A 72,089-nucleotide genomic window follows, 5' to 3' on the forward strand; every position below is an offset into this window, starting at 1 on the left:
TTGTAAAAGATACAGGTGAGCCACACAGGCTCTTAAGAGTCTCTAGTTGAGAGCTACCAGACAGCACTCACACCAGCAAAGTGGAAAAGGGATTAATACAAGTTGTAATTACTTTTTTCCAAATCTACTATAGCAAATATGTCTAAACTTGTTGAGAGCTTTGCAAAGTACTTCTAGTTTCACAGCTATGCTGAAATTATGGTATTGTCCACTACACGAATTATTTTGATTTTTTAGAATTGTTCCTAAAGGTTACACAATCTTTTTTGTAAAAATATGACCTGAATTGTTAAGAATTGTAATATATGATGTTCTATACAAACAAGAAAGTCATGCACTAACAACTTTAATGAAACCAATTTGTATCACAGTAAGAAATTGCACATGTACAATACAAAAGGATGGATGTTGCAAAAATAACATACAATCACCATGCAGTTTATGGATTTTATCCATAAGTGAAGTACAAAATGTAATTATGTATAAAAAATAATTGTCAAAGTTATACTATTTTGTCCATTTAAAAAAAGAGAGTCATAATTTGATCTTTAGTGAAAAAATTTGTTGATCTTCCCTTATTTTCAAAAGTTCTTGAATGTTTTAAAGTAAGTTTAAACAGCTCTCTTAAAAGACCTTTGTTTGCTAATTTCTAATTTGAACCTGATTTTAATTATATCTATAACAAGAAATTTGTCAAATTCACAAAAGAGCAATTTGTTCTAAAACATTTTAAAACAGTATTGTTAACAAGTAAACTAAAAGACAAAGAATAAATAATCACTGACTTATTATAGAAATCTCTTGAAAAGGTATATAAGGAATTATCCAAAGAATATTCTTATTTATCCAGGTTGAATCTCATGCACTAAACTTTCTTCATAAAACACTCTAACATCCTCTAAAATACACAAGATCACAGGTAGTTTTTCTAACCCAGTAGTTGCTCCACTTCCTTTTTTCAAACTAGATGCATACAATGTCTTTATTTTGTCCATATCTGTTTTCCCTATTCTGTTAAAAAAAGACAAGGAAACTTTTACTAAAAATTAACAGTTTGTAAATATGATTTATAATATATTGCAGTAGACTTGAGCAAGTAGGATACACAAAATGTCTGCAAAATATATCCCATTACCCAATAATCAATTTGACAATAAATGATTATTCATTAAATATTCTTCAGAGTCCATCTAATCCCGAGATGTTAACTAGCCCTGAACACTGCTTTAGGAAGTACATTTTAATGGGGGGTTTTCCAGGTACACAACTATGATGTTTGAATAAAAAGATATATCAGCTGGTTGTTATGTAACTCTATTGGCTTTTAGCCTTTGTTTATGTATAAAGAAAACTCATTATTTATGTGAATACCATGTTGATAAGAACTCAAACTGCAATTTAGCAAAACATTTTAGCAATTGGGATTGATAAACGACATGCAAAGTAAATTCTTTTGAAATAAATGTAGATGTTCTACAGCAAGCTTAGATTTTATTTTGTCTTAAACTGTTTGCCAAAGGTTTTCCAAAATCAAGGACATCAAAAAGCAATGACTATATGTTTCCACAAGTGTATCTTACCATGAAGCATACAAATAAGTCGGCATTTCATATCATAATCAGATAAAAGAAAAGAGAATTTGTACAAATACAGTGACGATAACAGCAGTAAGTCATATTAATCAGAGTCCAGTAAAAAATACCCACCATTCATAATAAAAGAGGGACGAAAGATACCAAAGGGACAGTCAAACTCATAAATCTAAAACAAACTGACAACGCCATGGCTAAAAATGAAAAAGACAAACAGAAAAACAATAGTACACATGACACAACATAGAAAACTAAAGAATAAACAACACGAACCCCACCAAAAACTAGGGGTGATCTCAGGTGCTCCGGAAGGGTAAGCAGATCCTGCTCCACATGCGGCACCCGTCGTGTTGCTTATGTGATTACAAATCCGGTAAATAGTCTAATTCGGTAGGTCAAATTCATGAAAGGGAAGGGGATTGTAGTTACGACGTAAGGAACATATCCGATATCATTTGTGAAACGGTTATTCCATAAAGGTCAACCAACTCGTGATGGCGTCCGTAAAATTTACGAAGGGATGATTTCAACTTCACCATTTGGAACTCTTGATTTAATAGCTTCCTTGTGAGCAGTAACCCTCTATCAAGAAAATCATAATAGGAAATGCAAGCACGGGAATATCGTATCAATTGAGAGATATATACCCAGTATGCAGGTGGTGCTGGAATGTTGCTACTTAGAAATGGAAAGTTCACAATTGGAAAGCTGAAATCATCTCTTTTGTCGTAAAGTTTTGTCTTCAACCGACCCTCATTGTCAATTTCTAGATGTAAGTCAAGATATGAAGCTGACTTAACTTTATCTGAAGTATCCTTAAGATTCTAAAGAGAGTTTTTTTAAAGGGAAATATATAAAAATAAAAATGGGGCTTGGTATATTTTGGGGGTAATTGAATAATAGAAAACTTGCATAATTGATTTAATTAAGGTGGTACCTAACACTACAGGGAGATAAATCTGTAAAATCAGCATAATGTTTTAATGATGGTGTGTTCTTTAAGGGAATATTAAGCTTCTCAATGATCAAAATAAGTGTTTTTGTCAAACTGCTATATAACCAGTGTAATTTTTCTGATTAAACAGTTGGTTCAAATTTTTTGAAATTTTTATATTTTTGTCAAAGGATCAAAGTAAATACATTGTCAAAAAATTAAACGAGCCAAATTAATTTTAGTTAAGGTGTTAGGTATCACCTTAAGTTAATAATGGAACAAAAAAAATATAGTGTTTTTCATCCTCCAAATGGATGAACCAGGAAAGACACTAGAGCTTCTAGACAAGGGAATGTTTAAAATAGTGATATCGTACCAGGAATGATTGTACTAGTCATTTGGAATCAGGGTTCATTATATTAGTGGTATAGATCCGTGCATTGATGTGTAGTGTTTTAGTAATCATTTTGGACAGACGACAACAAAATAATGCTTCATTTACGAATTAAATTTAAATCATTTTAAATGCAAATCCATAAAATCACATGATCTTAAATTGTGGCTAACTGTAAGATTCATATATACGGCATTTTGTGTTTTGTCGACTAAGAGATCAAATTATAACTACTTTGTCAATAAAACTATAGATTGATTTAGATCATTTACACTGTTTTTTTGAAAATAATTATAATTTTAACCATTTATTTATGTAAACAATAAACCGGTCTAATATAATCAAAACAATGGTATCAAGATCAACGCTATCACACTTTTTACAACCAATATTCTCCAGTGAAAAACAGCTACCCGGAATAAACACACCATGGAATGAAATTATGCTTTATACAATTCTACTATTAATTAAGAAATTATTGCAATTTTTTAAGAATGGGCCAAAAATGCAAGATTAGTTGTAATTTCAGGGAAATTTGCATACATGATGCATGTTATCAGATATCAAAATGCAAGTTTTTATTATTGCAATACTTTAATTAATCCAGTTGCATTATTTGTATAATAACTAAAAAGCCTTGCAATTATTTTTTGAATTTATAGTATTTACATACCACTGTCCCATGTTAGTGGGAGGGTTGGGATCCCACTAACATGTTTAACACGCCACATTATTTATGTATGTGCCTGTCCAAAGTCAGGAGCCTGTAATTCAGTGATTGACGTTTGTTCATGTGTTACATATTTGGTTTTTTTCTTTCCTTTTTTACATAAATAAGGCCATTAGTTTTCTTGTTTGAATTGTTTTACATTGTCTTAGCGGGGCATTTTATAGCTGACTATGCGAATGGGCTTTGCTCATTGTTGAAGGCTGTACGGTGACCTATAGTTGTTAATGTCTGTGTCATTTTGGTCTTTTGTGGATAGTTGTCTCCTGGGCAATCGTACCACATCTTCTTTTTTATATACATGTTCTGTACTGAATATTAATTAAAACTGAAGGTTACCTCTTCTTATTGCAAGTCTGACATTTCATTATCTGCAGTAATACAAACTGAAGTCGAGATTGTAAAATATCTGACAAATTTATAGCTTCCTGTTTTGATTTTTCATCAAAATCTGGCTCCTGGGACTGTTTTAAAATCTTCTGTACAATATTATGGCACGACAATATATAAGATAAAGCTAATGTCAGTGTTCTTTGTTTACTTCTGTTGTTGCTTTGTGCTACAAATGAGTAAAGGAGAATATATAAATTATAAGCAATACAATATTTATTTTATAAGTTTCCCTTTTTTTTTAAATTGCTTTCATACATTATGGCAAATAACTCTAGATCTTAGGATTTTTCTTATTTTTAAATGATATGATGAAGACCAGTGTATTATTTTATATTTTGGTGGTTAAAAGTTTTAAATTTTGTTAGTTAAAGGGATTAATTTTCAATATATATATAGGAAGATGTGGTATGAGTGCCAATGAGACAACTCTCCATCCAAGTCACAATTTACAAAAGTAAACCATAATAGGTCAAGGTACAGTCTGCAACGCAAAGCCTAGGCTCACATCATACAGCAAGCTATAAAAAGCCCCAAAAACTACACGTGTAAAACCATTCAAACGAGAAAACCAACAGTCTAATCTATATTAAAAATGATAAACGAGAAACACTTATGAACCACATCTTTAAATATAAATTTGAATTTTCATCCCATATTGATATCAATAACATATATAATGACAGTGTCAATTTTACTGCACAAGATGCCCATTTCAACAATGAATCAATGTGTAGTGATGCTTGAGGCTAAAATATTTTAAATTCCAAAACCTCATTAACACTTGAAAAGCTAATAAAACTAACTACAGTGGTCTAAAACATAATGAAAATAAACACTTTTTCCTATAAACATTGTTTGAAATATTGAATGTTGAAAATATGCTGCATTTTTTTTTTTTTTTTCAAAATATATTATAATTCTGGATTTATATCTGTCAGAAAAATAATTTTATACACTAATTCATTATCAAAGGAAACCTTTGCCAATAAAGACTACTCACAAGATAAAATATACTCCTGCAAAGCCACTTGTTCTAACTGTACACGGAAAAGCTCCAGTGTAGAGTCAACAGACTGGAAATATCTAATAGCTTTACTGTAATGACTCTCAGCTAACTGTTTCAGATACTTCTGTTTTTGCTCGTTTTCCTGAATTTAAATTAAAGCATTAAAGCTCAGCACACAATATGACACAAATCACAAGATTCATAACATAACATATCAAGGGATGGGGAGCATTTTTCTCTCTAAAATGTGTTGATGCAACTTAATCACAACTTACAATAGTACAATGAGTGGCACTTGTAAAATGGCAATATTTGTTTGGTTTTCAGACTTTAAAAAAAGTCTTTTTATCAGCTACAACCAGAAGTGGACAATAGATTCAGATGAAAATGATCAATGTAGGATCAACTTAAGGCAGAGATAAGAAGGTTGTTATAGACAATAAAAACAGATAAATTAGTAGTCATGTTCATTTAGTAAGAAGCCACTGAAGTTCATAGATTTTTTAAAACAGGTAAATTCATTTGGTAAATATATACCAACCGAGAAAAAAATATCAAACTACTCCAAATAAAGTGTGTCAACAGGGTAATCATCTCCTGCATTGAATGTATACACTGCTATACAAATTTGGACTCTCAATAGAACTTTTAAATCAGGAAATGGTCAGATGAAGGGATGATTTTTGTATCGTACGATCAAAAACTGAGAAAAAATACCTTTTATGAGTGAGTCAAAAAGTTACCTGCTGTCTAAGTCCATTGTGGTATAATGAAGCAAGTCGATGATTGATAGTTCCAGCTCTGTATGTATACATTGGTTGCTTTGCAGAAGTAGTTTGTGTATTGCAATATCGTAATGATTTATTCATTAAAACAGCCACTTCTTTTTCAACCTATTAAAAATTATATTCTAATTTATATGTAAAGTATCCCATATTTTTTATTTATATTATCTGTGAATACAAGTATAAGTAAAGAGAACTTTGATTAGCAAAGATACATAGAATTTACATACACAATTACTATACAATTAGACTGTAGAAAATAAAACCCTTGGTTTATATTTACATGAGAAATTAATAAATCTAACTCATATTGACTTGAATAATTTTCCAACAGCATTAAGAACCTGATTAAATATTTTTTTGCTGATTGTTAAGTAATTCAAGGTATTTTATGGAAAAGTCAAAGATTTCATCATTATCAGATTTAAATTTTTCACATGAAGTTAAAAACTGGATTTCATCTCCAACACAGCCAGAGGAGCATATGATTCAGACTATGAGCCAACCAACAAAAATAAAGAATGTTTGCTTTTTTCAAAACAGAAACATCAAAATAGATTAAGATAGCTCAAAACAGCACACAACATTGTTCTCAAAAAGATTATTTTGGCACTAAATTAACCTTAACTATTAAATTTAAATAATAAAATTGAGAATGGAAATGGAATACCTCTTCTTGAGATGTAGAAGATAATGGAGCATAATCTTGTAGCAATATGGCCATGTTAAAGAAAGTTGTTGATAACTCCCAGCATATGGAATCCCAAATCTCTTGAAAACTCTCTCTATGTTTTAAAATCTCTAATGCTTTCTGGTAACAGCTGATTGCCTATAATACATACTTAGATGTCAGATTACCGAACAAAAAAAACAGAAAGATTAAATGATTTAAATCAAGCACTGGTAAAAATTAAATTATACTGAAACAAAATGCTTTACTTGATCTGAAACTTGACATGGTGTAAACTATTTAAGAAAAATCACATCAATATCTTAAAGCATTATGAAAAAGGTGTGGAAGCTGATTCATTGAGTGAATTTCCCAAGTTTAAGGACCATTACTCTGCACAAAATCATCAGAGCGGAATTTACTAAGTCCATGGATCATATAAACTATGGGCAAAATCATCAGAAGGGAACAAAATTCCATCTGATCATATGTCACGATGAAAATATATATAAAACATCAAATCTATATCTTCAAGTACCAATAGAAAAGTGAGGAAAACTGATTTGCCTGACTGATGCACAGGCACTTGTCTCAGAAAAAAAAATTTCCTATATACCTTGTTATAATAAGGTATATAGGGGGAAAAAAATTCTGAGACAAGTGCCTGTGGACTGATGGATGGAAAGACAGATGGACAGAATGCAAATCAAAAGTCCCAAAGTGTTTTGGGGAAAGTGGAACTGAATTTTACCATTATGGAAAACAGGTTACTTGTTCTGAATTTCTATTATGAAAACTTATGAACTTAAAGTTGTTTTCAGATAAAAATTGTATTTGTTATCTATTTTAATAAGGAGTTGGTTTTACATCAGGGAGGTGGCAACAAACAACAACAAAATACCAGCAGAGATCTAAAGGGTAATTTATAATGTTGCAAACTGTTATCTTTCTATTAAGGAGGCTCGCGGGTATAAGATTTTCAGACAAAAATCAAACATTCATTTTTCTTTATAAATTTTATTAATTACCTTAACTTGTTGTTACTTTATCTTATGGTACAATAATTTTTCAAAAATATCAATACATGTTGGCCCCAGGTGACTAGATATCATTGAAAAAGCTCCAAATTATCTCCCTTTGGTGCAAAAATGCAATTTTTTGGCTCTAAAAATGAAATATCTTTTTTAACTCATCGGTGACATATATTTTTTATTGTTGTTTTCGAATAGGCTGTTCATAAACTGAATACTTGTAAAATTTAACCAATTTCTGTAATTTAGTTCTTTTTTTATTTCGATATTACCAATATTTCTCCTATTAGTTCAACAGAAAAAAAGGACATTTACAAAAATGTATGCTTTTTTCGAAGGCAGATTGTGAGCGTAAATGCACGGTGACCCCATTTTTTTATTTCATTTTTCCATTAGGTATAAGATAAAGTTAATTTATAGAAAAATATATAGAAATCCTATATTAAATAAAAAAATTGATTTAGACCCGCGAGCCCCCTTAATAGGCATTTTTTTACAAACACATTACAAATGTCATGTGGCATTTCCTAGCTTGTATGCAGGCTAATAAAACAAAAAAATCTCTTGGCCACTTTGTGAGATGCAAATCTGGGCAAGTTAGGCATGGATTTCCATATTCCTGAATATAGAAGAAAACTGTTTTGAAGATGTAAGACAGATATTAGGTACTCTCTTTAACAATTTTGACCAAAAAAATAATGTTCTAATACAGTAGATTCATTTAGTTTCGTGGGAAAAAAAATTCCTGGATTGAGGGAAACTTTCATGTTCATTGATATTCAATTTTGAGGTTTTCTCAAAGTCTGTAAGAGCGTACAGAAACATTTATTTTCGTGGTTGACTTATACCCAAGATATAAACAAAAATTGGTATCCAACGAAAAAAAAAAAAATCATTATAAATTCATAGTATGAGAAACCTGAAAAAATAATTTAAGGGGGCTCCTGGGTATAAATGATTTTTTTTTCTAAAATTGGATTTCGCTATATTTTTTCATAAATGAACTTTATCATATCCTTAAAATAAATAGGAAATAAAAAAATGGGGTCACCGTTCATTTAAGCTAAAATCTGCCTCTGGCAAAAGCATACATTTTTGTTAATGTCCTTTTTTTCTGTTGAACTAATAGGAGAAAAAGAGGAAATGTTGAAATAAAAAAATAACCTAATATAAGAAATCACTTAAATTTTACAATAATTTAGTTTATGTACAGCTTATTTGAAAACAATAATAAAAAATATAGGTCACCGATGAGTTAAAAAAGATATTTCAAATTTAAGGCCAAAAAATGGCATTTTCACACCAAAGGGAGATAATTTGGAGCTTTTTCAAGTTTTAAAGTCATCTGGGGCCAAACCAAATCATTTTTGTGGGTTGTTTTTTGTACCATATCATGAAGTAACAACTAATAGTGTAATAAATAAAATTTGTAATGAAAAAATAAAGGTTTAATTTTTTGCTAAAATTTTTGTACCCAGGAGGTTTTGCTTCAATGTCATTGGAAGATTGATGTGTGGCACAAACTATGTTTTTTTTAGCTTTTTTTCTGTTCAATGTTGAAGGCCTCACTGTAGAATGACAATACAAGCCCTGTTCCTTTGCTTTTTGTGTATTTGGTGTGCATGAACTATTTTTTTTGTCCTGGATGGATACCCCATATCTTTTGTATTTTATTAAGTACTAGATCTCTTTGTGTTTTGGATGGAAAGAATAATTGACTTGAAAATGCCACTAAAACATGCCAAAATCAACAATATTACTTTCTTTTATCATGTTTACCAGTTTGCAAGAATTTCTTTCTTCAGTACTAAATTCTTTCCCTGCAGTTCTGGAACTCTGTGACTGTTCCTGTGCCTTTACACGATACAGTCTACCCTTATTGGACATGAGAAGGGCCTTGTTAGCTTTATCACCTACTGCCTGGAATTTAGACATTCCTTTCTTTAAACAAGCACAACTTTCCTCACATAAAGATTCAAATTCTCCTTTTGGAAAAATTCCATCTGAAAAACAGAGGCATATATATCATTGATATGCAATTCACTAAATAAAGACAACTAGCTAGCTTGAAAAAAATATAACACTTTTTAAATTTGATGACAACAATAAGGTCAAGATTTGTAAAGTTTAAAGGGGCACTAGCTGTCAAATTCATGGTCACAGATTTGACTCAAATTCTCATATTTGATTTATAACAATGTGAAACATTTATCCAAACTACCAAAAGTCCAAAAGAAACAGTTTATAGCGCATGGGGTAGATAATATGAAGGTTCGTTTTGTGTGAATTTTAGTACAGACGCCATCTAATTAACTATCGATTTGACCTCAGATGTAAACATAAACATAAATAAAGATATGAATAGATTAAACCAACACGTGTAATTATATTTTTATAGGTCTGTTTGATATTATTTTATAGATTCAACATATATGTTTCTCATTGTTTTCAACAGTATAAGAATGTTTTCATATGGATCGAATAAGTGATCAAATGGTTTACCGTTGTTTCACTTTCATTGTTGACATTCTTTTTCTTTAAAAATAACCAGTACACGTACAATGCATGTGTTGTCAATCTCTAGCTAGGGGTTGAACTGAAGTTCACATGAATACGGATTTAATGATGTCGACTGATTCACTTGCAAGTGAATTAGCAAATATCAATGTTTCTCTGCTTAATTTGACAAAATTGAACTATTTTGGCTGCTAAAAGCGAATTATTATTTCATTATTTCACTTTCATTATTGATTTAACCAAAAAAAATCTTACTTTAGATTTTTTATATATCTCGTAGCTAGTACCCCTTTAAGGTTAAGTGTTGCAGAATCTAAACTAAGTAACTCCAATGCCCATTCCCTTAGGCATAAAGCATAATTTTCTCAATTGAATTGTTTCATATTTTTTCATGTCATGGCCTTTTAAAGCCGACCATACAATAGATGTTATTCTCATGGTTAAAGGCCATACAGCCTATAATTGCTTACATCTACTTCATTTAAATTTTGGTGGATAGTTGGCAATGGTATCACATCTCCTTAATTTCACTTAGTTACTGATAAAGTACAAGTAGAATGGTTTAAATGTATTTCTTAATGGTTCAATGAAAAACTATAATAGGCAATCTTAGGGTGGTAACTATGGTCAATGAAACATATTGACCAGACTAAAAACTTTACATTCACTTACAAATTGTTAGTGAACAGTAGCAACTAAATATAATTGAGATTGGATCCATCTCTGTGGGCCCTGCTCTGAATAACATGTGGTAAAAAAATTGTATCTTTACAATAGGACATGGGCTTGTCAACTGAAACCAATGTTTATGACCTTGACCTTTGACCTAGGAAGTTGTACATGAATTATTACACAACTTCTGGTGTTGATTTATATGCATGTCAAGTATACATTTTGAAATCATAAAGGTTCTCAAGATATAGAGCCGATACAATCTTTACCTTAGGACATTGGGTTGTCAACTAAAACCAAAGTTTTTGACCTTGAACTTTGACCTTGAACTTTGACCTAGGAAGTTGTACTTACATTATGACACACTCTCTTGTGTTGGTTAATATACATTTTAAGTATAAACTTTGAAATCATAACGGTTCCTCAGATATAGAGCAGACACAGTTTGTTATGAACAGGTGGATGGATGGACAGACAGACGGCCAGACAGATGGACAGACGGAACAATCACTATAGGACATCTGCACACTGGCTGGGCCCTAGTTAAAATCCTTAAGCTGATTTTATATCTATTATGCTGTATTTCTCCTGTCATTTTATTGTCCTTATCAAAGAACATTGTCGTTGGGCAAACATTATCTCACTATATTCCTTAGTTCAGACTCATTACACCAACAATGGTCACCTGGTAGAAATTTCTTGTGGATATGCACATCTTCATATTATATTCAAATTAACTACAAAGTTTCATGCAGCTCTGTTGTGTGGTTTCAGAGAACTTCAAAGGGGTATTACTCATAGAAAATAACATTGAAACATAATTTTATGACAATAATTAATACACCTGAATAATATGTCATCACTAACTAAAAAGTTTCATGAAATTCTAATGTGTGGTTCCAGCTGGGATGCACTGACAAACTGTTTCATTAGCATATCAAACTGAAGAACAAAATTGAATCATAAATTCCTGTCGATAAGTATATCCTTATTATCTATGTCTCATGAAATTCTGTCATGTGGGACAATACCCCTAATGCGCCTTGAAATGAGGAACACAAAAGTCACGTGTAAACAAAAAATCTCTGTGTAGTGATATTTGACACATTTCTATGATAAACAAATAACTGAGCTGAACCATTAGTGTTAATTTAGAAAATAAGGGAACACAGAATAAATGTGTAAAAACCATGGAGCTATGAAATGTGTTCAAAGTATTAAAATTTCAAAGAACTTATTGTGTTAAAATTGGGATTTTTTACCACGAGGAGCGACATCGCAAAAGGAATCTCGGGGTTTGCTAAATTACGGAAAAATGAATCACACTTCGTACCCCGATTATTTAACCACATATGTAAAAATGTCTCAGCTTCGAAACAAGCCATCATACATATACAAGTTTACGATATGGGCTGAGCAACAGAAGAAAACGTTACCATTACGGCCTATGGAATAACAATTGCGCATATTGCCCCATGTAGTTTCATAGAATATATGATGATAAGAGCAGGACTGACAGACAGATGGACCAGTTTAAAACATTATACAACTTTGATACGTTGGGTATTAAGATACTTACCAATAGTTTCTGAATTAAAGGTTTTGTACAAAGACGTTTGATCTGTCTAGTATGTAAAAAATTACCTGCTTTTTGTAGAAGACATTGTGCTTGGTTCATGTACCATACTCCCAATTCATTAAGAATGTTACCATGTCTTTTTGTTAATGAAAGTACTGGTTCACATTTTGAATCTGTTGTTATTGATTGGGCTGTTTCAATGGCAACAGAATAACACTGGCAACACAAAAGTAGTCTCCCTTTCATCTCATCGTGTAGCGAACATACCCATTCATATTCTGAAAGAATGAAACATAATTTAGAGATTTTTATTTAAACATAGATGCTTCTAAAAAGGAAACTTTAGATTGGGGGTCACCATTATTTACAGGGACTGGAAAGATACTGACTTGATATTGGTTCTTTTTTTTAAGCTTGAAATTTAGGTTCAAGAAATGCATTTTGAACAAAACTGCAAAGTTTTTAAAGTAAACCACTGTCTGTTAATGCATACTAACTTTTAAATCAATATCCTGGACATAAGTTGTCTCAGAGGATATAAAAAAGATTTCCAATTTGTTACTACCCCGGTATATTATATATATGTATACTTAAAACAGATAATTTCCTTTTGAGCTTTGATAAATTCTGTACAAGACTGACTTATATAGAGATTATCAAAGATAGCTGACACACACACAAAATCTGTAAGTGTTCCCCGGAACCCAGTGTCTCCCCTGCTTTTGCTATTTATCGCATGCTCAAGAAAAAATTTAATTAAAAGATTCCTCTCTATACTATCTTTTAATAATAAGAAGCTTCTGTCCAATTTTTTGTAAAAATCCAGGATAGTTGATGAAAATAATATGTGTTTTAGAAACTTTAACTGCAGACTGTATGCCATATTAAGTCCATTTATAAGTAAAATACTGAAAAACAGTTACAAAATTTTAACAAAATTTCCTTCTAGATATTAGCTTTTGATCATAAACAAGCTTTTGTACAAGTTTGGTACAAATCCCGGATAGTTTAAGAAAGTTATTAAAATTTCAAAAACTTTAACCACATAGTGAGTGTAATGTTTCATGGCAGAAAAACTGAGTCCATTTATAAGAATAATACGGGAAATTTTTTATTTCTTTTTTAATAAATTTACTTCTGGATACTATCTTATGATCACAAACAAGCTTCTGTTCTAGTTTGGTATAAATTCAGGATAGGTAAAGAAAGTTATTAAAATTTCAAAAACTTTAACCACAGAGTGAATATTTGTGAACACCGACGATGGAATGTAGGATCGCTATGTTTCGCATTTTCGACAAGAGTCAAAGGCTCAACAAAAACCAGCCATTGATTGTTACTATATTACACATTTAAGAAGTCAGTGCAACATGATTGATTATGATGTCAAGACCAAGATATGTTTCACATTCAGCTAAATTTGTCACAGGTGAGACCATAACAGGCCCCCAAGATGTCAAGCTAATGTCATACATACTTGAATAATGATAATGATAGAAGTTTTTTATGACCTTGACCGCTATACAGCACTTTGACAGTCGGCCCTGGTTTGTGCCGTTTGGGACATTTACTGTAAATCATTTAATATTTACTATATGGTAATTTACTTGAATAAACTATTGTAAAGATATATATATATTGACATAAGTACTATATATTTGAAACTATATTTCAGTGTGTATAGATTTAGTGGCTTGTGCAACATGGCTAACTCCTGAATAGTGATGCAATATATAAAAAAAAAAATCGAAAATAGTTCCAATCTTTTCAAAACCTATTTACCAAATGTTTCTAATTCTCTGTTGACACTATCCATGATAGTGATTTCTTCATCACTGTATTCAGGAACAATAGTTTCTGTATCAACACCTCTGTGTATGTACATAAGATGAATATCACCAGCTAAACTCAGAATCTGTACAAGTATCCCTGCATCACCATGTGCTTTCTTAGGTAACAATATTCTTATTCCAGCTAAAATTAAAACATAAATTCTGATGATGGAATAATACAGTATATAATTCAATAAGCTTGAGAGGACCTTTCATTTCCAACCAACAAATTTGTTTCCACAAGTAAAATTTTAAATTAAGTATTCTGCTTTCTCAATCCATCTTTACATGATAACCACTGTAAAAACCTTAAATCAGTACTCTAAAAAAAACATGGATGTCCAGTTTACACATTTTCTATGTCCAGTGGACTGTGAAATTGGGGTAAAAACTCTAATCTGGCATTAAAATTTAAAAGATCATATCATACGGAACATTTGAACTAAGTTTCAAGTTGATTGAACTTCAAGTTTATCAAAAAAACTTCAAAGAAAAAAGTTCAATAACTTTTCAATGTCATATCTTAAATTTATAATTTATGTTCAGATTATCAGTCAATTTAATGAAAACTGCTAAAAGAAATTCAGGATATGGTCCAAAACTTGAAAATCACCCTTTTTCATGAATAAAATCCCATAACTCGGAAACATGAAATCTAAAGTATATAAAAGCCCATTGTGAGCTAGTAGAAATATAGTACTTAATAAGTCTTTCATAAAGTATTTTCCTATAGGGAAAGGGCTTTAACTGAACAAGGAGAAAAGCTAACTACCGTAGGTGGGGCATAAAAAAAAATCTCCAGTAAAACTTGAAGGGAAGAGAATGGGCAGGTTTAAATATATCTAATACCATTACGTTCTGTATGTGCCTGTCTTATGTCAGACGCCTGTAATTAAGTGGTTGTAGTTTGGTGCTGTCAATCATATTTGTTTTTTTTGTTTTCCAGTTAACAACACTTATCAGTCTTTTGGTTTTCTGGTTTGAATTGATTTACATTGATTTAAGACTTCTATTCAGTATGGGTTTTTCTCACTGTTGAAGGCTGCATACATTTACAGCATTTGGTCTCTTGTTGATAGTTGTTTCATTAGCAATCCTATCACATTTTTTTATTTCTATATCAATGTGACCTTTTGCCAAGAAATACCGGCAAATGTAAAATAAATGACAACATATTCATAGCATAACAAGCCAAATTCAACTTCACAGTTAAAATAAATGAATTCAGCATTGAAATTATTAAAAAAATCTTTTTTAGAATGATTAGTAGTACCTACCAAAACATTGTAATGCTAGCTTTATATATTTAAAGCTGCATGACAGATTATGTGCAACAAATGATGATTTTGCTATGGAATAGAAAGTGATAGTTGCTTTCTGCAGCAGTAAAACTTTTGATAAACGATGCCAAGTTCTTGAAGACGTAGTTTCTGAAACCTGTAAATGTTCCATGTCATGCAGTGGGGTATGTTTATCATCAAAGGGTGGAGCTGATTTCTTTAAAGGTTCATAGTGAAGAGGAATCGCCTCATTACTGTAACATCGTCGTTGTTCTTCTACAATATGATGCTGCTTTCTTGTTTGTATTGTAAAATCTTTATCTACAGATTTCAAACCCTAATAAATATAAAGAAATTGAAATATTAGCTTGATTCTTTATGTCATGCAATATATTGCTAATAATCTAAATCTGCTGATCAGGTCATAATTGCATATGTTATATATTAAATGCAATTGACTCTCTCATGCTCGAAATGTGAAAATGAAAATTAAAGTAATGACTTTTTTATAAGTTGTTATTGGCTATGTACTTAGGGTCGAAAACTGAAAGTACTCTCAGATGTGTTCTTTGTGTCTTATTTTTGATAGAGGATAAATAAAATACCCTGCCATGTCCAATCTTTATTTTTGGTAGTTTTTCTTCTTCGTATCAATCTGACAAGTTAAGTACTTTCATCGGATTTTTTTATAGTTTGTTTTTATATTGTACTGTTACACCTCTGTCCCAGGTTAGGTAAGTCTTTCGCCAGCAAACAAGTTTAACCTTGTCACATTCTGATTTTAATGCCTGTCCTAAGTCAGGAGCCTGTACTTAAGTGATTGTGCTTTGTTGCTGTATTTTTGTTTCGCTCATTGTATTGTACATAAATCCTTAGTATTCTTTTTTGAACTGTTTTAAATTTTTCATTGCCTTTTATCGTTGACTATATGGTTAGGATTTTGCTTATTGTTGTAAGCCATATGGTGACCTTTAGTTGTTTACTTCTACGTCATAAAGGTTGCAGTGATACCACATATTCTTTCTTATTGTAAAGTACTCCATCTAACAAGGAGTACATACCTTGGCAATAAACTGTAATGTAATGTTACATCTTTCGTGTACATTTTCTGTCATACATTTGGTATGTATAAACTCCCTAGCCTTACAATAACTCTGTGATTTGACACATAAAGCTTTAACATCTATGGTTGTTGTTGTATTATCCCTACACTCCTCCTCTTGCTGGAAAGTCAAAAGAGAAAAAGTGAAAGTATAAGGCAAATTTTTTATAAATATGAAATGCAAATGGAAGCAAAAACAGGCATAGTGGTAAATGATGCAAATGTTTTATAAGCAAATTTTTTAACATTAACTGGAGAAAAAACAAATGTGTTTAATGTCATGATAAATAATTTATAACCATAAATTGTTTAGTTTCAACAGTAAAAGTGATTCCCCTTCAGGCTTATATATGCAAATTAAACTTTTTTTGAGATATTAAATTTTACTGTAAATACTAAAATTTCTGGCAACTCAGTTAAAGTCATTAAAGATTGAAGTAATAAGAAAACTGCATGTCAGCAAGCATCCTATTTGTGCAGTATGGCACAAAAACAAATTATCAATACTGATGCAAAAAAGGAAAACCTGTGGAAAACACATTTGATTTTTTTTTTATCTTGGCTGCATATTGATAAAAAAAACAAGAGTATTTGCCATGAAATATCTAGCCTTCTTTATATATATATATATATATATATATAAGCCCATACCGCATAAAGTCAGCCTTTTATAGCTGACTATATGCGGTATGGGCTTTGCTCATTGTTGAAGGCCGTACGGTGACCTGTAATTGTTAATGTTTGTGTTATTTTGGTCTTTTGTGGATAGTTGTCTCATTGGCAATCATCCCACATCTTCTTTTTTATATTTGCTTATCTAGTTGAATTTATGTTGTAATGTGAAGGTGTAAAATGGTAGAAGTATCACATACACTTTAATTTAGTAATCAATAATCCATGAAAATTAGGACAATGACAGTTTAACCCTGTCAGAACATTTCTTGTTTTTTCATATAGATTAGATCGTTGGTTTCCTGTTTGAATGGTTTTACATTAGTAATTTTGGGCCCTTTATAGCTTGTTGTTCGGTGTGAGCCAAGGCTTTGTGTTGAAGGCCGTTCATTGACCTATAATGGTTACTCTTATAAAATGATATTTGGATGGAATGTAGTCTCATTGGCACTCATACCACATCTTCCTATATCTATTAACAACTTTCAATCATTCCCCACACAAACTAAATCAAAGTGGCTCTTTTGCTTATAGGCTACAGCTTATGAAAAAGAGGCCAAACTGCAAAAACTTAACATTTAATAATTAACCATGAAAATAAGGGCAAGGTCAGAAGAATCAGACAGACATGTACACCTTACATTTATTCCATACACCAGATATCACTAGAATAAGTCTTGCAAGTAAAACAGTATCATCCTTGTGTAAAACAATGTTTAATATATCCATCACTTCAACGTTTGAAGGATCTTAAGTTAAAACAAAACACATGAGTCAGTATGAAACACCAAACAGAACAAATAACCATTTATGTTTTGTAGTTTATACATAATAAGCTGGTTTACAATTGACTTTTATACCATTTTTGTTCTGTTACATTCAACCAGATTCCCATTTATTTTAATCACTGAAGTGAAAGAAACAAGAAATTTGTAGTGAAGCATTAAATTTTCAAATTTAATTAGTATTAATTTGATATTGAACAAAAATAACATTTTATTATAGATTACCACAAAATTAAATGTCCACGAAAGTGTGAGTTTTGTTCAATCAACGAAAATTGTTACCCACGAAAATAAATGAATCCACAGTATTCAATGTTATGAAATTTCCAGTAAGAGCATTGTTAAAAATAAATTCAAAAGATAACATTTTGGTAAATAGTCATTGATTGACAATTTTTAAATTAAGTTACTTAGTAAATTCAAATTGGCTTATTGGTAGTGCCCCACTCGCACTATCATTTTCTATGTGCAGTGGACCGTGAAATTGGGGTCAGAACTCTAATTTGACATTAAAATTAGAAAGATCATATCATAAGGAACATATATACTAAGTTTCAGGTTGATTGGACTTTAACTTCATCAAAAACTACCTCGTCCAAAAACTTTAACCTGAAACTGGCACTATCATTTCTATGTTCAGTGGATCGTAAAATTGTGGTCAGAACTCTAATTTGACATTAAAATTAGTAAGATCATATCATAAGGAACATATATACTAAGTTTCAGGTTGACTGGACTTCAACTTCATCAAAAACAACCTCGGCCAAAAACTTTAACCTGAAACTGGACAGACAACCAAAGAATGGATGGACAAACGGACAGATGAACAGATGGATGAACAGGCGAACGGACCCACAGACCAGAAAACATAATGCCCCTCTACTATTGTAGGTAGGGCATAACAAAAACTTAACTTTAACCACTAAACCCAGAAAATGAGGTTAAGGTTAGATGAAGAATATAACAGTTAAACATATTGATCATTTTAAGTGGTTCTTAAGTAGAAGTTTAAATCATTTAATCATATACGCTAGCAGAAAAAATACATACATGACCTTTTTCTAAAACTTTGAATAAAAAAATGCATTTAACTGAATCATTTGTTTTTGCATTTTTCAAAATATATTTTCCTGTTTCCTGAAATTTCTATTTTTTTTGGGGAAAAATGTGGACTTCATGTAAACTTTATTCTATGATCATAGCGTAAAAATTATAAGCTATTTGCTCTAAGTATACGACAAACTAACATATTGTTGTTTTTATATATATGACCATATTTACTTCACTATGTTCACTGTCATCAGTATCTCCATTTTCACTACCACCATCATCCCAATCATCATTTACTGCAGATTCAGGTACATACAAGTCTGATAGAAGATAACAAGCAGATGTAAAAACCTGAAATATACATGTATATAAAATATATATAAAATTGGTCTGATATTGTATTCAATAATTATCATTTAGGGGTGATCTCGATGTGTAATAATATCAACTACATGTAGCTGTTATATCTGTATTATTTGTGGTAACTATGCCAAATCTTTTATAACATCTTGTTATTTATTGAAATTTTAAAATACAAAGAAGTAAAAGCAGAATTTGTTTTGCTAGTCTGAGACTTGTAAAATGATTTAAAGCAATAAAATGACCTTATGTTGACCTTTAAAAGTCTTCTGATTTGTTCTTGATTGTCACCTCTTTAACTTATACCCTTCTTTTATGCATATATAATATTCTTAACCTGTGCATGCTTGTCTTCATCTAGTAAAATTAAACAATTTTCTAACAATGTTCTGATGGTAGATCTCTTTTTCTTAACATCTTGCTGCCACAAATTCCTAGCAACCCTGTACAACAACATGCCCAGGGGTACTGTAAACGGACTATCATTCACACTGTCAGAACATAAAGCTGTGAGGTCATATAACTTCACAACTTCATCATCTATGCCTGAAATATACAAGAAGGTAAGCATTAAAAGAATAAGGGATAAATCTAAAGAATTTAAGACATAAAGAAGTCTTAAACAAATAGAAACAATTTGATTTAATTTAAAGACCGAAACATGTGTCTGATTTACCTAATGCTTATACTTGAATTCTATTTTGTTCTTATGCAAAGCATTATATATAATACTGGAAACAGACTCTACAAAAGCCCAGTAATTTCATGATTGTGACTAATAAATGTCCTGACCTATTGACCCTATCATTGCTGTTACAAAGGAAACCATTAACACACATATAGTTTGGCTTTATCAATCTCAAATTATTTATTTATTCAATTCTTCTATCATTATTCTATATTAAAACAATTTTGATAATTATATCAACCAAATATTATCTTTAAATCAAAGGGTATTAAGACCTTCTAATCACTGACTCTGACTTTCCATGAAGCAGTTCTATCTCCAGGTAATGGAAAAAATATGTTGCAAAAATATATTGTATACTTAAATTCATGATTTGTGAAAAACAGTTTCTGGAAAGGGCTTTAAAAACAGGCCACATAACAATATATGATGGTACAGCACCATGTCCTAAGACTGCTTCTGTTGAAAATTCAGAGCTAGTTATTAGATTATTCATTTATAATGCTGTTATCTTACATCAATCTTTTTTTGTTTAAAGTCAGTAAAGAGTTAATACCTTTATATAACCAGTAAGTATGTCCCTCCTTTGTTGCATTAGATTTAAGGAATGCTAATATATTCCTAGCCACATCAGCCATCATTGCAGGATCAAACTCAGAATTCTTCAAATTTGGTATATCTTCTGTCTTTATCAATTCATATTTCTTAAAAATATAATAAAGGTCCATACAATTAGTAAGAAAATCTTGTAGACTATATAGTAATTGCAGTCTCTGTCATTTAAAGTGGTTCAAAATATTCAAAGAAAAGAAAATGACAAAGAGTCAGAAAAATAATGCTCTTTAACATAGGTTACCTGTCTATGACATTTCAAACATATTTTTAGTGCAAATTACAAACTCTGTAGTTAAGTTACCAGTTTTGAACTTCAATTAACATAATATGTATCGAAAAAATCTGTTTGGATCAAAGTTCTGTTTTATATTCAATAAACTGTTGACACAGATATATGTCTCCTATGGATCAAAGTTCTGTTTTATATTCAATAAACTGTTGACACAGATATATGTCTTCTATGGATCAAGGTTCTGTTTTATATTCAATAAACTGTTGACACAGATATATGTCTTCTATGGATCAAAGTTCTGTTTTATATTCAATAAACTGTTGACACAGATATATGTCTTCTATGGATCAAAGTTCTGTTTTATATTCAATAAACTGTTGACACAGATATATGTCTTCTATGGATCAAGGTTCTGTTTTATATTCAATAAACTGTTGACACAGATATATGTCTTCTATGGATCAAAGTTCTGTTTTATATTCAATAAACTGTTGACACAGATATATGTCTTCTATGGATCAAAGTTCTGTTTTATATTCAATAAACTGTTGACACAGATATATGTCTTCTATGGATCAAGGTTCTGTTTTATATTCAATAAACTGTTGACACAGATATATGTCTTCTATGGATCAAAGTTCTGTTTTATATTCAATAAACTGTTGACACAGATATATGTCTTCTATGGATCAAAGTTCTGTTTTATATTCAATAAACTGTTGACACAGATATATGTCTTCTATGGATCAAGGTTCTGTTTTATATTCAATAAACTGTTGACACAGATATATGTCTTCTATGGATCAAAGTTCTGTTTTATATTCAATAAACTGTTGACACAGATATATGTCTTCTATGGATCAAAGTTCTGTTTTATATTCAATAAACTGTTGACACAGATATATGTCTTCTATGGATCAAGGTTCTGTTTTATATTCAATAAACTGTTGACACAGATATATGTCTTCTATGGATCAAAGTTCTGTTTTATATTCAATAAACTGTTGACACAGATATATGTCTTCTATGGATCAAAGTTCTGATTTATATTCAATAAACTGTTGACACAGATATATGTCTTCTATGGATCAAAGTTCTGTTTTATATTCAATAAACTGTTGACACAGATATATGTCTTCTATGGATCAAAGTTCTGATTTATATTCAATAAACTGTTGACACAGATATATGTCTTCTATGGATCAAAGTTCTGATTTATATTCAATAAACTGTTGACACAGATATATGTCTTCTATGGATCAAAGTTCTGTTTTATATTCAATAAACTGTTGACACAGATATATGTCTTCTATGGATCAAAGTTCTGATTTATATTCAATAAACTGTTGACACAGATATATGTCTTCTATGGATCAAAGTTCTGATTTATATTCAATAAACTGTTGACACAGATATATGTCTTCTATGGATCAAAGTTCTGATTTATATTCAATAAACTGTTGACACAGATATATGTCTTCTATGGATCAAAGTTCTGATTTATATTCAATAAACTGTTGACACAGATATATGTCTTCTATGGATCAAAGTTCTGTTTTATATTCAATAAACTGTTGACACAGATATATGTCTTCTATGGATCAAAGTTCTGATTTATATTCAATAAACTGTTGACACAGATATATGTCTTCTATGGATCAAAGTTCTGATTTATATTCAATAAACTGTTGACACAGATATATGTCTTCTATGGATCAAAGTTCTGATTTATATTCAATAAACTGTTGACACAGATATATGTCTTCTATGGATCAAAGTTCTGTTTTATATTCAATAAACTGTTGACACAGATATATGTCTTCTATGGATCAAAGTTCTGATTTATATTCAATAAACTGTTGACACAGATATATGTCTTCTATGGATCAAAGTTCTGATTTATATTCAATAAACTGTTGACACAGATATATGTCTTCTATGGATCAAAGTTCTGTTTTATATTCAATAAACTGTTGACACAGATATATGTCTTCTATGGATCAAAGTTCTGATTTATATTCAATAAACTGTTGACACAGATATATGTCTTCTATGGATCAAAGTTCTGTTTTATATTCAATAAACTGTTGACACAGATATATGTCTTCTATGGATCAAAGTTCTGATTTATATTCAATAAACTGTTGACACAGATATATGTCTTCTATGGATCAAAGTTCTGATTTATATTCAATAAACTGTTGACACAGATATATGTCTTCTATGGATCAAAGTTCTGATTTATATTCAATAAACTGTTGACACAGATATATGTCTCCTCTGTTAAACCGGCAAATTTTTAGGTGATATATGTACTTTTCTCTACTTAGAAGATGATTTATCTACTAAGTAAAGTTAAAATAATCAATGAGTGAAAGATTTCTAAAAGGTCCCAGTAATTAAACTACTGTGGATTCATTTTTATTAGTATATCAATTTTCATGGATATTTGGATTTATGGTTTTGCCAATCTCTGTATACAAAGCCTATTGAAATTTTGTTATTCATTTTGTTGAACATTTGAATTTGTGGTTTTTTACCCACAAAACCAACAAAAATTGATATCCAACAAAGAATAATGAATCCGCAGCACACAGAGAACAATAGCTACTGTGTTAATTCAATGGAACAATAGAAGACAAAAGTTTTAAAAATACCTTATCCATGGGTAGATAGCTATGTGGAAATGTTTCATTTGGTTCTCAATTATATTTTATGGTAGTTTACCTGTTTATATGATTTCAATATGTGTAGCATATTTTCAACTGTGTTGATTTACTAGTATAATCTTCTCCATGAAATAAATAACATTATTCCATATTGCTAAAACTTTAGTAGGTTTTTCTACATGAATGAGATTTTGAATAAATAAGCATATTCACTGTGCAAAACTTCGCATGCTTTTACATGTATAATTTTGATAAAAAAAACATTTGATGTACAATTGATTTTGGTAGATATATTCCATTGCATACATTTCTCTGTTGGCCGCAGTGAATATCCGTTTTTCAAAAGTCAATAAAACCACACATTTTCCTCATCAAAAGACAGTAATTGTATAGAATTCATAATACATTTATTAAGTGTTCCTAATATTTACCTGTACAATACCATTGAGATGATAACACATGGCTACTTCAGGTACACTACTCATAAGGTTATCTAACCAATAATCAAGACCTGTTAGTACATTTATAGGGGTCTGCATATCCCTGAAAACCAAAATTTACAATTATTACTATAAATGTCCTCCATATATCTAAGAACATGTTAATGTCAATTTGGATATCCTGCAGTTTTGTATGGAAATTTTAGTTGCAATAGGCATTATGTATGTATTTCAGCTGAATCAATCTTTAGTGGGTGGGCATCTTATATTTGACTGATTAGTAGACTCAAGATATTACATAAATCATTGGCATTAACACAGTTTGCTTGCAAAGGAAATCTAAAAATGTTTAATTTTCTTATTTAGCAAAATTGAAAATGGAAATGGGGAATGTGTGAAAGAGACAACAACCGAAATAAAAGAAAGAAAACAGCAGAAGTCCACCCATGGGTCTTCAACACAGCAAGAAAACACATAAAGAAGTGCTTCAGCTGGCCCCTAAACAAAATGTGTACTAGTTGAGTGAAATATTAACTATTTTAGATACAAAAAGTAAAAGGCTACTTGCATTTTGGGTATGGTTTTAAATTCATTTATGATAGATAAAGAAGGTAAGATATTTATATGTGTGCACTCATGTTTTATACATGTTGTCTATTCAGTTTAAATAATATCAGTCAGTTGATGATAAAACAATAATACTAACCTTAACCTTAGGCTGATACAGGGACAGTTCTGGTCTCCAAAGATTGGAAGATCTGTACCGATTAACATTCTGATGTCTTCAAAAGTCCATACTACTTCTCTGGAAAAACCTGGTGCTTCAAACTGTCAAAATGTTTTTTATAACAGATTTTTATTTTGTTTCAATAACTATGTAGTCTATGTAGCTAGTTCAAATGTATAAAACCAGTCTTTCTTCTAATATTTGTGCAGCAAAATGATTTGAAAGGACCAAAGGTGAACATAAACAAAACAAATCCAAAAGTTTTAAATGTTTAACTTGATATTTCAAAACTAATAATAAACCGTCAAGAATCTAACATGCTCAAATAACCAACAACAAATATTCAAAAAAGAAAAACATAGAAATCAGTTTATGATGAAATCAAACAAAGTGTAATTTTAGACCCTTTGAACCTTAATGTAGACCAATCTAAAAATAGGGCCCAATATCCAAAATAGTAATACAAGGTTAGAACCCAAAAATATTAGAGACTCTAAATTAATCCCATTGACAATGGTTAAAAAATTTGTATTGATTTTGAATTGCAGATTTCTTGATATTGCACAATTTAAAATTTATGACTAATAAATCCTTCCCCCCAAACTCAATCCCAGTCTTCATTTCTTCATTTTGTGATATAGAACCTTGTTGAACAATTTCAGAGAGATCCATACAATTACACACAAGTTATTGTCCCAAAATGCTTATTTGTGGCCCCTAATTCCTAAACAATGGTAACATAACTCCAAAAATCAATCCCTACAATACTTTGTCCAGAAACCCAACACAAACAACGCTTATGTGGATAAAGACAACATCATAGCATTATACAAATGGAAATATTTTTTGGTGGTTTATTAAAAATAAAAGTTTTTATTAATCAGGTTCAATTGTACAAATAATCCTCTTTTTAAAGTAAGAACAAATGATTGAAATTATGAAGTGTTCTACTAGTGACTTTTACTGAAATCAAAATTGTTTACCAATATGCAACATGCTATTTGGTTTCCTCTTATCATAATTTTTGACTAATCACTAATATGAAAAATGACACAGACCATTCCTATCAAAACCCGGGACTGAATATTCTCTTTATGTTCATATTGAATATTTAGCCCAACTTTTACTGTTGCTCCATTGGTATCTTAAGACTGGTTCAGTAAAAATACAATTGAAACATGAGGCTGTAAGAGTTTAACATTTATTTTTGTACTGGCATATATCACAAGGACCATAAACCTTGAACAGTGACAGTGAAAATCGTCAATATTGAACTTTTTCCTTTTTGTCTAAGTAAAAACCGATTAAAATTAAAAAATCTTTGGTTGAACTGTTCATGAGTAAATAAAAAGACACTATTTGGCAGAGGCCCCACTCTCCCACCTACTGTACATCCCCAAATCAATAACCGATTTGTAATTCGTAAATCAGGTTAAAAATGGAGCTTTACATTTGGGCACTTTTTCACCTAGATTCCAGACAAACAAATATGAAATTTAAAAAAAGATATGTGACTATTTTTGAACCATTGTTTGTCATCAGAGTACAGGATTAATAGATTCAGCAGGACCAAATTACCGTTGTTTATTAGCATATAATCCTTATTTTGTATTCCATGTACCTGTTCTGTCCTTACAAGATTGTCATCATGGTTATTTGATATATCTTCTACTGTCTGAGAAAATTCTTCAACAGCTTCATTGGTATCTGCAATGCTGTCAAATATTAAATCAAAGGCTAGAATGATCTACTAATAGCTTCATTGGTATTTGCAATGCTGTCAAATAATAAATCAAAGGCTAGAATGATCTACTAATAGCTTCATTGGTATCTGCAATGCTGTCAAATATTAAATCAAAGGCTAGAATGATCTACTAATAGCTTCATTGGTATTTGCAATGCTGTCAAATATTAAACCAAAGGCTAGAATGATCTACTAATAGCTTCATTGGTATCTGCAATGCTGTCAAATATTAAATCAAAGGCTAGAATGATCTACTAATAGCTTCATTGGTATCTGCAATGCTGTCAAATATTAAACCAAAGGCTAGAATGATCTACTAATAGCTTCATTGGTATTTGCAATGCTGTCAAATATTAAACCAAAGGCTAGAATGATCTACTAATAGCTTCATTGGTATCTGCAATGCTGTCAAATATTAAACCAAAGGCTAGAATGATCTACTAATAGCTTCATTGGTATCTGCAATGCTGTCAAATATTTAATCAAAGGTTAGAATGATCTACTAATAGCTTCATTGGTATCTGCAATGCTGTCAAATATTAAATCAAAGGTTAGAAAGATCTACTAATAGCTTCATTGGTATCTGCAATGCTGTCAAATATTAAATCAAAGGTTAGAATGATCTACTAGTAGCTTCATTAAGATGTTATCAAAAAAATACATGTATCTGCTGATGAGAATATGAATAAAAGAAGATATTTTATGATAAATAAAATGTCAATCCAACAAAACCTGAAAATAAAATAGTTGTCAGCATTCAGTCTTTATAATAGTATCTCTATTATGGGTGTAAACAGAAAGATGTAAATAGAATTAGCAGGAATAACCAACGGTCAATATTAATGTAAATTCTGAAATTATTTCTATTCTTGAGATTTTGTAATTTAAGACTAAAATGAGATTTCATTTTTTGTGATGTTGAGAAAATCCAGTTTAATTCATATAAAAAATTCCTAATTTAAATCAATGCAAATATAACCATGTCGTATTTTTCGCAATAATAAAAACATCGCAATAATAAAAACATTGCAATAATTTCTGAAATAACAGTACTTCAATGAAGGGGAAAAAAACCTCTGATATACCATCATTGAGAATAAATTAATTTTATTATCTTGTACTGAAGAGAATTAACTGTCTGGAACTTAAGGCAGACATAAAACTTGAAGGAATTGAAGGAAAACAATGAATAAGTTTTGAATTTTCATAAAATATAGTCTTTAAGAATGCAGATGACTGCTCATTGAGTAATATTTGCAGATGGATAAAACTTATTTTCACAATTTTGTCTTTTTTCTGTGGTGTTGGGGAAAATCTTAGGCAATAGACACTTCTCATCACATAACTATAGTACTGGTTCTAAAAAAAAGATGATTTGCAAATCATTCAAAGGTCACTTCTTAACAACAAACATAATATAGAAAAACAATTGAAAATATTACCTCCTGTATAAAAACTTGGACAGCATGTTTCTGTTCTGAAGTGTGTCTCTACTTTTATTTTTCTTTGGAACACACTTAATCTTAAAAGAAAACAATGATGGTTATATAACAGATACTAATATTTAGCAGTTAAATTGTACCACTGAAACAGTGTCTAGTTATGTAACAGATACTAATATTTAACAGTTAAATTGTACCACTGAAACAGTATCTAGTTATATAACAGATACTAATATTTAGCAGTTAAATTGTACCACTGAAACAGTGTCTAGTTATGTAACAGATACTAATATTTAACAGTTAAATTGCACCACTGAAACAATGTCTAGTTATGTAACAGATACTAATATTTAACAGTTAAATTGCACCACTGAAACAATGTCTAGTTATGTAACAGATACTAATATTTAACAGTTAAATTGTAACACTGAAACAGTGTCTAGTTATGTAACATATACTAATAAGATACTAATATTTAACAGTTAAATTGTACCACTGAAACAGTATCTAGTTATGTAACAGATACTAATATTTAACAGTTAAATTGTACCACTGAAACAGTGTCTAGTTATGTAACATTATATAAATAACACATAGCTGAGAGGCTGATAGAGCAGATTGGTACCCCGAGAAAACATTGTCAACCGCGGCGAAGCCAAGGTTGACAATGCTTTTTCAAGGGGTACCAATCTGCTCTATCACCCTCTCAGCTATGTGTTATTTAATTTATTATACTGAACGTCCTACCATTTTTGTCTTTTACAGATTAATTTTATTTCAAAATGATTTTCTATGACGTCACGTACATACCAACGTTACGAGTATTAGAAATAAACAACAAGATGCTTTTTTTTTTTATTTTGACAGTTAAATAATAAAATTTGACCCAAAACGTAAAACTTAAGCATTGTATTCATCTACTTGATGTAAATTCAATCCATTGTCCTTTAAATTGTTGATTTTTGATTGGTTTAGACGAGAGGGTAACATTCAAAAAAATTGTCACCCTCTCAGCTATGTGATAGAGTAAAATGACACCCTCGTATTAGCCAATCAAAATATGGCATTTTAACGTGAAGTATAATAAATACTAATAAGATACTAATATTTAACAGTTAAATTGTACCACTGAAACAGTATCTAGTTATGTAACAGATACTAATATTTAACAGTCAAATTGTACCACTGAAACAATGTCTAGATATGTAACAGATACTAATATTTAACAGTTAAATTGTACCACTGAAACAGTGTCTAGTTATTTAACAGATACTAATATTTAACAGTTAAATTGTACCACTGAAACAATGTCTAGTTATGTAACAGATACTAATATTTAACAGTTAAATTGTACCACTGAAACAGTGTCTAGTTATGTAACAGATACTAATATTTAACAGTTAAATTGTACCACTGAAACAGTGTCTAGTTATGTAACAGATACTAATATTTAACAGTTAAATTGTACCACTGAAACAGTGTCTAGTTATGTAACAGATACTAATATTTAACAGTTAAATTGTACCACTGAAACAGTGTCTAGTTATGTAACAGATACTAATATTTAACAGTTAAATTGTACCACTGAAACAATGTCTAGTTATGTAACATACTAATATTTAACAGTTAAATTGCACCACTGAAACAGTGTCTAGTTATGTAACAGATACTAATATTTAACAGTTAAATTGTACTACTGAAACAGTGTCTAGATCTGTAACAGATACTAATATTTAACAGTTAAATTGTACCACTGAAACAGTGAAAAAAAATGAATTTGAATAAAAAGTGATAGATAGATATAGAAAGATGAGTGCCAATGAGGCAACTCTCAATCTAAATAACAATTTATAAAAGTAAACCATCATAGGTCAAGGTACACCAAACAGCAAGCTATAAAGGGTTCCACAAAATTAGTAATGTAAAACCATTCAAATGGGAAAATAGATTTTTGTCAGGTGAGCTAAAAATGAATAACAGTATAATACTGTATAGTGGTTTAATATGTACCATGATTTCTTTAAGGCCAAACCTGTTTAAGGTGGCTCGGGACTATTTGACTGCCCATTATTTCATGCATGAATTACAAAAGCATTTGTCGTAAATTCAATATTATTTTTTTTAAATATTTTTATTGATAAGAAATGTTAAATCATTGTAGTTATGTGACTAATAGAATATTTTCGTTATTATCTGTATTTGTTAAAAGGTCAAAATGACTAATCACCCATTTTCACCATTTTCCCACCAAAATTTGGGTTTTCAGGCAAAATATTTTTTTTCCTTATCAGTGACCTATGTTTTTTATTGGCTCATTCTTTGAAGCTATATTCCAGCTTTTCATATTACAGTTTTGGATCAATTGTCATAGAACGTTTTTTTTGATATTCCGATAAAAATATTTCAACACCTTTATTTTCGCTATAATTTCATTGAAAAATTGTCCCTTTTACAAACCTGTTTAAAAGTAAAATTTTGAGCTTAAATGGTCCCTGACCCCTTATTTTTTTCTACCAATTTGATTCAATTTCTTAAAAGAATAAAATAACCAAAATTACAGCACTTCTGATAGAAACTTCGAATAGGTTGGAGCCACCTTAAACATTATTATTTTCAAGATGCAATTTTTTTTTTTAGTTGTTATTGGCTTTGAACGAGCTGTCAGAAAATACCAGTACTCTATGATCTATATTTAGTGTCTTTTTGTTGATGAGATGTATGTACACTCTAACATCTATTCTGTGAGATTTCTTTCTGCCTTGTATGGGTCTGATGAGTTGAACTCTTTTCAACTGATTTTTTTCTAATTTGTTGGTGGGTCCTCAAACTTGTTTTACACTGCCACATTCTGTATGTGTCTGTTCCAAGTCAGGAGCCTGAAGTTCAGTGGTTTATGTTTGTTCCTGTATATCATATTTGTTTTTATTCATTATTTTGTACATTAATGAGGCCGTTCATTTTCTCGTTTGAATAGTTTTACACTTGTCATTTCAGGGCCTTTTATATCCAACTATTTGTTATGGGGTTTATTCATTAATGAAGGCTAAACAATTAAGTTTATTTTGTGTCATGTGGTATCTTGTGAAGAGTAGTCTCATTGGCAATCATACCACATCTTCTTATTTTTAGACAAAGATATGCCAAAATATGTCCAGGCTTTAAAAGATAGGTATATAAAAAGCATAAATGTTACCCATTTTAATTTTTTATTAGAAAATGATTAAGAATATTTGCATACTATCTTTAAATATAGTAAAAAAACGTTCTATATTATAATCTTACAAATAACAATTAATTTTATTTAATGATACCTGCATTTCTTTGGCTACAGATTGATAATAGAATTCCCTCAACCATTTCCAATCATCCTGAAAAATACAACATTGCATTAATGACCCTCCTAAATAATGTATTCAGTATAAGTTTTATGTAAATAAATCATAAGTAAGTGTATAGAATTTCTATCGGATAATTGTTATTTTATATTAAATATTATTTTATCTTTCATTCATCAAATTTTTTTTAGTTCTTTTTTCTTTTTTCTTTTTTTTTTGTAAATATTTATAGATTATTACAATGCATTTTTCAGATTGGCCCTGGTACCAGCCACTAGACTCACATTACCAAGTTTGAGTTATTTTTCTATAAAATAAGTCAAAATTTGTTACCTTACGACTTCGAGCTTTTATACCCACATTTCAGTTTATATGTGCATATGTTCACAGATATGAGAATCATAGGTAACTATATTTCAGAATGTATACATTTTGAATATTTAGTATCTAACTTGTTGTTAAATAAGGAGGCTGTTGTCTTATGAAAGATTAGAACAAGTTCCAATCTTTCCAAAAATCATCCTCTTGAAAGAATGAAAATCAAACAAAATTTGGAATAAACGCCAAAGATTACCTCCCCTGGCACGGCTTCAACAACTTTTTATCAGACTCACAACATATTTATTTTATTTGAAAACCTTAATCAGAATCATTTTACAATTTTTCAGATACTTCATAAATTACTATCATCACCTGTTGTTGTCTTAGTAAATGTTTGTGTACATCAAATTCATCTATTAGTAGAGTCTTCCCGATCCGATGAACCATCATACTTATATGTCCTTTAGACATTGGCATCTTTAGAATCTTCTTTATATTCTAAAATGAATGAAACAGCAAGTTTTAAGTTAAATCATTAGTGTTTTGCTTTGTTGAATTTGAAATACAGCATACTATGGATGTACAAGTGTACAGTTATGTATACTATTTTTGACAGTTTGTAACTTTTAGATTCAATTGTATGCTTTTAAAACCAGATATTATAAGGTAATGGTAAATAGATTTATAAAAAGTTGTTTTTTAAAGAATATATATATAAATTATGGAACATGCAGCAAATATCATGTATACATGCATACTTGTCAACCTATGACAATGAAAATGCAGATCATATTTGAATTCAATTTGTTTTAAATCTTATTTTTTTTACCCCAAAAATGTAAATATAAGGAACAATTTTGAATCATAATGGTGACAAAAAAGGGGAAGTAACTCCAGTGTTGTAAACCAACCGTGAAATACACAAATTATTTACGGTAATTGGTTTTTATTAACAGTGTGTTTGACACATAAACTGTCAAATGAAGCCATGCACATCACGGGTCACTTAATTTGACAGTTTACACAGCTAGCTGAACTTCCTGTTCATGAAGAATTACAAATTTGCCGGTATTTCAAAGGATAATCACTTATGAAATCCAGGTGAAAATGGGTCATTTTTTGGAATTTCCAGGTTATGGAATGACCAGACAGGTGTCCCAGTGATCCCTCAAAACTGTGAAAATCTCGGGTCACACCTGCAAAATACGGGTCAGTTGACAGGTATTGTATATGTGGATTCTGAACCGTGATGGAACTCAAAACCTCAATGGTCACGCTGATGTGTGAATGTTGAATGCTGGTGCTTTTTAGATCACTCTGAAGTGCTATGGTGGCATTGTGACGCTATCCTATTGATAGCTACGCCAAGTTGCTATGGTGGTAATGCTGAGGTGCATTGGTCGACACAAATTACATTTTCAATGCTTTTTATGTTGTTGTATAAGTCAATTTGTATGTTAAGGGCATACGATACAGTTTTGATCCTGTATTTACAAGTTCATGAAAATTTGCATATATGCTATTTTTTACCTGATTAAATCAAATATGTAATAAAAAATATACCTTCATGTGCTACTTTTTGAGTAAAATGAGGTCGAAATTTTGTATATTTGCTCGAAATTCAGATTTGTGGCCGAAAGAAAGACATAACTTTTTTGTTATAAAAGATAAAAACAAATTGTTTTTTGTTAAATAATCGGTAATTTCTGTATTTTATCAATATCTTTAAAAATACGCAATTTTTCATTCAGAAATAACTCATATTTATCAAATGTTCATGAATTGAGGAAAAAACGTAATTTTTTACTGCATGTTTATCACAATTAAAAAAAATCCTCTATTTACAGTTTTACAAAATTTGGGTCACATAATCTCCCTGCAAAATGAAACCAAATGCCGTTTTGAAAAATAGGGGTCCATGAACTCGTTTTCAAATAAAATCCGTTTGAATGATAAAAATCAGTCGAAAAATGCATCTTTTCCCGATATGACTCAGTTTGACGTCGCGAAAATAACAAATTACGTTAGCAACGTCATTACCTTCCCTGTAACTGTATCGTATGCCCTTAAAGCATTGGTTTCTAAGTTGATGCAGGGTTTATAATGTAATTATATATGTTATAAACTTTAATACAACAGAAAACAGGGCGGATTTATTAACATTTTGTAGAGAATATTTTCTATGCGAAATTTGCACACTTCATATCCCCATCCCACCTCTGCGTCCTACATATATATTACTGATTACAGAAAATATATTCAGTGGTTAGATAACAACAGAGAGATGATTCACAAGTACATGAAGTACTTACATTAGAATTTGAAATCACATCCACTTCTCCAGTCAAGTCTAAGTCATTATTGGCCATTTCAATACTATAAAAGAAGATCAATTGATTGATTGATGGTTGCTTAACGTCCAGTGGCAAATGTTTCATGCATATTCAGGACAATATAAAAGAAGACAAAGTAAGCTTTAACAATTATACTGGTATAACAGTATTCTGGTTTTTTTCAAAAAAATAAATTTTGTAAATATTCTGTATAATTTGTTTTTACCTTTTTTTTGTAGAATTTATATATATCCAGATTTTTTTTAAAGAAGTATTATTTTGTATTGTCTCAAGCATTGTCATGATTGTTATTATCATTTTGAATTATTTGTAGATCTCACTTACTTAACAATGCTTAAATTAATTATCAAATTGTCCTGTTCATAGTATCTTATGACTATCCAAATAATACAAAAATTTAAAAGGGCAGTCTATATAACTTCTGTATATTGACAATTGATACTGAGGCTAAATAAAAGATCTGGTCTTGAAGATTATTTTGGCTGCTTAAAAAGTTCTTATTTTTTTTTTATCTATTATAGTTTTCTAGAAAACAAAGACAAAAACACAAAATATTGGTAAAGCACAATTCCCATAAGGAGTCAACTGTACAAATGTATATCATAATTTTGTTGTGGTTCATAAAAATTTAAAACAAAAAATATGTTTAAGTTAGAAGGTGAAAAAATAAATTGAAAGGGATGAAAATCGGATCTTTTTGGTGAAAGAAGTGTCAAAAAAAAATTATTGCAAATACTCTTAGTTTGATGAAACCTCTTTCACCAAAACCAAAGACTTTCCTCCCTTTCAATTTATAATGTTCATTTAGCTGTTAGATTAAAAACAATCCTTGGGAATGATGATCATGATTAATTGCCTGCCCTTTTTAAAAATTGGAAAATACCCTATAAAAAGGGCAAGCAATTAATCATGATCATCATTCCCAAGGATTGTTTTTAATATAACAGCTAAATGAACATTAACAGTATCATTAATATTACTGCATCAGGGGTTAATACCAACAAAAAGCACACTAAATATTACCTTGAAAATTGAGAGTGCTCCTTTTTGTCCCATGTAAAATCAAATATATTTTTCTCCATTCTTGAAGAGTTTCTCAGCCAATTTGATGGTGGTACATTAAGATTTGTAGAAGGTTGCAAAATTGAAAAGGCTGTTGACACAGGAACTGTTGAATGCTTGACTACTACCATGCTTTTAACTTCCTGGTTTCCATCCTTGTTTCTTTTTACCAACTCTTTTCCTTCTGTCTAGAAATAACAATAGACTAGTTTATATACAGAGTTCCAGCTAGGTTTTCAAAAGGGCAGGGTGCCAATCCTGAAAAAGGGCATTTAACGCGCAATATGATACATGTAATATGAAAAGGGCATATTTTAATAAAAGATGTTAATCAAACATTTGTGTTTATTTGTTGAATCACAGGTTATACAAGAACAACATCATTAGCCCATATAGAACTCTATCTTTCTACTTTTAAGGCTGAAAAACTGTCACACAAGTTTTTTGATCATTGCTTGGCACAGTTGAACTTTATGCAGTATGTTTTGAAAGGAGACCTGTTTCATACTGTTTCTATGGTCTACCACACTTTACCACATTTTACCAGTTTCACCTTTCTACCCCTGCTGTGCTTGATGGCAATACAGCACAAAACAGCTGTGCTCAGTAAATTCACAATTTTAGGATATAAAGCAACAGTAAAAAATAGTATCAAAAATAAAGAATACAGAAAAAGATGACCAATGCACCCTACCAACACTGCTATTATAGAACACATAAATGACATATAAGCCTTTATCATTTTCAAAACAAAAGACGGATATATCACAAATCTGTTGAAAATGTACATTATATACTTTATTACTTCATCCAACTCAATTGTTAAATAATCATTCCAAAGAGTTTTTAGTTGATACTGTTAAAAATATGTAAGGAATTATAATTATCCTATCCTTGCAACATCTATCCTGAATAGAAATTCTTACATACTGTAAATTCAGAAATTATTGCGTGCATTTATTATTGCGATTTTGTCATTTAACACTTGAATGCGATTTAAATTTTTACGATTTTGAAAAAAGTCATGCTTAATTCAGTTAAAATATTACAAAATGCGAGTTTTAATTATTGCGTTTACAACTCAGTCGCATTATTCGCAATAATAAAAACCTCGCAATAATTTCTGAATTTACAGTATTAACATACCATACTTTTAAAAGTGAAATAAATAAACTAATTGGTTAAATTGCTCTTTTTGAAAAGAACCAGCAAAATAACAAATTCATTTGAAAGTTGTGCTGGTAAAATTGCCATTTCTATATCATTTTAAATTTAAAATTATATTTGACCACATTTTACACCTCGCTAACGCTCAGTGTAAAATATTGACAAATTTAATGCCTCACCATGTTAAAATAAGCATAGATCATGACACGAAGGAATTATTTCTTAATTTTGCAGCTCAAATTAAAGTATTAATATCAGATAATTATGTTCTATTTTGCTGGCACCAGCAAAGTACAAATGTAGTCAAAGCAAAAATATTAGGGCAATTTCAGTTTGTCGTTGCTCCCCTCCTGCTATTTGGAATACAAATGAGCCTAGAATGAAGTAATTTTTAATCAACAGCATTGTCCTATAATAGTTGTTAACAAAGTTGAATTCTTTGATTCAGCATTTTTATGTCATGCCAGCTACTTTAAGTCTAAATTTTTAGTTTTCATATTATCATCTGATTATAAAGTCATGCTGAGATAATAATACATTACAAAAACAATGTGACAATGATTGAATTTAGTAGTGTCAACCAGGGTTTCCCCTGGGTCGATTATTTCTTTCTCCATTTCTTTCGCCAAAACAATATATTTTTCACAACTTCAAAATAATTAAAAAATTAATGTAGACCAATTTGAAAACGAGACCAAAAATTAAAAATCTAAATTAAGTTAGATTTGGCATATATCAAAGAACATGACAAACCCTATTAATTTAATTTTTCATGAAATCAAATAAAGTTTAATTTTGGGCCCTTTGTACCTCAATGTGACCAAATTAAAAAAGGGGACCAAAAATCAAAAAAATCAACACTGTTAAATTTAGCATATCAAAAGAACAGGTGCTCCCCAGGGCACAGCTTTGTATGACCGCAGTGGTTGAACCCTGAACAGTTGGGGCAAATTTGGTCACAATATTCATGCATGATACTGTCTTAATTTGGATTGTGATCAAATTTTTGACATATTAATACAGGTTTTTGTAACAATATCAATGTGGTCAAAATCTATTACACAATACTGTGCAATTGAAGATTTTTTCTTTAAACTTTTAAAAACAAGCAGTGTAAGTGAAGTAATCAAGTAAGCAAACATATATATAACAGTATTCTTTAAATTTTAATTGCATTACCTCCCTTTTACTGCTTTTAAATTGTCTAAATTGTACATGTCCTTTAACTAGATTAACCCTTGTTTTCCTTCTTTTTTGTCCCTAATTGCTGAATGATTTGAGCCAAAAAAAAACATAACTATCCCTGTGTAGTATGGAAACTTGGGGTATAATTTCAGGTAGATTTAATTATACACTTGAATATCAGAATAAGTGCACACTCATTAGCAATAGAAACTGGTAGGTATGCAAAACCAAAAATACCCTCTAATGAAAGATTTTGCACAGGAAAAATTGAAAATGAGATACATTTCTTGATTGAATGTCCACAATATAAAAAAATCAGATCTATATATAAAATTAATGAAATTTGGATGAAAATTGTACCAAAATGTTAAATCCTATGTCTGAAAAAGAATTAAACATGTTAAAATCTACTTGTATGTATATTGAAGAAGCTCTTGATTTAAGAGACCACCATACAATTTCATCAGATAATAATCTTATACAGTAGTTTGTGTATATATACATATATATCTTATATTGTGTGTTTTAAGTAAATATATGAAAATCTAGAATAATACTGATGTATATATAAGTTTATGGTATCAATATCAGTTTATAATGTATTGGTATACATGTACATAGAATTGGCTTATGACTTGTTACACGAATCTTTATTTCATTTATATGTTGTTTTATTTTTATAATTGTCTGTATTTGGATCACGCCTCTATTGTGCTCTTTCCAATAAAATATTGAATTGAATTGTTATTTACTGATAACTACAAAAATGCTTATTTGGACCTCTTTTTTTACCCCTAACTTTATTGAAAACCGCCTCCCACCTTGGAGCAAGAACCCCAACACTCAATTCCAGCCTTTCCTTTGTAGGAAGAAACCTTGTAGCATAATTTAAGAGAGATCAATTCACTTAAACCAAATTTTTTGCCTGTAATCTAGAAAAATGATTCTTTTTGACCCCTTATTCCTAACTGTTCAGGGATATTAACCCCAAACTAAATTAAAGCCTTCCCTTATACATGTATGGAACCTTGTGGTACAATTTCAGAGATACAAAATGTATCCATACAGTTATACATAAATCTCAATCTTTTACTTTATAGTATGACCATTGTGGTACAATATCAGAGCAATTGAAATACTTTACTTATACACAACTTATTCACTAACTTATTGTCCTGAAACTAGATAAATACTTGTTTTGAGCACTTATGAGCCCCCGATTTCCAAACCATTGAGACCATTACCCCCAAAATAAATCCCAATCTTACTTTTGTGGTAACAAACATTGTGCAAAATTTTTATTGATTTTTATTAACTTTATATACTAAAGTTATTATCCGGAAACTGTTCATCTTCAGACAACGCTGTGACGAAGAAGACGACGTGTTACCAAATTACCAATATACAACCAAAAACTTTTGATTTTTTAAGTTTGGTATATTTTTACCCCATTATTGATAAGATAGACTCCTGTGGACTACATTATGGATAGATATAAATGTTTCCTGTGCTACACTTGGGGGAACTTTAGTCAAGGAGTGCAGCACTCAGCAGATCTCAAGAGTCATTCCTGTGTCAATATTTGTTACGCCTAACAGAAGTTCCGATGGAAATTTTGTTATGAAGTGGGGCTCAATGGGGTCTAAGCATGACGCGGGATCGCAGATATTTTGTAAGCGTGACACGTGAAAGTAAAAAAATTGTGTCCTGAAAACAGGAAATGAGGTCTTGCGGGACCAAGGAAATGACAAAATAGTGAGAATTGCTTACTTTCATGGTAAAGGCAGGATACAGGAATCTGACAAAACAGTAAGCGGGATCCGGGATCAGAATCCCCCAATGGGACCCCCTATGAACATTGTCATAATATCTATTCCTGTTGGAAAAATATTCTATACCCATTTATTCCGTTATAAATAGTTATCAAAAGTACCAGGATTGTAATTTTATACGCCAGACGCGCGTTTCGTCTACATAAGACTCATCAGTGACGCTCAGATCAAAATAGTTAAAAATCCAAACAAATACAAAGTTGAAGAGCATTGAGGACCCAAAATTCCAAAAAAGTTGTGCCAAATACGGCTAAGGTAATCTACTCCTGGGGCACAGGGGCTTGTTACAATTGCCGGGTTTACTATCCATACGAACCCCTAAAAAAAAAGTGTTTTTTTAGGGGTTCGTATGAATAGTAAACCCGGCAATTGTAACAAGCCCCTGTGGTCTTACCTTAATTTTATCTGTGTTCTGCATTTTTATCAGAAATTATTTAGGCTTATAATTTCAAGATTTCGGACTAAGTCTGGAAATTTCCCGATTTCCTTAAACTAAAGGGAGGTTATCATCTTATCTATCATTAAAGCGTTTGAATTGATGTTGTAACATTGATATTTTTAAACGTTTTAAAGATAATGAAAATTAAGGTATAACTCGTTTCAAATGTATAAAAATACTCCTGTTTGCTAATGAACCCTACAGCCGGTGCGTGTTTTTTTATATCTTCGGTAGTGAACCAGAAGAGGTCCATTTCTGGTTTTTTTTGCATTGGGAATATCTTCTGGCTCTTTTCCACCTCTTTAAAGAAAAGAAAAATGAAAAATCAACAAAATTCAATGTTTTCAAAAACAAAACACAAAAGAAATATTATCACTATACACTGGAGTAAAACTTATAAGCGGCAGTCCTGATGTATTAAGGTCTAAACATTTCGTCTCATGTGCATAGATAGCTCGGTCTTTTCTTTCTTTTTTTTTCGGTCTCTTTATTTTTTATATATTCCAGCTTTGATGTAACACTATTCTTCCAAGTAAGGGTGAAGTTTGGTTCATATTATAACGTTTTACCTGCTGCAATTGTTTGCATCTGTCATAAGTCAGGAACTTGATGTTCGGGTGGTTGACGTTTGTTGGTGAGGTTCATAAATGTTTCTCGATTTTTATATATAAATAAGACCGTTGGTTTTCTCGTTTGAATGGTATTACACAGCCCTTTCAATCTTGCTGTTCGTTTTGAAGACTGTATACATACTTTGACCTATCGATTCATGCATGGTTTACTTTTAGAGACTCTCAGTTTTGTATCAGAAATGAGTATGAACTCACTCAATTATCCTGCAGGAGGGAATACCGTAAAAATTCAACGTTTAAAGCAATGAATATTTGACTTTTTTTTTTATAATATCCGTTGCCTCAGTATTACCTGTAAAATGGCGCAAATGAAGTTTTAATATTTGGCGCAATGAAATATAACCTTGTGGCACAAATGAAAGTTGGGATTTTTAAAAAATTTGCGCAAATGCAATGCACCCAATAAAAATACTGGATTTTGTGTTTCGAGCACTTATTATGTACTCGAAGTACTGAGTAAAGAGTAACTTTTTGACCGAGGGCCCAGATCTTTCACGATGCGATCGCAATGTTTGACCCCCGTTAGGAATTCTTTCAAGATCATTTTACCAGATATACCGAAAGACAGTCGTTGTTGATATAATAACATTCAGAATTCACAGTGCTTAACATGAAATATATGGGTCAAGAGTAGGTGTGTTTGAATGACAATTTTTAAATAAAAGTACTTGTATTGACGACAGACTTTACAAGTGGATCTTAAAAATGCATTACTTTAACAACAAAATTTGTGTTTGCGTTGTGTTATTTAGTCTACCCTTCCACCAAATAATTAATTAGATTTGTTTTTATCTGTCACAAAATCCCCCTGACCAGCGATAAGAAAATTATTTCTCAGTTGAAAAAAAAGGTTTTAAATTAAGTACATCAAATGATGCAAAATAGCTAGTCGATACATTTTTCTTTTGAGATACAACTGTCATGTAAAAAAAGTAATGAACCACAATCTAATGAAAATATAGAAGTCTGATTTCTTTATCCTTGGTGTTTTACAATAATAAAAATCAAAGTACTGAAGTACTGAACATCGGATGACCGCAAGTTCTTGTGGATGGTCCGACAAGCACTTGTATCAGAAAAAAAAATCACATCTCTTTACCTGAAAGTGAGATTAGTAAACAGATATATTTTTTTCTGGGACAAGTTCGTGTGTGGATGATAAATTAATGACAGGGAATTCATCCTCACTGTAATAATTATTATATTGTAGCTATTCGTATTTTCCCGCAAAAAATGTTTAATCATCCATGCAGAGTTATCGTTTCCAAAAGTCATAAGGGAAACGAGTGACCGGTGAAAAATAATGTTCTTCCAATTCTTGAACCAATGCATACAAACATCTTAAACTTAGTATTCTGAAAAACCCAAGCAGGCTCAAGTTACAGCAATGCAAAAAACAACAACAACCAACCAACTTGACAAAGCCAATAATAGGCCTGTCGGCGTGTTTCCATTTTTTTCTAAAATTTATGAAAAGGTGTGCGAAATTCAACTTGGTAATTTTTTGGAAAATATTTTTCATCCTTCTTCTTTTTTAAGTTTCCAGTTTTCCATCTGCATAAAGATGATTAATAACTGGTGAATACGTGGCCTATTTATTCAAAACTGGTTAATATTTAAGTTATTTATACAAAACGGTGCAGATAACAGATGTAGTGATTAAAACTATGTTCAGGAGATGAAGCTATTTGAATGATAGTGGACAGAACATCATATGTAAGCCACTGTCTGACTGTTTATTAATAGTTTTCTTAGAAGTTATGCTTACATTCATAATAAGGGTTCCACATGATTCCACAGTTTCAACGTCATTTTATTAAATATTCAATTTGTAGCATATAAAACAGCGCTTTTTCGTAATTGTGCTTTCACCCCACAATACGATAACATACTTTTTGATAAGCTGTTAAGTCGAAATGACTTCTTTTTCTAACAAATCAAATGTCTTGCAAGTTTGTCCACTGAGCAATTTTTTTACGTTTTGAACGTTTTCGATTCGGGACGCTATACATATATGTGTTTCAAATGATTTCTAAAAGTTTGTTCTTTGTTTTGGTGTTAAACACCACATCATGTATAAGCGACATTTTTTGTATTTTATTGACCTGTCATCAAAGGTAGGAGATGCCGACATCAGGCGACCTTAAGTTAAAATAGTTGCAATAAGTTAACTGTCGATTAGGATCGGAGTCGAACAAATGTCGCCACGAGCGTATCTTAAAATTACCATGCTTTTTATCACTTTATATGAACTCATTATTTAGCCCAATCATCCTCCTAGGCCATCGAATTTGAAAGCAGTTCGTATTATCATATGATATATGAACGATATTTCATTGCTTTTAAATAACAAGTACGGTGCGATTTTATGTTTTAAGATCAGAGGACAATACAAAATAACCAAATTACAAATTTCGAAAATAGATAGAATCATAGAAACCACGATAAGAACTGCAATATATAAAAGTAGTTATAATCAAATAGAAAATGAATAATTATCTAAAATGAAAAAAAAAAACATATTGTAATTTGTCAATAAATAGGTAAACACAAAAGAAGAATTTCATATCCGAGACAGAGAGAATTAAATATTGTAACGAGATAAAGAAACTAAAAAGAAAAGAGCAAAAAATAAAAGTTACAATAGATATAAAGAAAAATACAACACAAGCCGAATCAGAAGTCCGAAAAGTTCATTTGATTGCGTATCTACCAGTAGCAAATAAATCATACATATTCAAGACTTTGAAGAATCCATATCGATCAAAAATGATTACAATCAAAACGAACAAAGTATACTCGATTACCGACGTAAAACGTCAAATTTTGACGTTACAATTTGGGACGCAATATTGTAACGTCTTACGGTAAATTAGCACCTGACGCAACGTCAGATATTGCTACCATTAAGTGTAACAGAAAAATTACGTTAAATTGGAAACGGGCTTTATCTAATTCTTCCTACTTTCCCTTTTGTGTAAATGCAAAGTATAACAAACAAGTATAAATGCTGTGAGAATCCAATCCAATATGATTTTATAATTAGCATAGGATATTCAATTTTACTGCTAGTAATTTTAAAAGTGTTTTTTGGAGGAATGTTGCTGCATTACACATTCAACCAGAGTATGATTTTATTCAAGCAGTGATATACAATAGCTTATACATATGATACTGAAGTTTTCTTAATTTTTAATCGTCTTATAGATGTGTATTTTTTGGAATGTGTGCATCATTTCGTTTTTTTGTTGAAAGCAGGACATTCATATACATTTTTGTAGTTAGTGGAGGAAGGAACAGGCGAATGCAGTTCACGCCGTCCCTAGCATATTATGCTTGTGGCGACGTCAAATTATGATAACGGACACACTTGCAAGACATTTTCATTAATCCGTATTTTTTTTTTTATAGATAACCCTGTAATCTCAATGCTATCTGGTGTACCAACTTCAACTTTAAAAGTACTTTTTAATGGTGTAGTTATTAAAGCCGAAAAGTAATCTTCACGAAAATCAAATCTCTGTTTTTTGGCCGTAAAAATTTTGTGCAGGTAAAGGCATGAAAGTTTAACTCGGACATTTCCGTAAGACATTGCAAATCTATTGTTTTGAACTGAATATGTAGCTCAATAATTTTTTTTCAATTCGAATTTTGGGAGCTAACACTTAGTACGAAACGATCGTGCTTACAATTTAAAGAATTATCTTATTTTATTTTTGAACTGAAATGTTTCAAGTTTCCAAATTTAAATTTCCGATGGGACATTTCCGTACATCATATTCTTTTGAAAATATGTATGCAAATTTTAAATGGAGACAGCCATGTTAACCAATACTGAAATATATCACTTCATAGAATGTTCATGCAAAATGTAGAAGAGTTGCGTTAACATTTCGCGATTTGTTTGAGTTATACATGTATGTTTCGAGCTTGTTACATGGGACAACGCTAAGTAAACGTTTTCGGATAATCTGTGTCTTCCTAAGCCTATGAATATTATATTTCATAATGTGAAAAAATCAGAATCAATCGTTATTTTCATGTATACGGTTTGAAATATTTATTTCAGCATTTCTATGAAAAAAAATCCACTCAAATATTTACTTAACGCTATTTTTCGCGGTAGACAACTAGTAGCCATGTATCTAACGTTGCGTCATCTGTCTGTTTACATGATTTATAAAATGTAAAAGATTTTAAATATTCTTTCATAAATTAATATATAAATCAACTGGATATAACACATGTAAAAACTACACAGTTTGGTAAGAAAAGTTTTAAATTTGCAGCTGCTACTCTGTGGAACAGGATCAACACTAAGCCTATTTGATCATTTCAGAATTGAAAATAGTTATTTGTATGCCCCACCTACGATAGTAGAGGGCCGGGGCATTATGTTTTCTGGTCTGTGCCTCCGTTCGTCCGTCTGTGCGTCCATGCGTCCGTGTGTCCATTCGCATCAGGTTACAGTTTTTGGTCAAGGTAGTTTTTAAAGAAGTTGAAGTCCAATCAACTTGAAACTAAGTACACATGTTCCCCATGATATAATCTTTCTAATTTTAAGGTCAAATTAACCCCAGTCTTATGGTCCACTGAACATAGAAAATGATAATGTGAAGTTCAGGTTAAAGTTTTTGGTCAAGGTAGTTTTAGATGAAGTTAAAGTCCAATCAACTTGAAACTTAGTAAACATGTTTCCTTTGATATGATCTTTCTAATTTCAATTCAAAATTAAAAAAAAAAGTTTTGACCCCAATTTCACGGTGTACTGAACATAGCAAATGATACTGCGAGTGGGGCATCCGTGTACTATGGACACATTCTTGTTTTCAATTTAAAGCTTTTTAATAGTTATACGAGGGTTTGGATGGGGTTATATGATTATAGAATAATGCCCATAAAAATGAAGATTAGAGAATAATGGGCAAAATAAATAAAGATTAGAGAAATGCGTGGTCTGAAAATATAATGAATATTAAATGATTAATAAAAGAAAACGCTAAAAATTAACTGTTAACAGAATTTTCCCTTCTTAAAATTTAAAGAAAATTATCAAAATTATCATTGTAAAAATAGAATAAAAGTAAAAACAAACATGGCAAACCTTTTTTTGGTTTCGTGATAACAGACTATAGCATTCAGTCAATGTGAACTGGTTTCCGATACTTCTACTCGGACTTTTAATTCAGTGGCGGATCCAGAGGGGGGCGTAGAGGGCGTACCCCCCTTTTGCCGCTGGCCTTTTTATTTTAAATGATTAATTAGACTAGACTTCGTGAATATGGTGAACTTTTCCATTTCCCGTGTACTACTATTTAATTTTTATACGACAATTCTTGACTTATAAAGAATAGATATTTTTCGCTGGAATTTACTGATTATCAAAGTCATGTGATTCGATATGGTGGAGTTGACCTGCAGTGCATCGAATAAAACGTCTCCCGGTCATTTTGAAATTCAAATTACAGTAACACATTGCGTAGGCTGAGGATGACAATCATGACACCTTCAAAGCGACACAGGATTTAGCAAGAACATTTTGACTTCTATTTCACCAAACAGAAAGTAATGCTCTATATATATAGACTATGACACTCTCATGAAAAAAAAAGTTCCACAGCAATAGTATCTAACTAAGGAAACATGTTTAACCCAAAATTCCCAAGCCTATTTTAAAATTGTATAGCTGAATAATGATCCCCAGTCAGTATAAGCTCTAATATAGATTTAAAGTCGTAAGTACGAACCATTTGACTTGAGGGGACTGTCTTAGATATTTGAGAGAGAAAAAATGACTTTGACTTTTGCCTTAAACAAAAATTCTAGACGCAAAACAAAAATCTTGTCCACTTTTTTGCTATTAGAAACGAAAATTCCCAACAGAACTATTTAGCATTAAATGAACATGATAAATAAAAGCGGGCATATTTTATTGTGGCAGAGGTTTTCATGTCTGACCGGAATGTCTGTTTCGCCGAACTGATGCATATGGAATACATTTTTCAAGACCAGACTGCAACCTGTCTGCTGGGTGTGGCCTTTATGTCTTCATTTGTCGGCCGGCATTCATAAATTCGTTGTCATTTTAGACTCATTCTTAGACTTTGATTGATTTGGAACCCATTACTTTCCTTAATGATGTCGGGTGAAACATATCAACCAAACATTTGGATTAAAATTGCTTGTTTGTCTTTTTAACTCGTGTCGGTTGTATTTCAAATTCAATCGAATAGCCCAGCGTATATCTTGTTAACAACAAGAACTCTGTGAGGCTATTCTAACTTAACTTACAACAAACGTGCGAGAATTTTATATGCCTATGTTTTACTGACAAATCACACATTAAATGTATCAGAACATAGCTCTTGGATCCAAACTATCATTTAATGATAGAAATTAATAGGGAGATACAGCATCTAAAATGTCCAACCCTTACACATTACCAGCAACTACAAAATATGCATGCCCCTTGCCAGGAAACGTTTAAAAAGTGCATATTTCACTTATTTTATGTTTTTAGTCCTAAAAAGGGGCAACCAAATTATTTTAACTTCGCTCCGCTTGGCTATTTTTACAAACTACGACCCCTCTTTAAAAAAAACCTGAATCCACCCCTGTTTATAGCTGACTATGCGGTTGGCCTTTGCTCATTGTTGAATGCTGTACAGTGACCTATAGTTGTTAATTTCTGTGTCATTTAGTCTCTTTGGAAATTACACCACATCTTCTCATATGTGGTCAAAATCACTGGAAAGAACTGATGAGAACTTGGACTTGTTACTTCAAGGAACTAGCACTTAAATTATGCAGAACAATACACATCAGCACGTCATTGTTGAGAAACAAATGAAAGCCTTGCTGTTGTTTGGAAATCACCTTTCTCGTTCATTTAAAAGAATGTTTTTTACTCTTTTTTTTTAAGATTAAAGAAAACTGGGGTAAAAATTAGAGAATAATGCGTAAAAAATCACTTTTAAAGAATAGACTTATTTTTTGAAGATTAGAGAAAAAAGGGGTGAAAATTAAATGTTTACAGAATAACAGACCCCCCCCCCCCCCATTCAGATCCTCTTATACAGTCTTGGTTTGGTTCAAAATGCTGTTGTTCTGCAAACTAGAAAACTAATTGTTTTTGCACCTAAAAATCAACAATAAAACCTAACAGAAGTTGGCGTATCTTTTTCATACGGCTTAAGAAAGGTTAAACTTGTGTTTTGAACTTGAACAGATTTTACAATACTGTATTTAGGCTTCATGGTTCATTAGACAAAATACCTCACGGCTGTTTATTGGGCACTATGATTTAGCGGAGTAGTTCTTTTGTTCTAATTTGTGAACACTTTATCACTGAAAAGAGAGGGAATTCATTTCGAATTACTAGTTACACTAATCAGGCTGTTCACTTAGGATATCACTTTGGTTGGAAAGTCTATTGCATTAGGTAGGTTTTATTCTTTTCTTTAATGATACCATGTTAACAAATTAAAGTAAAAGTAATAGAAGACCAGTGTTGCACATTTGGTGGCTGTCGAAAACGAGTTTATAAAAAAACAATCCAGAAAGAAGATTTAACATTCAGATTTAAAATTCAGTAATCTGCTTTGAATTTGTTGTAAACACTATTATATTTTCCCTGGCGGGTCTACTCGACCCGCACGGCATGCATTTCAGTTTTTTTGGTTAAAATAACATAATCTTTATTTTTGTTGGTAAAAACCACTTAGTACAAATGAGCACATATTTATATTATTTGAAGAAACTTTACCCAAAGAACCATAAGCTGATCCAAGGGGGGACTCGAGCCCTCCCTTTCTTTGGAAATATTGGTTGATTATAAAGGGAATCACTGAAGCAAGACTGGGACAGGGCCCCCTTAGGAAAGTCAGTGGGCCTCCCCTTATTAAAAGTTCCGGATCCATCATTGAGAACTCTACAACTATCTGGTATTATATGGTCAAAATTTGTCCAAGAATTTTTCCCCTTTTAGTTAAAAAATCTAAATTTTTGTCTACAACAGTAAAATGCCATCCCTTTGACTGATGGACAGTCCCTCATTTAAGGGATATCTCCACCTGAGGTGGCAACCTGTATTTACATTTGTGTAGGTCCTGCCAAAAACATGAATTATACAACAAAATCATATTTTATGGTCACTATGGAAATGTGCTACTTGCACAATATGTGAGGTAAACTATTAATTATTTTGAATTAATTTGGCATGGTTTTTTTCCCATATGCACTCTCTGTCTTAAATGTCAAGCACGCTATAGTTATGAAATTATAAATTTAACCTAATAAAAAAGGAACAAATTACTAAAATGTCAAGGCACACTGGTCATCAACAAAAATAACTTTTCAGGAGAACTAGATAAGTTTATTTTACATGACTTCATCATCATGAGAGAAAGTTTTAAACATTTTCCTTGTTTAATTTGTAAAAACAAGTGTATTTCATCTTTAACCTGTGACATAGGGATAGTTAGCAATCTGGCAGCATCGTTAGCTAACTTCTTAAAATCTTTATATTTTAGAAGGTGGAAGACTTGGATTCCTCAGTTTACGAAGTTTCTGTCAGTTACATATCCAATGTCCTTGACCTAATGTTTATGGTTCAGTGACTCCTGGAATAAAAAGTTTAGATTTTTGTAACTTTGTTAAATTCTCTCTTATTATAAGTAATAGGATAACTATATTTGATATGTGAGTACCTTGCAACGTTTCATGCGCATCAGACTGTTTTCACTTGACCTTGACCTCATTTCATGGATCAGTGTACAAGGTGAAGTTTTGATGGTCAAGTCCACATCTCAGATACTATAATCAATGGGTGTTGCATATTCAATTCATGAAAGGACTGTAAAGTGTACATGTCCAACTGGCAGGTAACATCTAACCTTGACCTTATTTTCATGGTTCAATTTCTTATACTGTTTGCAATAGGTCTACTTAGTACATTTGGTGTATGGAATAATTGTAAGGTGTTCATGTCTAGCTGGCAGGTGTCCTATGACCTTGACCTCAGTTTCGTGGTTCAGTGCCAAGTCAAAGTTAAGATTTTGAGTTTTGGTCTTTTTTCTTATGCAGTTGGTCAACTATATTTGGTGCATGGAAATATTTTATTCATGATCTATATGTCAGTCGTGCAGGTTTTATTTGACCTTGACCTCATGTTCACAGTTCATTGCTCATTGTTAAGTTTTGTGTTTTGGTCTGTTTTTCTTAAGGGCATACGATACAGTTGTGATCCTGTATTTACAAGTTCATGAAAATTTGCATATAGGCTATTTTTTACCTGATTAAATCAAATATGTAATAAAAAATATACCTTCATGTGCTACTTTTTGAGTAAAATGAGGTTGAAAATTTGTATATTTTCAGAAATTCAGATTTGTGGCCATAATTTCTTTTTCGAAAGAAAGACATAACTTTTTTGTTTCAAAAGATAAAAACAAATTGTTTTTTGTTAAATAATCGGTAATTTCTGTTTTTTATAAATATTTTTTAAAAATATGCAATTTTTTATTCAGAAATAACTCATATTTATCAAATGTTCATGAATTGAGGAAAAAACGTAATTTTTTACTGCATGTTTATCACAATTAAAAAAAATCCTCTATTTATAGTTTTATAAAATTTAGGTCACGTAATCTCCCTGCAAAATGAGACCAAATGCCGTTTTGAAAAATAGGGGTCCATGAACTCGTTTTCAAATTAAATCAGTTTGAATGATAAAAATTAGTCGAAAAATGCATCTTTTCCCGATATGTCACAGTTTGACGTAGCGAATATAACAAATTACGTTAGCAACGTCATTACCTTCCCTGTAACTGTATCGTATGCCCTTAAACTATGAGCAATAGGTCAACTATATTTGTTGTACAGAAGAATTTTTAGATGTACATGCCTGTCTGGTATGGTTCATCTGACCTTGACCTCATTGTCATGATTCATTGGTCAATGTTCAGAATTCTTGGTTAATGTTTTAAGTTTATGTTACAGTTGTAATAAAGCTTTATATTTAGGACTTTCAACATAATATCAATGATTAGTAAAGAAAGCCAGACATTTCAGCATGTGTACTCTTGTTAATCTTTTAAAAGTTTTTTTCCCTCCAAACTTTAATTTATATATTCTAGTATCATTACAAAGTTATAAAGCATGGAATTTGATAAGAAAGTGTTTGCATGGTAATTGAAAAAGCACTTCAATCCAACTGAACAATGTACTTATTCTTTTTAGAATAATTTGTATGATTGTCAATGAGACAAACCAGAGACCAAATTTGTTGAGGTTTGTAACCAATACAGTTCACACACTGTGGCCTTCAACACAGAGCAATATATCCCATATACATAAAGATCTGATTGCTATTCCCCCTTCCTTGGGTGACTAAGGACTAGAAATATCAGGGGGGGTTTGGGGGCTATGGGTTTTTTTCTGGAAAAAAAGTTTGTTTCCAGTTTTTGGAGAAAAAAATAATTTGTTTTTGATTTTGAGAAAAAAAAAGTTGTTTCACCCTCAGCTGCAATGCTAAAATTGAAAGAAAAAAATTGTGTTAGACTTGAAGCGAAAAAAATAGATAGTTTTCTGCTCCAGGCAAACAAAAAGTGTCTCCAGAAAAAAAAATCCATAGCCCCCCCCCCCAGAAAATCAAATGATTGCTGCCTAAATAGTTCAGAACTCTGTGGATTAAAAACTGTTGCTTGAACATTAACTCTTTGCGTGATTAGGAGTTGGCATAAAATGTTTTTCATTAATTTTATTTTTTGAACATTTCAAAAATAAATATTGGTCACTATTTAAAAAAATACTTTCTCCTTTCTTGCTACCCTTTTTTTTTAGAAGTGTCAGAAGAACTATAAATAAATTTGTTGTGGCCTTAAGCTTATAATGTTTCCCGAAAATTGTAAATTATGGGCCATGCATGAATATATCAACTTTTATTTTAGATCATTTGAATTCTCGTTGGACTGTTTACTCATATTTATAAATGTCTTTTAGCTGCATGCAGGGTCTGAACACTTTTAATTGGCTTGTGATGACTAGAACTTGCATACCTGCCAACTGTCACTATTTGAGGGGGATTTCCCCATGGAGGCTTCCAAATTGAAATTTTGAAAGAGCAATTTTGATCACAATTTAAACAAAACAGTTAATTTTACAATGACTTAATGCTTAAAAAAGTATGAAGAAGCCAAAATACAACATTTAAATGTATTTGCAGGCCCCCTTGAAGGTTTTTTAGAACTATAACAGCAATCTTGTGTGCAAAACCCCCATGGGCATTTTGAAAAGTTGGCAGGTATACAGAAGGTTAATTGAAATACCACATCCTCCAGACATATTGTCATTATGTAGGCTGTCTTATAGTTGTTAATTCCTGTGTCATTTGGTCTCTTGTGGAGAGTTGTCTCATCATACCCCATCTTTTTTATTTTTATACACCTGTCTAAGGGACATATTATGGTATACCTTGTCCAACAATAACTCCAAAATGCTTTAACCAATTTCCATTAAATCTTTGATGAAGTATTTTTAAAATCTTTTGACATAATTATTAAAGCTCCCTTTCAATTTGTATAAGTTTTTAATTTGTGTTTTATAAGTCATGAGATTTTATTCATAAAAAATTGGGGAATTTCCCGTTTTTCATGAAACTTTGGTGACTGGTGTCTATCTATTAAATTAAACCTCCTAAATTCTTTTTATGCCCCACCTACCATAGTAGAGGGGCATTATGTTTTCTGGTCTGTGCGTCCGTTCATCAGTCCGTTCGTCTGTCCAACTTCAGATTAAAGTTTTTGGTCGAGGTAGTTTAATTTTGATGAAGTTGAAGTCCAATCAACCTGAAACTTAATATATATGTTCCTTATGATATGATCTTTCTAATTTTAATGCCAAATTAGAATTCTGACACCAATTTCATGGTCCACTGAAGATAGAAAATGATAGTGGGAGTTGGGCATCAGTGTACTGGGGACACATTAAATTCTCCCTCGCCATGCTCATCCGAATTTAAAACATTTCTTTACTAAATCCTTGGTATAATAAATAAAACAAAACTCTAGATTTAGGTTTAGTTGCTCGCAGTAACTTCGATAAACTGCAAAAACTGTTGTAGTTACTGTGAGCGAGCACTTTCGATAAATGACACCCGCAAATTTTCTTTATATAATATAACGGGATCCCACCTTTTAAACCGCCAAAGTATTTCACGAGCATATTTTACCCATCTATATTTATAATCAAAACAAGAACTTGTTATACAACTACTCTCACTAACCAACCTTGAACTTATAAATAGTATCACAGGGGAAAAACCCCAAGTCTCAACGAAAAGAAATTTAATTCTTGTTTATTTATAAAATTAAAACATTGAGGACTTATGGAACTTTATTCTTTATAAAGCGTCCAGCGTATCATGCGCTATTGGCAGTCAGCTCTTAATTATCTAACCATTGACAATTTGGAAACCTTTTCTCTAATGTAGTCTTACTGAACAAAAGAAAAGATTCTGATTGTCAATTTGGATATCTTCATATTACTTTGATATAAGTAAATTTTTATTCCAATTTACTAACTGTTGTCTCATAAATAAAAGAATAATTTTATTTTGTATTACAGATAGATGAGCCCCGAGATGAAAGTTCAGTCCTACACCTGAAGGAAGACGGTTTTATTATAGTTGCCAGATAATGATGTAAGTATCATTACAATTGTATTTGAAACTATGTTAAAATTTGTTAGATAAAAAAAAAAAAAGTTTTCAAATTGGTTGGAGAAACAGCTTGAAAATTAGTTTTCAAATTAGTTCGAGAAACAGCTTGAAAAATCAAAAATTTCTTTTTCAAATTTATACTTGAATGAAATATATTTTATAATTTATATAAAATATATACAGTAATACAATTCTTTATAATTACTTAAGGTCTATAAGATATGTTCTAATAACTTGAAATCTTAGAATTCAATAAATATTAATATAATTTTCCGTCGTTGATGTCATCATCCATTAACATTCACTCTGTGGTTAAAGTTTTTGTTGAGCATGCGACATAGGGATAGTGATCTGGTGGCAGTGGCGTAGCTAACTTCTTAAAAGCTTTATATTTTAGAAGGGGAAAGACCTGGATGTTTCATACTTTGTATATGGATGCCTCATGTTATGAAGTTTCCGTCAGTCACATTTCCACTGTCCTTGACCTCATTTTCATGGTTCAGTGACTACTTTTTGTAAATTCTCCCTTATAAATAATGAGATACCGGTAACTATATTTGGTATGTTGATACCTTGCAAGGTCCTGATGCTGGTCAGACATGGAACAGTGAACAAGGTTAAGTTTTGCCGGTCAAGTCCATATTTCTAATACTATAAGCAATTATAGGTCTAGTATATTCAGTGATTGGAAGGACTGTAAGGTGTACATGTCCAACTGGCAGGTGTCATCTGACCTTGACCTCATTTTCATTGTTCAGTGGTTATAGATAAGTTTTTGTGTTTTAGTCTGTTTTTCTTATACTGTGTGCAATAGGTCTGCTATATTTGGTGTATGAAATATTGTAAGGTGTACATGTCTAGCTGGCAGGTGTCATATGACCTTGACCTCATTTTCATGATTCAGTGGTCAAATTTTTGAGTTTTGGTCTAGTTTTGAAGGTCTAGTCCACATCTCAGATACTATAAGCAATGGGTGTTGCATATTCAATCTATGAAAGGACTGTAAAGTGTAAATGTCCAACTGGCAGGTAACATCTGACCTTGACCTCATTTTCATGGTTCAATTTCTTATTCTGTTTGCAATAGGTCTACCACTATTTTTTGTATGTGAGAATTGTTAGCAGTACATTGCCTGCCTGTCATTGTTATTTATTTTAATGTTTATCTATTTCCTTTAATATGTTTTTCATGTGTGTTTTTTTTCCCTTTCTATTCTATAGGTAATTTCAAAATAATTGATATGGAGGTTGGTTTTTCTATTTCGTTTTATATGTTTTCAAGTGTATATATGGTTGTGTGGAAAGACCTATAGGTTATCTTCTGATTATTTTTTCTTTTTTTTTCTTCTGCCAAATTTTTTCCTTAGCTGTTGTGTTATTTTGCAAGATGTCACTTAGTTATTTGGAATATGATATACAGTTAAATTTGTACACTTTTGTAACTACTACTGCCTAACCAAATACTTTTCCATGTAAGAGATATCTCCCCAAACACTGTTTCTATTGTTATTTCGGAAACATTTGCAACTGTATAAGAAACTAACAAACTTATTTTCCAATTTGCTCTTTATACCCTCAGAATATTGTTTGTTTAATTTTACCGAAGCCATATAGATATTCTATATGAGAGTTATTTCCCCTTTTGTATTTGATATAAGTGAAATGTCTGTCCGTCAGTCCGTCCGTCCTTCTGTCCGTCCTTCTGTCAGTCCGTCAGTTTGTCAGTCCATCCGTCCTTCCGTCAGTCCGTCAGTCTGTCAGTCCGTCAGTCAGTCCGTCCCATGAAATTTTCGTCACATTTTTCTCAGGAACTACACATCCACCTTTTCTGTAATTTGGTATCAACATTTATATATGTCAGCTTTACTGTGTGATGCGTTTTCAGATTCATCACTTGACAACTTCCTGTTTACCGAACACTTGTATGATTTTACACATGATAGCCAAGTTGAAAATTTTCATCACATTTTTCTCAGGAACTACAATACGAGGATTTCTGAAATTTGATTTCACGATTTATATAAGTCAGCTATACCGTATGATGGGTTTTCAGATTCATCACTCGACAACTTCCTGTTTACTGAACACTTGTCTGATTTTACACATGATAGCCAAGTTGAAAATTTTTGTCACATTTTTCTCAGGAACTACAATACAAGAATTTCTGAAATTTGGTTTTAGGATTTATATAAGTCAGCTATACCGTGTGATGGGGTTTCAGATTCATCACTCGACAACTTTGTATTTACCGAACACTTGTATGATTTTACACATGATAGCCAAGTTGAAAATTTTCGTCACATTTTTCTCAGGAACTACAATACAAGGATTTCTGAAATTTGGTTTAAGGATTAATATAAGTCAGCTATACCGTGTGATGGCTTTTCAGATTCATCACTCGACAACTTCCTGTTTACCGAATACTTGCATATTTTTACATTATTAATATTATCCACTTGCGGCGGGGGTATTATCAGTGAGCAGTAGCTCGCAGTTTCAATTGTTTTTTCACTAAGTTAATGTAAAAGTTTATAGAACCATATATTTTTGAAATCAGTGTCAAGTAAACTATCAAACAATACTGGAAGTGACATTTTTCAAAGTAAAAAAAATCTTTTTTTTTATGTTTCTTGGATGCGCACATACTTTTTCAATCTAAAATATACTTGAAATTTGATGAAAAAACAAGGAAAATCATATAATTAAACATAATATGCAAGTTAAGTCATGATTTGTTGCCATGGTAACTTGTTAATATCAAATTTGTTTTGTTTTTAGTAGAACCTTATACCTAAGAATAGTTGAGTTTTCAGTTATTAAATACCATGTATCATGCAGTATAATTTTTGGGCCAAATAAAGGCCTTATCCCTACTACTTTATTTCATTTTATGTTTTAGGTTACTTAAAAGAATTGATAGTGAAGTATGGTTATCTATTTCATTTTATGTTTTAGGTTACGCCCAGGATCGGACAGTGAGGTATGTTAAGATAAGATTGTGTATATGTTTGTATGCCTTTTTGTCCAAATTTCCTCTAGGTGGGGTCCAAAGGATCACAAAGACAGGTATGTTAAGATAAGATTGTGTATATATTTGTATGCCTTTTTTGTCCAAATTTTCTCTAGGTGGCGACCAAAGGATCGCAAGGACAGGTATGTTAAGTTAAGATTGTGTATAAAGATTGTGTATAATGTTTGTATGCCTTTTTGTCCAATTTTCCTCTAGGTGGTGTCCAAAGGATCGCAAGAGAAGGTATGTTAAGATAAGATTGTGTATATGTTTTAATGCCTTTTTGTCCAATTTTCCTCTAGGTGGTGTCCAAAGGATCACAAGGACAGGTATGTTAAGATAAGATTGTGTATAATGTTTGTATGCCTTTTTGTCCAAATTTCCTCTAGGTGGCGTCCAAAGGATCGCAAAGAAAGGTATGTTAAGATAAGATTGTGTATATGTTTGTATGCCTTTTTGTCCAAATTTCCTCTAGGTGGCGACCAAAGGATCGCAAAGACAGGTATGTTAAGATAAGATTGTGTATATACTTGTATGCCTTTTTTGTCCAAATTTCCTCTAGGTGGCGTCCCAAGGATCAAGAAGGAAAGGTATGTTAAGATAAGATTGTGTATATGTTTGTATGCCTTTTTGTCCAAGTTTCCTCTAGGTGGGGTCCAAAGGATCGCAAAGACAGGTATGTTAAGATAAGATTGTGTATATATTTGTATGCCTTTTTTGTCCAAATTTTCTCTAGGTGGCGTCCAAAGGATCGCAAGGACAGGTATGTTAAGTTAAGATTGTGTATTAAGATTGTGTATAATGTTTGTATGCCTTTTTGTCCAATTTTCCTCTAGGTGGTGTCCAAAGGATCGCAAGAGAAGGTATGTTAAGATAAGATTGTGTATATGTTTTTATGCCTTTTTGTCCAATTTTCCTCTAGGTGGTGTCCAAAGGATCACAAGGACAGGTATGTTAAGATAAGATTGTGTATAATGTTTGCATGCCTTTTTGTCCAAATTTCCTCTAGGTGGGGTCCAAAGGATCACAAGGACAGGTATGTTAAGATAAGATTGTGTATAATGTTTGTATGCCTTTTTGTCCAAATTTCCTGTAGGTGGCGTCCAAAGGATCGCAAAGACAGGTATGTTAAGATAAGATTGTGTATATGTTTGTATGCCTTTTTGTCCAAATTTCCTCTAGGTGGCGTCCAAAGGATTGCAAGGGCAGGTATGTTAAGATAAGATTGTGTATAAAGATTGTGTATATGTTTGTATGCCTTTTTGTCCAAATTTCCTCTAGGTGGCGTCCAAAGGATTGCAAAGACAGGTATGTTAAGATAAGATTGTGTATATATTTGTATGCCTTTTTTGTCCAAATTTCCTCTAGGTGGCGACCAAAGGATCACAAGGACAGGTATGTTAAGATAAGATTGTGTATAAAGATTGTGTATATGTTTGTATGCTTTTTTGTCCAAATTTCCTCTAGGTGGTGTCCAAAGGATCGCAAGGACAGGTATGTTAAGATAAGATTGTGTATATGTTTTAATGCCTTTTTGTCCAATTTTCCTCTAGGTGGTGTCCAAAGGATCGCAAGAGAAGGTATGTTAAGATAAGATTGTGTATATGTTTTAATGCCTTTTTGTCCAATTTTCCTCTAGGTGGCGTCCAAAGGATCGCAAAGACAGGTATGTTAAGATAAGATTGTGTATTATTTGTATGCCTTTTTGTCCAAGTTTCCTCTAGGTGGCGTCCCAAGGATCAAGAAGGAAAGGTATGTTAAGATTAGATTGTGTATATGTTTTAATGCCTTTTTGTTCAATTTTCCTCTAGGTGGTGTCCAAAGGATCGCAAGAGAAGGTATGTTAAGATAAGATTGTGTATATGTTTTAATGCCTTTTTGTCCAATTTTCCTCTAGGTGGCGTCCAAAGGATCGCAAAGACAGGTATGTTAAGATAAGATTGTGTATTATTTGTACGCCTTTTTGTCCAAGTTTCCTCTAGGTGGCGTCCCAAGGATCAAGAAGGAAAGGTATGTTAAGATAAGTTTGTGTATATGTTTGTATGCCTTTTTGTCCAAGTTTCCTCTAGGTGGCGTCCCAAGGATCAAGAAGGAAAGGTATGTTAAGATAAGATTGTGTATATGTTTTAATGCCTTTTTGTCCAATTTTCCTCTAGGTGGTGTCCAAAGGATTGCAAGAGAAGGTATGTTAAGATAAGATTGTGTATATGTTTTAATGCCTTTTTGTCCAATTTTCCTCTAGGTGGCGTCCAAAGGATCGCAAGAGAAGGTATGTTAAGATAAGATTGTGTATATGTTTTAATGCCTTTTTGTCCAATTTTCCTCTAGGTGACGTCCAAAGGATCGCAAGAGAAGGTATGTTAAGATAAGATTGTGCATATGTTTTAATGCCTTTTTGTCCAATTTTCCTCTAGGTGGCGTCCAAAGGATCGCAAAGACAGGTATGTTAAGATAAGATTGTGTATTATTTGTACGCCTTTTTGTCCAAGTTTCCTCTAGGTGGCGTCCCAAGGATCAAGAAGGAAAGGTATGTTAAGATAAGATTGTGTATATGTTTGTATGCCTTTTTGTCCAAGTTTCCTCTAGGTGGTGTCCCAAGGATCAAGAAGGAAAGGTATGTTAAGATAAGATTAATTGTGTATATGTTTTAATGCCTTTTTGTCCAATTTTCCTCTAGGTGGCGTCCAAAGGATCGCAAGAGAAGGTATGTTAAGATAAGATTGTGTATATGTTTTAATGCCTTTTTGTCCAATTTTCCTCTAGGTGGTGTCCAAAGGATCGCAAGAGAAGGTATGTTAAGATAAGATTGTGTATATGTTTTAATGCCTTTTTGTCCAATTTTCCTCTAGGTGGCGTCCAATGGATCGCAAGAGAAGGTATGTTAAGATAAGATTGTGTGCATGTTTGTCTTATATCAAGATGATTTAAGTTTGTATTACAGATGGAGGAGCCCAGATGAAAGTTCAGTACTAGACCTGAAGGAAAATTGTTTCATTTTAGTTGCCAGATAATGATGATGTAAGTATTTGGTCATTACCATTGTGTTTTAAACTATTTAAAAAAAAAATAGGTAATAAAAATCACTATTTCCTTTGAAAGACCTGTGACTTAAAATTTTATTACAAAATTGTCCATAATTTCTTGTTCAAATTTATTTTCTAATGAAATATAATTTTAAAAGAATCATTGTAAGTGTAAATAGACTGATCCCCCAATTTAGGATTTGAAATAAAACATGCATCACATTTATTTCTGAGTTAATTATCACAACAAATATACTCTTAATATTGACAATTTAGATATTTACATAATTATTTACATTTGAATTGGGAAAATATGACTTTGTTTAGATTGTTTGTTCAAAATGTATACATCAGATTGTTTTGGTTAGCCACCGCATTCTGATGATTATCTACATACATTAATTTCAGACTTATATAATGAGTCTTCATAATACTGATTTAAAGTTAAAATGAAAATGGTTAATGAATTATAGGCAAAAAGAGCAAAGACACAGAAAATTGTGCCATTGACAAAGATCTGGAAAGAAGCTTAAAGGAAGGACCAAGTGTCAGTCAAGATGGCAGATGAGTAGCAACTCGATGGAAGATGTTTACTTAGATCTTCAACCAAGTCCAAGGCTTTGCCATATATTAAGCAATCAAGCAGCAAGGATAGCAGCTGGAATGAAGATTAATTATTACATTGATCTTCAACCAAGTCTGAGGCTTTGTCAAGAAAGAAATAATGCAAGTATATTAAAGCCAATTAATTCTGTACATTATCAGGAAAAATATGATAAAGTCTATAAGGATTATCTATAAGGCAACACACATTTTTGTTATTTTTCACATTTACAATACACAAAAAAAGATATTTATCAGTTTGATCAATGTTTTTCCGTTACATGAATAAAATTTAATGCCATGAAAAGTAAACCCTGATAGAATTTTTACTCAAGGGAGACTAGTACAATAAACAGCAAGAATGTTTCTTTCAGTGGGAGATAACTCACTATTTCACTATCAGAATACAGAATAGATTAATAATAAAATAGGCTTGCAATTTAACAAATCTGTAAAATACATAATTTGTGCCAATTTTAATTCCTTTAATAAAACAGTGCCGATGTTTTCATGAAGGGGAGTAAGACTTGTGGTATAAGATATCTTAAATACAAGTACATATATAATTTTTCTATTTAAACAAATTTTATCATCATAAAATAAGTTTACAGGGAAAAAATGTGCACTTGACTTAAAGTTCTAAAATTTTAAATTGATCACACTGATGTCATTGTTAAGACATGTATGCAGGCTTTGGCTAAACCACGAAATGAAGTACCAACAAAATTACAATTGTTCACCAATAAGATGCTGAAAATGACTCCTTGATGCAGGTCAGGATAGGAAACTTGAAGGAATGTCTAATTCATCCATATTGACTAACAGCAGTCTTATAAATTTAATCCAATTTATAATTTAAGTTTTTGTTCCAGTAGCCTGCCAGTACCAAGTTTCAGTCCAGATGGCAGATGAGTAGCAAGTTTACCTAGATCTTCAACCAAGTCCAAGGCTTTGCCATGTAAGCAGCAAGCAACAAGGATAGCAGCTGGAATGAAGATTAATTATTACGTTGATCTTCAACCAAGTCTGAGGCTTTGTCATGAAAGAATTAATGCAAGTATATTCAAGCTAATTAATTCTGTACATTATCAGGGAAAATGTGATAAAGTCTATAGGAATTATCTATAAGGCAACACACATATTTTTTTTCTTTCACATTTACAACACACAAAAAAAAAATATTTATCCGTTTGATCAATGTTTTTCCGGTACACGAATAAAATTTAATGCCATGAAAAGTAAACCCTGATAGAATTTTTACTCAAGGGAGACTAGTACAATAAACAGCAAGAATGTTTCTTTCAGTGGGAGATAACTCACTATTTCACTATCAGAATACAGAATAGATTAATAATAATTTAGGTTTGCAATTTAACAAATCTGTAAAATACATAATTTGTGCCAATTTTAATTCCTTTTTAGGTTATAAAACAGTGCCGATGTTTTCATGAAGGGGAGTAAGACTTGTGGTATAAGATATCTTAAATACAAGTATGTATATAATTTTTCTATTTAAACAAATTTTATCATCATAAAATAAGTTTACAGGGAAAAAATGTGCACTTGACTTAAAGTTCTAAAATTTTAAATTGATCACACTGATGTCATTGTTAAGACATTTATGCAGGCTTTGGCTAAACCACGAAATGAAGTAACAACAAAATTACAATTGTTCACCAATAAGATGCTGAAAATGACTCCATTGATGCAGGTCAGGATATGAAACTTGAAGGAATGTCTAATTCATCCATATTGACTAACAGCAGTCTTATAAATTTAATCCAATTTATAATTTAAGTTTTTGTTCCAGTAGCCTGCCAGTACCAAGTTTCAGTCCAGATGGCAGATGAGTAGCAAGTTTACTTAGATCTTCAACCAAGTCCAAGGCTTTGCCATGTAAGCAGCAAGCAACAAGGATAGCAGCTGGAATGAAGATTAATTATTACCTTGATCTTCAACCAAGTCTGAGGCTTTGTCATGAAAGAATTAATGCAAGTATATTCAAGCTAATTAATTCTGTACATTATCAGGGAAAATGTGATAAAGTCTATAGGAATTATCTATAAGGCAACACACATATTTTTTTTCTTTCACATTTACAACACACAAAAAAAAAATATTTATCCGTTTGATCAATGTTTTTCTGGTACACGAATAAAATTTAATGCCATGAAAAGTAAACCCTGATAGAATTTTTACTCAAGGGAGACTAGTACAATAAACAGCAAGAATGTTTCTTTCAGTGGGAGATAACTCACTATTACACTATCAGAATACAGAATAGATTAATAAAAATTTAGGCTTGCAATTTAACAAATCTGTAAAATATATAATTTGTGTCAATTTTAATTTCTTTTTAGGTTATAAAACAGTGCCAATGTTTTCATGAAAGGGAGTAAGACTTGTGGTATAAGATATCTTAAATACAAGTATGTATACAATTCCTTTATTTAAACAAATTTTATCATATATAACTGTCAATAAAAAGAAACAAACAATCAGCTATCACTGGGCTTGAAAACTTTTGGTCAGTTGTTTTAATGTTTAATTTATTAGTACTGGTAATTGAAAATGTCAACTCCAACTAGATAGAGATCTTTGTCTGGTTTTATTGGTGTTTTGTAGATAAGTTAGTGTACAGGTCATATATTTAGCTTCAAAATGTCACAAGTGTTAGCCTTTCTAAAAGGGCTATTTGACTCTTAGCTGATGAAAATAGAAAGTGCTCTCGCTTTGTAGATTAATTCATTTACTAGAATAGCCACATGCATCAATCAACAAATTTTACCACACACATGAGGTCACACGTTATGAAGTAGTATCGTTTAATGTTGTTGTTTACTCTAGAAGATTCAACTATTTATAGATAAAGGTTACCTGTGTAAAATCTAATTGCTAAAATAGAGAGGACAAATCCGATACTCTATGGGATTGAAGGACATTTACTAGGTTTGGATTGTCCTAACCAATCAATAAACTTTGAATATTCAGGTCTCGTAATATCTTCCAATCAGGTAGCAAGAAAAATTCTTGCACTAACTGTCCATCGTTCAATTCTTAATCTCGACTCCTTGGAGTCGAGAATTAACGCAAAATCTCCCCCTAAGCTGTCAAGGCTAAGAGGGATTCTCACTCTTTGGGGGTTTATGATGTTGGAAAGTATGTTGTATTTTTTAGTGTTGTTGGGATGTTGTCACACTGATGTTTTCTCTGCATCTTCTTTTACCTTAAAATGTTTATATCCATTTCTATATATTATGTACAAATGTATACCATCAGTGTTTTCTTTTTTACTATTTTGAATGACACAGCATTTTATTTTTCAGGTTAGCATTACAGCTTGTCCTTACAGATTGATGTTGGAAATGGCTATTAGAGTTGACTTTTAAAGGTAAAAAAGAACTGTTTTATAGAGTTATAAAATTTTCATTTTTTCAATTCATGTGATTTTTATAATAATCTTTTTACAATTTAATATTTTCTGGATTGGCCTGTCAAGGGAAAAAATACTGTTTTCAAAAGTTTCTCTGCTTTAATTGTTATTCACAGTTTGATTTTTTTACCTATTTCAGTTTCTTCAAATATGACAGAAAATTGAAAAGTGTATTTCTTTTTCAGATAACAATTACTGTGGCTGAAGGATATAATTATGTGATTAATTCTCCATACTCCTTAGAGATGTTGTGAATGTTCTTAACATGTTGACAGATGGGGACTCTCTCTTCACAAGACATCAGATTTAACATCCTCATTCTGACACTGGACATGGCTGCCAATTTGTACATCCTGCACTACCAAACAGAGGCCTTGTACATTTGCAAGGGTTTTACTGCCAGTCTGTAGAAGACCAGGAGTGACCATATTTCCCTTTGGGGTCTTTCTAACTCTATGGAACAGTTTCCAATTTGAACGGTTCATACAAATCTTGCATAAACAAGAGAAAGAATGTAGTTGATAAATTCAAAAATAATAAATGTAAAGATTCTCCATTTTCAACAAAAGTGGAAGTTTTAATTAAGGTTAGTGTATAATGTGTTTTGAATTTTCACTTAACTTTCTTTTCTTCTCTACCATTAAATGCTATGGATTTTTTTTTTTTAACTTGTGGCTCAACAGATAAAATGGTTCTTATTAAGTTAACATTAACATTTGTTAAGAATGGAGAATCTAAAAATAACAAAAATATTGTAAATATTTTTAGTATTGCAATGGTTTTATTTGGAAATCAAAAATATTATTGTCAAAATTGGTATAATGATACATTCAAGAGATTACAGGTAGCAATATTTAAGTAATCCTTATTTACTACCAGTCACAGCCATTTCTTGACTAAATATCAAACCTATTGCTACAGGTATACTTGACTCAGTTGTAATGGATCATAAGTCTGACAGGGTCAAGGGGAGGTAATGCACCTGTTTAATGCCTCATACTAGAAGTTTCTTAAGTGCTCAGTTTACCAATATAACTTAGACATTCTCTTCTGTAATTTGAACCGTACTAGAATATTGGAACTGTTGAACAAAGCATCCATTAAACTTTTCATGCATTGAGTTATGCTAAGCATCTTTGGCTGAATTTTTGAAAAGTCCAAAAAATAGGAGAATATTGATGAAACAATGTCCTTACTTTCAGGGAATGTAAAATAATATAGTTTCTGTAAAACAATAATTTGTGTCTTATATATATATTTATATATATATATATATGTGTACTTAATGTAATGTTAAATGTTGTATAATAATTATTGAATTATAGACCACCTTAACTTATAATTGTCCATATTTTGAGTTACAGTCGATAGACTTTTCTATAATTTTGATATAATTTGTCCCATAAGTAGTGCACTACACCTTAAAAAACTGTCAAAACAAGAATATTTTTTTTGTATTTGTGTTTATTGTCTAAAAGAAATGCACTTTGAAATAACTGTTTTTGGGTCTAAGAGTTCAGTAAATGTAGATTCTGCAAATTCCCTGATCAGTAAATGTAGATTCTGCAATTTCCCTGATAAGGAGCTAATTGTACATAAAAGTTGAATTAGTTGAATTCCATTTTAAAGAGTTCACTTAGTCAGTAAAAAAAATCACTTTACAAAAATTGATGTATCTGTTTCCTTTCATATGAAACCTTTTTTTCTTCTTCTGTAGGATAGTTTTATGGTTCAAATATATGCCTGTTGAGAATAATATTACATGCAAGTTTTCCAATTAAAAATGATGATACTGTTGTCCAAAAAGGTCCAATGTAAGGGTCTTGTTGCGCTCAGGCTTTTTGTATCATGTCAATTTAGCATAGAAATTTCTCTTTCCCATAGCTTCTATAAGCAATTTTATATGTAAATATGTGTTACGGCCTTAATTTACCCCAAATTATTTTTAGTCTTGCATGGCCTAGGACCATGTTATTACTGTGTGATGTTCTATTTTTAACTTTTCATTCCAGTTAAAGCACATTGAAATATAAGAAAGAATTATTTATAGCAAAATTGCTTCACAAATTTGTATTCTGTTGAAAAAAATCACAATTTGTTATAAGCACCCCCCCCCCCCCCCCCCCCACCCCCACCCCAATTTTTATAAGTACTTTAGTTGCTGTTTTCCAGATTCCCTACAACATTATATATTTCACTTTTACAACACATTATTGTCATATTCTCTCCTCACTTTTTTGAAGCCAAAACTAAACAGAGTATTTAATTGCTATATTGTTGACCATCAGAACTATCTTTTTATTATCCTTACAAAAATACAATGCTTTTTAATTAAAGATAGCGTAAATTTGTACTTTTATTGACAATTCCCCAGTGACTTGAATTCACGTAAACTACTTTTAACAAATGCAAACACAAATTTATGATTTTTTTGCATCTTGTTTACATGTTTGTACTAGAATTATAGTATGCAGCTTTAGATATACTGGAAACTTTTTTAATTGAGAACCATTTTCACAAATTAAAAGCGAATTGTTTTACACCATGTACACTTAGGCATTTTATAGCAGACTATAGTATAGGCTTTGCTCATTGTTAAAGGCTAAACATTGACCTAAAGTTGTTAATTTCTGTGTCATTTGGTTTCTTGTGGAGAGATGTCTCAAAATCAAACCACATAGTCTTTTTATATAATATATTAAGTGAAAATACTTCTGGATCTTGAAGATGCCTAAACATAAACTCCCTTAAAAAAATATCCACAAAAAGTTTGATCTTTTAAAAGCATAATTATGCCATGTGAATAAATTTATCAGTTTTCAATAGTAAACTTGACAACATGTCATCCTTATATGTTAAAAGCAAGTAATTAAAATGACTGGTGCCACATATTTTTACATCCAAGATAATAGGTAGAAGTTATTTATTTTCTGCTGCCCTGTAAACTAAAAATAGCCAGAACACTGGCGGAGACTCTAGATGATGAGCAAAATTATTCTGTGTTCCATATGTGTTTTGCAGTATTATTTACACCCAAAAGTGTTGAAAATTCAGAATTTGACAGATATTTCAAGAAATCTTTTATAGTGAAAACGCAGAACCCAAAAAGGCTATCATTGTTGCCAATGTAAATATTTACTTCATTTAAACCTAAAGGGAAATAACTCACTATATTTTTCGAGACCTATTTGAATAAGATAGGTAAATTAATAAGCTACTAGGTAGTAAACTGTATCAGAAGAAAATTGCTGATCATCATGAACAAATGTCTATATCAAATGTTTACGTTTTTTTTTATTCTTGTGTTCAAGGGGTAGGATTCACTGTAAGAACCACTATTCTGTCAAGGACCTTGTCTTTAGGCATTTCTCTTTTTATGTATTAAGGCATATATAAAAAAGGGGGTATATTATTGCTAATTTAGTGACATTTGTGTATTTTTTATTGCATTATGTTGCCAAATCTCTATAAAATATTAAAATTGGATAAAAATTAAGAGGCTTTAAATTTTCTTAGTAATGTAAAATTGAACTTTCTGTACACTGTTCACATAAAACATGAAGAAAAAAAAACATAACAGCTATGATAAAATCTTAATTTCAGTCTTTTCATGTTTCATATAATTTTTATTTGCTCTTATATCGGTGACAAACTTATATAAAAGAGAGTTATCAAAAATCATCAGCTTCAAGTCTTTAAATAGATAAATTTTGCAGAACAGTTGATATATCCTGGTCAATGCCCCATGTCCTCTGCAAATGGGATAACAATTATTTCTTTGATCCAAAGAATTGAATATAAAAAGTAGTGGTATACAGTAATCAACTAATGCAAAGGTTATCTGATTTTATTTTAAAAAAAAAGTCAGTAAAATGGCTTTCATTTTCATGAATGAAAAAATTTGGAGCTATAAAGGGGAGATAATTTTGACATAGTAGAAATTAGAATCCTGACTGCATAAGTAGTAGTTTGATATGAAAATTTCCATATTATTTTAAAGTAGGTATGAAAGTAAACTGGATCAAGAATGTTAAAATAAAATATGTTTTTGCAAATTTGGACGACAATTAATTGCAAGTATGTACCATTTCAACAATAGATATTGTACAGACTTGCAAATCCATACCATTACATCACAGGAAGTAGTATGGTTGTCTGAGCGAAGCCAATTGGAAGTATGTACCTCTTAGTGAAGCTAATTGGGAGCACACCCTCTGTCTTGTTGCGAAGCTGATTGGAAGCAGTACATATATACCTCTGTCTGCAAAAGCTAATTAGAAGTAGTACCCCTGACAGAGAGGTCCCAATTAGAAGTACGTAACTCTGAGGGAAGCCAATTGGAAGCATGTACCTCTGCAAAATTTGATTAAACAATATTCAACAAATTCTATTTAACATTCTTTTCAAAGTTTGATGTCATACCAACTCTCATTTTCTATTTGTAATTACTCCCCTTGTTGATATTGTGACCTGCAAATTATCACTTCACCATTTAGTACTTGCCTGTGGTTTATATCCTGATGAAGATGCACTTAAGAAACAGAAACATGTAGATAATTTTTAATTTACTACAGCACATCCTCAAGTACTAGTATTGATATAATTGTTCACATAAAACATGAAAAAAACAACATAACAGCTATGATAAAATCTTAATTTCAGTCTTTTCATATTTCATATAATTTTTATTTGCTCATACATCGGTGACAAACTTATATAAAAGAGTTATCAAAAATCATCAGCTTCAAGTCTTTAAATTGATCCAAATCAAACTTGATTTATCAATTTATAAATTTTGCAGAACAATAGATATATCCTGGTCAATGCCCCATGTCCTCTGCAAATGGGATAACAATTATTTCTTTGATCCAAAGAATTGAATATAAAAAGTAGTGGTATACAGTAATCAACTAATGCAAAGGTTATCTGATTTTATTTCAGAAAAAAGTCAGTAAAATGGCTTTCATTTTTATGAATGAAAAAATTTGGAGCTATAAAGGGGAGATAATTTGACATAGTAGAAATTAGAATCCTGACTGCATAAGTAGTAGTTTGATATGAAAATTTCCATATTATTTTAAAGTAGGTATGAAAGTAAACTGGATCAAGAATGTTAAAATAAAATATGTTTTTGCAAATTTGGACGACAATTAATTGCAAGTATGTACCATTTCAACAATAGATATTGTACAGACTTGCAAATCCATACCATTACATCACAGGAAGTAGTATGGTTGTCTGAGCGAAGCCAATTGGAAGTATGTACCTCTTAGTGAAGCTAATTGGGAGCACACCCTCTGTCTTGTTGCGAAGCTGATTGGAAGCAGTACATATATACCTCTGTCTGCAAAAGCTAATTAGAAGTAGTACCCCTGACAGAGAGGTCCCAATTAGAAGTACGTAACTCTGAGGGAAGCCAATTGGAAGCATGTACCTCTGCAAAATTTGATTAAACAATATTCAACAAATTCTATTTAACATTCTTTTCAAAGTTTGATGTCATACCAACTCTCATTTTCTATTTGTAATTACTCCCCTTGTTGATATTGTGACCTGCAAATTATCACTTCACCATTTTGTACTGGCCTGTGGTTTATATCCTGATGAAGATGCACTTAAGAAACAGAAACATGTAGATTATTTTTAATTTACTACAGCACATCCTCAAGTACTAGTATTGTTATAATTGAGGGCCAAATTTTTTAAAGTCAATTATTAAGGTGCATAATTTTAGTTTATGCATCTTTAAATGATAACTTATTTTACTGTAACTTTTTGACAGCTATAAGGTTAATTAAGATCTATAGGGAGGCTGATATAAGTTTGCTACCAAGGGCATATGATGCAGTAACAGGGGAGGTAATGATGTAGCTAATGTAATGTCAAATGTTACTTTTGGCCATTTCAAATAGTTTCATATTAAGAAAAGATTAATTTTTTGACTGATTTTTATCATTCAGACTGATTTAACATGAAAATGAGTTTATGGACCCCTTTTTTGAAAAATGACATTAGGTTTGAAAATGTATCAAGATTGTTTGCACCAATTTAAATAAATCACCAATGGAAAGTTTTTAAATAAGATAAATATACAGCCAAAGATGATATGTTTTTTTTTTACTAAAATCCGGTATAAAATCCGTTATAAAGATGCCAATTTGAAGAAATCACCAATGATATATTTTAAATAAGATAATATAAACATCCAAAAATAATGTTTTTATTTTACTAAAATAATGAAAACAGATAAAAATGAATTATTTCGGAAGAATTGTTACACAAATTTAACTCAAAATACTCTAAATATGTATAGATGATATTCCAGTTTTGTTTCTTTTACAAAACCCTGCTTGTGTTTATCTTTTAAAACAAAAAAGTTAGGTATATCTTTCCAATTAAAGGGAAATATCCAAGAAACCGAAATGTCTAAAATTTTGACCCCATTTGTCTAGAAAAGTAGCACTTGAAGGTATATTTATTATTACATATTTGAATTGACTAGCTGAATAAATAGCTTGTAAGCACAGTAAAATAAAACTTTGGTTATTTTATTTTCAATAAAAAAAATTTAAATGTAAAATACAATAATTTGATTTTTATGCCCCACTTACGATAGTAAAGGGGCATTTTTTTTTCTGGTCTGTGCATCCGTTTGTCTGTCTGTCCCGCTTAAGAAAGTTTTTTGTCGAGGTAGTTTTTGATGAAGTTGAAGTCCAATCAACTTGAAACTTAGTACACATGTTCTCTATGGTATAATCTTTCAAATTTTAACCCCAAATTAAAGTTTTGATCTCAATTTCATGATCCACTGAACATAGAAAATGAAAGTGCAAAGTTCAGGTTAAAGTTTTTGGTCAAGGTAGTTTTTGATGAAGTTGAAGTCCATTCAACTTGAAACTTAGTACACATGCTCCCCATGATATCTTTCTAATTTTAATGTCAAATTAAAGCTTTGATCCCAATTTCATGGTCCACTGAACATGGAAAATTATATTGTGAGTTGGGAATCCGTGTGCTATTAAGTTAAACTGTCAGAGGACAGGGTAGAATAATCAGTTCTTAGTTAATGAGTTCATAAGAACAGACTTTGCAATCCTTTCAGTTTGTTACATTTTATTTGTGAAATAAAATAATTACTCATGGCACTAAATAGATTTTACAAGAAATTATTTTGTTATGAAGAAGTTAGAAGTGAAAATGGAAACCCTTATTTTTTTTCAAACAGTTTTGAATTATGAACCTCATGTATACTTTAAAAATTTGATTTTAATAAAGGAAGAAAAAAGTTGAGATAATTTTCAGTTTAAACTCAAATTGCAGATTTGACATGATAAATTACCAAATTTGTTGTTTTTCTAAACAACTCCCTAGTAAGCTTTAGATTAGAAAATCTTGAAAAAGAAAAAGAAAAAAAAGTGTACTGGCAGTGAAAGGATTAATCATTTTAATTATTATGAATTCAAAGTTTTCCGATGTTTATAGCTGCATACTAGGCATTGATATTTGTTAACTTGACAAAGAGGATTTTTATTTTCAGTCTTCGGGTTATTTATTAAAAAATGGATTTCCTGAAAGTTGGCTTTTGAGGTTTGAACTTCTCCTCTTACACTATATATTGACCCTTAACCAAAATGATACACTAGTTTTCTCTGACAATTAAAAGTTGTGTGTTTACTAGCAACTCAAAAAGATTTGCTTTTTCAGTTATTGTTTGGATATACAAGATAAATTTTTTATTTATTTTGGCTTTTTTTTCAACATATCATATTCAAAACATTCTTAAATTTTCTATTATAGCTTTAGATTTTACAATAGACATTTTACATTTTGTTTTTTTATGCATAATACAAGATATGTTTGTCATTTTATTACACATGTTACTGTACATATGTTTATTTTATACCTTTTTTTTTAATTCGTCCCTTTATTTGTAAGTAAACAAACTAGCATCTTTTCTCTTATTAATTTAATATAAATTTTATCAAATTATTTCTCACAATATCTTTTTATTGTTTCTTTAAAGTAAACACCAATTGCTTTCATTTGTTTAAAATCATTCAACATATTCAGACTTTAATTGTAAACAATTTTGCAGATTTAAATAATTCAATCCATATATTGGAGAAAGAAAAACCAAGGAAATAAATTTCTCTGAATGCGTACCAACACAAATGCAAGTCCACTATCAAACTCCCACATTGACCTCAATAATCACACATTAAGTCATATACAGTTTGTACCATCAAGCTTCAGTTTCTACAGAACTTCTTTCAAATTTTATCTCTATTTTTTCCATCATGTCAGCATTAATAAAAATGATAACCACTTCCTTAAAAAAAAATATAGTTAACCATGCCAAAATTAAAGTAACTTGCATCTTTCAGAAATTGTTTTTATCAATAAAAATCAGTTAAGATAAAACTATGCCTTTCAATGAAATAAAGAAGAATGGTCATTATTAAAAAAAAATCCCTGTATAAAAAATTGTGCTTATTTTATATAAAAAAAACCAACTACCAACAATCTAAAACTTACAGCAATCCTATCAATTAATACTTAGAAATACATTGTACTAGGAACAAACTTATTATATCAAATATTACAAACTAACCATACAAAATCAGAAACTTTATTATATTTATAGAGTCTATTATCTTTTGATCAGTTATCAGTATTATTCCTTCAAAGAAAATATTAATTCTTCTAATCATATAATTCATTCATTTTGTTTTACATAAAATCTTATTAAATCATCCACAAGTACAGCTACAATCCACTATTCAACCATAATTATGTAAAAAAACACACATTTGGTTAAACTAAAAATTTAAATGAATGAGCCATTAGTACATGTCTAATCTATAAAAGTATTCAAATGTAAATTGAAAAGATGTACTAAAGGGACGAAACTCACAAGGCCAAACTGACACATTAAATTGATTTTTCCATTAAAGTATTTTGTTCATTATTTCATAAATAAAATTTATGTTTATCACATATTCAAAATTATCTCTAAAACAATTTTTCACTATTTAGAC

The 72,089-nt window shown here is 31.0% G+C and overlaps 1 protein-coding gene and 2 long non-coding RNA genes across 3 annotated transcripts; 2 read left to right on the forward strand and 1 right to left on the reverse strand.

The window, feature by feature from the left end:
* Positions 1 to 330: 330 nt before the first annotated feature.
* Positions 331 to 39,707, reverse strand: LOC134715427 (erythroid differentiation-related factor 1-like). The gene is made up of 22 exons (XM_063577597.1): positions 39,589 to 39,707; positions 34,972 to 35,198; positions 33,907 to 33,970; positions 31,967 to 32,092; positions 31,250 to 31,306; positions 27,939 to 28,018; positions 26,374 to 26,467; positions 24,732 to 24,853; positions 24,017 to 24,128; positions 20,626 to 20,773; positions 19,719 to 19,927; positions 19,253 to 19,372; positions 16,474 to 16,635; positions 15,410 to 15,749; positions 14,083 to 14,274; positions 12,366 to 12,578; positions 9,312 to 9,535; positions 6,502 to 6,660; positions 5,790 to 5,939; positions 5,041 to 5,188; positions 3,987 to 4,206; positions 331 to 1,011 (listed from the first exon to the last, which is right to left on the reverse strand). The coding sequence occupies exons 1-22, from the start codon at positions 39,610 to 39,612 to the stop codon at positions 843 to 845; spliced, it is 3,360 nt and encodes a 1,119-aa protein (XP_063433667.1). The 5' UTR covers positions 39,613 to 39,707; the 3' UTR covers positions 331 to 842.
* Positions 39,708 to 47,614: 7,907 nt separating this feature from the next.
* LOC134715428 (uncharacterized) lies at positions 47,615 to 59,736 on the forward strand. Its single transcript, XR_010106707.1, has 6 exons — positions 47,615 to 47,706; positions 52,890 to 52,965; positions 55,938 to 56,467; positions 56,555 to 56,641; positions 57,975 to 59,010; positions 59,489 to 59,736. It is a non-coding gene; the product is annotated as an uncharacterized LOC134715428 (long non-coding RNA).
* Positions 59,737 to 61,978: 2,242 nt separating this feature from the next.
* LOC134715429 (uncharacterized) lies at positions 61,979 to 64,289 on the forward strand. Its single transcript, XR_010106708.1, has 3 exons — positions 61,979 to 62,047; positions 62,945 to 63,009; positions 63,237 to 64,289. It is a non-coding gene; the product is annotated as an uncharacterized LOC134715429 (long non-coding RNA).
* The last annotated feature ends 7,800 nt before the right edge of the window (positions 64,290 to 72,089 follow it).

Source organism: Mytilus trossulus, chromosome 4, assembly GCF_036588685.1.
Source record: "Mytilus trossulus isolate FHL-02 chromosome 4, PNRI_Mtr1.1.1.hap1, whole genome shotgun sequence".
Lineage (NCBI taxonomy): Eukaryota > Metazoa > Mollusca > Bivalvia > Mytilida > Mytilidae > Mytilus > Mytilus trossulus.

What these genes read in the sequence shown, in the direction of transcription:
- LOC134715427 (XM_063577597.1), bottom strand. Translation starts at nt 39,612, where the DNA reads ATGCAGAACACAGATAAAATTAAG. An exon ending in AGAACACAGATAAAATTAAG is followed by an intron (nt 35,199 to 39,588) that starts GTAAGACCACAG and finishes TGTTATTTCTAG; the next exon opens with ACAGAAGGAAAAGAGTTGGT. An exon ending in ATGTGATTTCAAATTCTAAT is followed by an intron (nt 32,093 to 33,906) that starts GTAAGTACTTCA and finishes CATTCATTTTAG; the next exon opens with AATATAAAGAAGATTCTAAA.